This window comes from Bombina bombina, chromosome 2 (assembly GCF_027579735.1).
Source record: "Bombina bombina isolate aBomBom1 chromosome 2, aBomBom1.pri, whole genome shotgun sequence".
NCBI classification, from domain to species: domain Eukaryota; kingdom Metazoa; phylum Chordata; class Amphibia; order Anura; family Bombinatoridae; genus Bombina; species Bombina bombina.
This window is the reverse complement of record NC_069500.1, coordinates 502,637,415-502,709,503: the sequence shown is the minus strand read 5'-3', so window position 1 is coordinate 502,709,503 and position 72,089 is coordinate 502,637,415. Positions and strand designations below refer to the sequence as shown.

The 72,089-nt window shown below is 37.9% G+C and overlaps 1 protein-coding gene across 1 annotated transcript; it reads right to left on the bottom strand.

The window, feature by feature from the left end:
• Positions 1-36,056: 36,056 nt before the first annotated feature.
• LOC128647072 (olfactory receptor 5V1-like) lies at positions 36,057-36,998 on the bottom strand. The gene has a single exon (XM_053699888.1). It carries the CDS (start codon positions 36,996-36,998, stop codon positions 36,057-36,059), a length of 942 nt encoding a protein of 313 aa, XP_053555863.1.
• Between the last annotated feature and the right edge of the window lie 35,091 nt (positions 36,999-72,089).

Below are 72,089 nucleotides of genomic sequence, written 5' to 3'. Positions count from 1 at the left end.
CTGGACTGTACTCTGAATTCAGGATCAGACTGATATGCTTCAGGAAAGTTCTTCTCTGTGAAAGGCACATGTTGAGCAAAAAGAGGCTGCTTCTCGGGTGGTAACTAGCCATAGAACAAGCTATTATGCTATTGTTTGTTCCCACTTTGAGCGCTTCTCTCTTTTTATTTATGCAAATTATGGCCTAGATTTAGAGTTCGGCGGTAAAAGGGCTGTTAACGCTCCGCGGGCTTTTTTCTGGCCGCACCATAAATTTAACTCTGGTATCGAGAGTTAAAACAAATGCTGCGTTAGGCTCCAAAAAAGGAGCGTAGGGCATTTTTACCGCAAATGCAACTCTCGATACCAGAGTTGTTTACGGACGCGGCCGGCATCAAAAACGTGCTTGTGCACGATTCTCCCATAGGAAACAATGGGACTGTTTGAGCTGAAAAAAAACCTAACACCTGCAAAAAAGCAGCGTTCAGCTCCTAACGCAGCCCCATTGTTTCCTATGGGGAAACACTTCCTACGTCTGCACCTAACACCCTAACATGAACCCCAAGTCTAAACACCCCTAACCTTACACTTATTAACCCCTAATCTTCCGCCCCCGCTATCGCTGACCCCTGCATTACAGTTTTAACCCCTAATCTTCCGCTCCGTAAACCGCCGCAACCTACGTTATCCCTATGTACCCCTAATCTGCTGCCCTAACATCGCCGACCCCTATATTATATTTATTAACCCCTAATCTGCCCCCCTCAATGTCGCCGACACCTGCCTACAATTATTAACCCCTAATCTGCCGAGCGGACCTGAGCACTACTATAATAAAGTTATTAACCCCTAATCCGTCTCACTAACCCTATCATAAATAGTATTAACCCCTAATCTGCCCTCCCTAACATCGCCGACACCTAACTTCAATTATTAACCCCTAATCTTCCGATCGGAGCTCACCGCTATTCTAATAAATGTATTAACCCCTAAAGCTAAGTCTAACCCTAACACTAACACCCCCCTAAATTAAATATAATTTACATCTAACGAAATTAATTAACTCTTATTAAATAAATTATTCCTATTTAAAGCTAAATACTTACCTATAAAATAAACCCTAATATAGCTACAATATAAATTATAATTATATTTTAGCTATTTTAGGATTAATATTTATTTTACAGGCAACTTGGTATTTATTTTAACCAGATACAATAGCTATTAAATAGTTAAGAACTATTTAATAGCTACCTAGTTAAAATAATAACAAAATTACCTGTAAAATAAATCCTAACCTAAGATATAATTAAACCTAACACTACCCTATCAATAAAATAATTAAATAAACTACCTACAATTACCTACAATTAACCTAACACTACACTATCAATAAATACATTAAACACAATTGCTACAAATAAATACAATTAAATAAACTAGCTAAAGTACAAAAAATAAAAAAGAACTAAGTTACAGAAAATAAAAAAATATTTACAAACATAAGAAAAATATTACAACAATTTTAAACTAATTACACCTACTCTAAGCCCCCTAATAAAATAACAAAGCCCCCCAAAATAATAAATTCCCTACCCTATTCTAAATTTAAAAAGTTACAAGCTCTTTTACCTTACCAGCCCTGAACAGGGCCCTTTGCGGGGCATGCCCCAAGAAGTTCAGCTCTTTTGCCTGTAAAAGAAAACATACAATACCCCCCCCCCAACATTACAACCCACCACCCACATACCCCTAATCTAACCCAAACCCCCCTTAAATAAACCTAACACTAAGCCCCTGATGATCTTCCTACCTTGTCTTCACCATGCCAGGTTCACCGATCCGTCCTGGCTCCAAGATCTTCATCCAACCCAAGCGGGGGCTAGACATCCACTGAAGAAGTCCAGAAGAGGGTCCAAAGTCTTCCTCCTATCCGGCAAGAAGAGGACATCCGGACCGGCAAACATCTTCTCCAAGCGGCATCTTCGATCTTCTTCCATCCGGTGCGGAGCGGGTCCATCTTGAAGCAGGCGACGCGGATCCATCCTCTTCTTCCGATGTCTCCCGACGAATGACGGTTCCTTTAAGGGACGTCATCCAAGATGGCGTCCCTCGAATTCCGATTGGCTGATAGGATTCTATCAGCCAATCGGAATTAAGGTAGGAATTTTCTGATTGGCTGATGGAATCAGCCAATCAGAATCAAGTTCAATCCGATTGGCTGATCCAATCAGCCAATCAGATTGAGCTCGCATTCTATTGGCTGTTCCGATCAGCCAATAGAATGCGAGCTCAATCTGATTGGCTGATTGGATCGGCCAATCGGATTGAACTAGATTCTGATTGGCTGATTCCATCAGCCAATCAGAAAATTTCTACCTTAATTCCGATTGGCTGATAGAATCCTATCAGCCAATCGGAATTCGAGGGACGCCATCTTGGATGACGTCCCTTAAAGGAACCGTCATTCGTCGGGAGACATCGGAAGAAGAGGATGGATCCGCGTCGCCTGCTTCAAGATGGACCCGCTCCGCACCGGATGGAAGAAGATCGAAGATGCCGCTTGGAGAAGATGTTTGCCGGTCCGGATGTCCTCTTCTTGCCGGATAGGAGGAAGACTTTGGACCCTCTTCTGGACTTCTTCAGTGGATGTCTAGCCCCCGCTTGGGTTGGATGAAGATCTTGGAGCCAGGACGGATCGGTGAACCTGGCATGGTGAAGACAAGGTAGGAAGATCATCAGGGGCTTAGTGTTAGGTTTATTTAAGGGGGGTTTGGGTTAGATTAGGGGTATTTGGGTGGTGGGTTGTAATGTTGGGGGGGGGGTATTGTATGTTTTCTTTTACAGGCAAAAGAGCTGAACTTCTTGGGGCATGCCCCGCAAAGGGCCCTGTTCAGGGCTGGTAAGGTAAAAGAGCTTGTAACTTTTTAAATTTAGAATAGGGTAGGGAATTTATTATTTTGGGGGGCTTTGTTATTTTATTAGGGGGCTTAGAGTAGGTGTAATTAGTTTAAAATTGTTGTAATATTTTTCTTATGTTTGTAAATATTTTTTTATTTTCTGTAACTTAGTTCTTTTTTATTTTTTGTACTTTAGCTAGTTTATTTAATTGTATTTATTTGTAGCAATTGTGTTTATTTAATTTATTGATAGTGTAGTGTTAGGTTAATTGTAGGTAATTGTAGGTAGTTTATTTAATTATTTTATTGATAGGGTAGTGTTAGGTTTAATTATATCTTAGGTTAGGATTTATTTTACAGGTAATTTTGTTATTATTTTAACTAGGTAACTATTAAATAGTTCTTAACTATTTAATAGCTATTGTACCTAGTTAAAATAAATACCAAGTTGCCTGTAAAATAAATATTAATCCTAAAATAGCTATAATATAATTATAATTTATATTGTAGCTATATTAGGATTTATTTTACAGGTAAGTATTTAGCTTTAAATAGGATTAATTTATTTAATAAGAGTTAATTTATTTCGTTAGATTAAAATTATATTTAAGTTAGGGGGGTGTTAGTGTTAGGGTTAGACTTAGCTTTAGGGGTTAATACATTTATTAGAATAGCGGTGAGCTCCGATCGGAAGATTAGGGGTTAATAATTGAAGTTAGGTGTCGGCGATGTTAGGGAGGGCAGATTAGGGGTTAATACTATTTATGATAGGGTTAGTGAGGCGGGTTAGGGGTTAATAACTTTATTATAGTAGCGGTGCGGTCCGCTCGGCAGATTAGGGGTTAATAAGTGTAGGCAGGTGTCGGCGACGTTGAGGGGGGCAGATTAGGGGATAATAAATATAATATAGGGGTCGGCGGTGTTAGGGGTAGCAGATTAGGGGTACATAGGGATAACGTAGGTGGCGGCGCTTTGCGGTCGGAAGATTAGGGGTTAATTATTTTAAGTAGCTGGCGGCGATGTTGTGGGGGGCAGATTAGGGGTTAATAAATGTAATATAGGGGTCGGCGGGGTTAGGGGCAGCAGATTAGGGGTACATAAGTATAACGTAGGTGGCGGTCGGAAGATTAGGGGTTAAAATTTTTATTCGAGTTGCGGCGATGTGGGGGGACCTCGGTTTAGGGGTACATAGGTAGTTTATGGGTGTTAGTGTACTTTAGGGTACAGTAGTTAAGAGCTTTATAAACCGGCGTTAGCCAGAAAGCTCTTAACTCCTGCTATTTTCAGGCGGCTGGAATCTTGTCGTTAGAGCTCTAACGCTCACTGCAGAAACGACTCTAAATACCAGCGTTAGAAAGATCCCATTGAAAAGATAGGCTACGCAAATGGCGTAGGGGGATCTGCGGTATGGAAAAGTCGCGGCTGTAAAGTGAGCGTTAGACCCTTTAATCACTGACTCCAAATACCAGCGGGCGGCCAAAACCAGCGTTAGGAGCCTCTAACGCTGGTTTTGACGGCTACCGCCGAACTCTAAATCTAGGCCTATGAAACTTAGGGAAGTCTCCCTAAGTGTGATGCGGGAATTCAGACGTGGACCCGTTGCTCAGTGTGCCTAGGGGGATATGGCTGCACCTCACTGATGAGGCCCACAATAGGCTGAAACTTACGTCTGGGGTTTTGCTGTTACTCTCGTTCAGAGAGGGATTGCCTGATATTTTGGGGCTGGACTGTACTGTGAAGTCAGGATCAGACCGATATGCTTCAAGAAAGTTCTTCTCTGTGAAAGGCACATGTTGAGCAAAAAGAGGCTGCTTCTCGGGTGGTAACTAGCCATAGAACAAGCTATTATGCTATTGTTCGTTCCCAGGTTGAGCGTTTCTCTCTTTTTATTTATGCATCTTGAGGTTTATATCTAGGTCCATAAATGTAATTTTTTCTTTGCTCATTTTTCAAATGGACTAAACTCAGAGTTAGATCTTATGCCTTGTATGCTTGATTAAATTATAGTAATACCACACTGTGCATAAAAGATAGCTAAACTATGTTGATCTTTAAATTTTTAACCCTGTTTAAATTTTAACTCTGTTAATATGTACCCTTTTCTTTTTAAATGTTATTAATACTTACTGTAAAGTATATATATCATCATCTCCTGCCAAATTCACTGTTTTCTGTGGCAATTGTATTCTGTCTAAGTTTCTCTTTTGGTATGTGAATTGGGCCCTGCATCATCTCCTGCCAAATTCACTATTTTCTGTGGCAATTGTACTCTGTCTAAGTCTCTCTTTTGGCATGTGTCTGTAGTCTGTGAACTTTTACGTATTTAATTTGTTGATATTTTGTCTTTAGCTACGTGATGTTCAAACCTTGTCAATACTTGTGATAATTCCTAAATGTATAAGTTCAATAATGGTATAACCTCAGCCTCCTCCAAATTCTATTCTCTGTATTTTTTAACTTATCTCACCCTGAATCAAATTTTCCCATTTGGCCTTTTGACTTTCTTTGATCATGTCATTAAATAATTTATTGGAATTAGCTGAATGCTCTGTCCTATAAATTTAACACTTCTATGAGGACGCATTGCAGGGGTTAGCATTGCAGGTTTAGATAGCAGTATTGTAACATCTGTTCACATCTCTTAAGTAAACATTTATAAGTGAGGCACTATAAATTGGGCAAAAGAATTATACAAGATTCAGAATTCAACAAGGATTGGACAATGCAAGTTCTGTTATAATTCTGTGTTTTAGCCACTGTTTGCTTAGTTTGTAATAATGCTCAATATCTTCATATTCCTTTTTGCTACCTTTTGTCTCTATCACAAACTATTTTATTCAATTACTCCTTCCCCTCTCACCACCTGCACTGTTCATTAGCCCATCTCTCTTAACCTAACCTTAATTTTGTATTCATGAACTTCACACATTCCTAAAGACTCTCTTTTCCTCTTGCACCTCATCCCTCAACGTCCTAGCCTTGCACACCTATGTATGCCTTTTAATCGACTTAAAAAAAAATCTGGTAACCTTAATCTCATTCCTCTTTCATCTAAAGCCACCACCCCCTTCACTTGTGCACTCTGAAACTCTATCTCTGTTTGTAACAAGCTCACTTCTATCCATGACCTCTTTATCTCCAACCAAATAAAGGGATTGAAAACAGCAAAGTCTATGTATAAAACATAACATTTATTGTGTAAATGTTAAAATTCCATGGAGGAGCAGATCAGGTGCAAAAAAATGGCTGGTTGCTGTACTCACTACTGTTAAAAACTTTTATTCACAGGCTAATTTTAAAAGGGTGCACTCAACACCCATTGGGTAAAAGTTAAACACACCTTTCAGTGATGTATCTAAATGTACCTGCAAGGTATCCGTATGCTATTTTAACATGAATGGGTAAATAGCAATACACAATATAATTAACCCCACTCTTACTGATAAGGAACTGAAGCAATAGTAATAGCAGTGAGAAAATAATAAGACATAGCATGGAAAGCTTACAAATGTCAAGGATACAATGCGAATATAGACAATATTGAACATAAAACATAAGAATTGCAAAACATGATAAATGGATTCTGACTTAAAAATACAGTTGAAATATATTTATACATGATGATTATAAGCCAAGAAACATGTGAAGTCACATAATAATTACATTTGTTAGCCACAGGTATCCGCTCCAATGGGCTACACAGCTACTGGTTTTATGTGACATTATAGGTAAGTACAGAACACTATGTTTCACATGAACATTGCATGTGTCTAGCTCAGATATCTGCTCTCATGAGATACATAACTACAATTTTAGTGTGACATTAAAGGTAGGTATAAAACATTGTATGCCACATTATGGTTATATCCGTCTGCCACAGACCTACTCTCATTGAATACACAGCTAATAATGTTTATATGTGACATTGTAGGTAGGTACAAAACACCATATGTCACATTATGTATAGATCTGTCAAACTCAGATAATCACTCTCATGTGGTACACAGTTGATGGCTTTATGTGGCATTATAGGTAGGTACAGAACACTGTATGACACATTATAATTACATCTGTCTACCACAGATACCTACTCTGATGGGATACACAGCTGATGATATTATGTGATATATCCGTCTGACTCAGATATCTATTGTCATGGGATAGAGACAAAAATAATAATAGTAATAAAGATAATACTGATACAAAATAACTGGTTAATTAGCTATGCTAGTTGGGACAAATTATTCCCAGTAATTAATTAAATCATAGCTTTTGTCTATCACCACCTCTGTTGGAATAAATTATTCTGTCTATTGCTAACCATCTGAAGGATGAGACATCCTTCTGATGTTGATTGACAAAATGTTGTACTATTGGTGTAGTGGATTTGCCCACGTGAATAGTGGACAAATGTTCCCTGATACGGGACCTAATGTCCCGAGTCTTGATTCCAACATATTGAATATTACACGAAATGCAGGTTATCAAATAGATAACATAATTGGATGTGCAATTAAGACAATAGTTGATTCAAATGATTGATGTGTGACTGAGGATGTAAATACATCTGAGATAGTTATATAGTCACAAGCTTTGCATCTATTGCTCCCACATCTGAACATACCTTTAGATGTTAATGAAGAACTCATTGTAGCTTGAGGATTGCTCAAAACTGTGGGTGACAAATAGTTACCCAATGTTTTATTTCGATGATAGGAACATCTGATTCCTTCAGATACACAGTTAATGAGCTTATCATCTGCCACAAGTAATTTAAAGTGCTTTTTCACAATGTCACAAATGGACTGGTAGTCAGGCTAAAGTCAGTACAAACGTAACCTTATCCGAGTTGTGGTGAGTGTTTCTCTTGTCCTTGCTGATACTCAATACTCTGGACCTCCCGAACTGCCCTTTTGACTACTTTTTTAGGGTATCCCCTCTTAGCCAAGCCATCTAATAGATCATTCTGATGTTCTATGAATGTTTCATTGGTGGAGCAATTCCTTTTAGCCCTAATCAGCTGTCCCTTTGCTATTGAGTATGTGACTTTTTGGGATGGCAACTTCTTGCATGTGATACAGAGTTGCCCAACTCTCTCATTTTTTTGGCTCTCACAAAAACCTGTCTCTCTCCGTCAGACACAGATTCCTCTGCTGCACTGTCACATGGGGCTCTCCACTTCAGCCTCACTCCTAGGTCTGATAATAGACAAGGAAGTGGTGTTGGTATTTTACTTTCCTCTCATTGTACCTTTCAACAAATACAGCCCTTCTCTTCCCTCACATTGTTTTCATTCAAAATACAAATGATTCACTTATTCTCTCCCCTCTCTTTACGTGTTGCAGTCAAATACCACCCCCTGTCTCCTCAACTCTTTTCTAGATCACTTTGCCACCTTGCTACCTTATTTCCTTTGCTTAGATACTCCTGCCCTCATTCTTTGTGACTTCATCCTCCCTGTTGAGATTCCCACCGCCTCCTCTGCAAAACAACTTCTGCAACTCACTTCCTCTTTTGGCCTGTCACAATGGACTGACTCTCCCATTTACAAAGATGATCACTTCCTTGATCTTATTTTCAGCTATCGATGTACGATCTGAAACTTCACAAACTCCGCTTTTCCTCTTTCTGACCACCATCTCCTCACTTGTAATATCACATCCCTCCTTACAACTCTCCCTCCTTCTACCCACTTTTTTGAGGATAGGTCAAGCCTATCCTCAAAAAATTTCTCTCGATTCAACCTCCCTATCCAACTACCACCCTATTTCCCTACTCCCTCTTGCCTCAAAGCTTCTTGAAAAGCTATTATATGCACGTATATCCTATTTCCTTACATTAAACTCCCTCCTTGACCCACTGCAATCTGGATCTCACATCTATTACTCCACAGAGACAGCAATTGTTAAGGTTACCAACAACCCACTTACAGCGAAATCCAAAGGCCACTTCTCTCTGCTTATCCTCCTTGATCTGCCTGCAGCCTTTGATACTGTCAACCACCCTCTTTTGCTTCAAACCCTCCAATCCTTCAGCATTTGTGACACAGCTCTTTCATGGTTATTTCTATTTTTGTGAAGTGTAGCCTTCTCTGGGGCATTACCACTTTACTGTTGGGGTAACGCAAGGCTCTGTTCTCAGTCCCCTGCTCTTCTCAATATATACATCATCATTAGGTTCCTTTATAAAGTCCCATGGGTTTCAATATTATTTGTATGCCAACGACACCCAAATCTACCTCTCTGCACCAGACCAATTTCATTCTGTGCTAACCCATGTCACTATCTGTCTCTCTCATATCTCATCTTGGATGTCATCTCACTACCTCAAGCTACATCTCTCACAAATCTAGCTCCTTATTTTCCCCCTTTCTTCGAAAATCTCCACCCCCCCACTTCTCTATATCTGTTGATAACTCCATCATTACCCCTACCCTACCTGCACAATGTCTTGGAGTCACAGACCTTTCTTTCACTCCTCACATTCAGTCCTTGGCTAAAGCCTGCCGCTTCCAACTTAAAAACATCTCTAAAATTTGATATATCTTTGCACAAGACACAATTAATATTTTAATCCACTCTCTCATTTTTTCCCGCCTCGACTACTGCAACTCCATTGTCATGGGCTGCAGGGGTTAAACTCTTACTCCCCTACCACCTACCCCCTCTTGTATCTCAACAGTTTTGGGCTCCTCAGAGCAACTGCGATCTCCCAGAGCTCTTGGTTCCCTTGTTTTTGTTATGTAAACCTGATCTTGAAAGAGCTGGTCTCTGACTGACCCATCTCTCTCAGACTGGCCAGGTTTCTGGATCTACCGGCTGGCTGCCTCACCCAGCATCCTCCGGAAATCTTTACCTCTGGCCGCTTTATAGGCCCCTTGCCCCAGAGCTCCACTTTTTTGGGGATTGGTAACCCGTGGGGAGGGTGAGATGTGGACCAAGTGCCGGAGGTGAGCTCCATGAAGAACCAGGGTTTCTGAGCCCCATTTAGCAGCTAGCCGGCCCCATGGAATTGCCGGCCAGCCACAGCAGCTTGGATCCACGGTCCCATTAACTCAGGTCGTTTCAGCAGCTACTTGTCCTAGATCTCCGCTCTCTTGGGGATTTGGACCTCTCAGGGAGTACTAGAGAGGAGGTGATTTTCAGGGGTGAGCCCTCTAAGGAACCGGGGGTTTCAGACCCCCCTCATTACCCCCTTTCCCAATGGCCTTCCCTGTGTATGTTGGATAGCCCATAACTCCGAAGCCCAGCCATGGATTAAGGCACTTTTTGGACTGTAGTAGCTGGGGGCCAAGGGCTTTCCAAAGACACCCTGGAAGGGTCACCACACTCCCGGGATCACCCCGAATACACAGGAACAATGGACACAATGGAGGTGCTAGCCTGTTTGGAGGGGTTTGAATGGTGGGAGATGTGAAGGTCAAATAAGGCTTGTTATCAAGATCAGTTTGGGTATAAATGTTGTGTATTTTCCCTAATAAAAGGTTCTTCTTTGTTCACCTGAATACTAGTCTGTTTAGTTATTTGGGTGGGGCTTTGCTAAGATCGTTTTCTCCACTACATATCAGCTGATTCCAGGTGCTGGAAGGATCTGTTGGCGGAGCTACCCTGTCGGGGTAGTCGGAGATCCGTCACATTGATGGCAGCAGTGGGATGTTTCCCCTCCTGCACTTATCAATACCTACCTCCAATCCCATTGCTCTCCTTCTCCTCCTTTGAAGTCCACTGTATTCGCCTGTTCTCCCCTCTCTCCCTCAAATTGGCAGTCATCTATCGCCCTCCTGGACCAACCTCCCAATTCTATGACAACTTTGCCGCCTGGCTTCCTCACTTTCTCTCTTCAAATATACCTACCCTAATTCTTGGGGACTTCAACATTCCCATTGACAACCCATCTGCCCCTGCTGCCTCTAAACTTCTTTCACTCACATCCTCCTTCGGTCTCTCACAATCCACCGTACTCCCGACTCACCGTGATGGACACTCCATCAACCTGGTATTTTCCTACCTCTGCTCTATATCTGACACCACCTGTCGTCGCCCTTTTCCCATTTCAGACCATCACCTGGTCACCTATAATATTAATGCAAAAGCTAAACCCACTTCTCCATCCTGCCCCCACACCTGCAGAAATACACATGCTGTGGACCCACTCCAATTTTCAAAAATCATTCAAAATCTCCTCCCTTACACTTCCACTATAACCTGCCCTGATCTCGCTACAGCCCACTATAACAAAACTCTCTCCTCTGCACTAGACACGCCCCTCCCCAGCTGCACAAAACACCACGCAGTCAGTTACAGCCCTGGCATGCTCAGCAAACACACTATTTGCAAAAATGCTCTCGTACTGCTGAGCGTGTCTGGAGGAAAACTCACTCTGAACCTGATTTCATATACTATAAGTTTATTCTTCGTTCATACACTTCTACCCTTCACTTAGCCAAGCAAACCTACTTCTCTTCTCTCATATCTACTCTTTCCTCAAACCCTAAACAACTCTTTTCCACCTTTAACTCTCTCCTCGACCCACCTGCTCCACCCCCCCCCACCCCATCTGTCTTTTGTGCTCAAGCCCTGGCAGACTACTTTTTAAATAAAACACGTACTATCCAAAGCAACATCCAAACACCAACCTGCAATATTCCAACAACAGGCCCAATTACTCACTCTGCCACCCTCTCTATCTTCCATCCAGCCACTGAGAATGAAGTTTCTTCCTTACTATCTTCTTCACGCCTCACTACCTGCCCGCTCGACCCTATCCCTTGCCATCTAATACCCTCCCTATCTTCCACGCTCACTCCTGCTCTTACCCACATCTTCAACCTATCTCTCTCTACCGGCTCATTCCCATCTTCTTTCAAGCATGCAAAAGTCACTCCCATACTCAAAAAATCATCCCTTGACCCTAATTCTCCTGAAAGCTACCGCCCCATATCACTGCTTCCACTAACATCAAAACTCCTTGAAAAACTAGTTTACAATCGCCTAACCCACTTCCTGTCCGTCAACTCCTTGCTTGACCCACTGCAATCCAGATCCTGTGCAAAACACTCGACTGAGACTGCCCTTACCAAGGTTACAAACGATCTTCACTCTGCAAAAAATATTGGCCACTACTCTATATTCATCTTACTCAACCTCTCAGCTGCCTTCAACACAGTTGACCACCCCCTCCTCCTACAGACCCTTAGCTCTTTTGGCCTCTCTGACACTGCTCTTTCCTAGATTCACTAATATCTTTCTCACAGGTCTTTTTCTGTGTCATTTGCCGGCGACTCCTCCTCTCCTATGCCTCTGTCTGTTGGAGTACCTCAAGGATCTGTTCTGGGTCCTCTACTCTTCTCCATCTATACTTCTTTGCTGGGTAAACTTATCATCAGTTATGGCTTCAAATATCACCTCTATGCTGATGACACCCAGATCTACCTCTCCACCCCTGCTCTCTCTCCCTCTGTCCTTTCTCATGTCAGCAGCGACTGCTTATCTGGTATTTCTTCCTGGATGGCCTCTAACTACCTAAAGATTAACATGTCCAAGACACAGCTCCTTCTTATCCCCCCTCAAGCTCTACGCCGACTTCTGACTTTTCTATCCCTGTTGACGGCATCACCATTTCCCCATCGCCCCAAGTCCCCTGCCTCGGAGTCACACTACTCAAATCTATCTTTCGTCCCCCATATCCAATCGCTTTCTACAACCTGCCGCAACCATCTATGCAATATTTCCTAAATTCGCCCTTTTCTGAGTGCTGACACCACAAAGCAAATAATCAATTTCCTTGTTATCTCTTGACTTGACTACTGCAATTACCTACTCGCTGTCCTTCCTCTTTCCCACCTCTCCCCCTTCAATCCATCCTAAATGCCTCTGCCAAGCTGATCCACCTTTCCCGTCGATCTGTATCTGCTGCGCCTCTCTTCGAGTCCCTTCATTGGCTCCGCATTCACAGCAGAATTAAATTCAAAATTCAACGCCACTCCCCTCTACCTATCCTCTCCAGCCCATCCACTAAGATCCAACAATGACCTGCTCCTTGCATCCGCAACTATCACCTCCTCTCATGCTAGACTGCAGGACTTCTGTTGTGCAGCACCAACCCTCTGGAACACTCTCCCCCATGCTGTCAGGCTTTGCCCTAATCTGTCTTCCTTTTAAATGTTCCCTGAAGACTTTTCTGTTCAGGGAAACCTACCACCCAACTCAATAATAAATTAATTTCACTTACTTAACATTTCCCTCATCTAACATCTAACATTTCCATCATCTTTCCCAATCTTGCAGTCCTCACCTCCTGTTTCTCAACCTCCTACCCTTCTAGATTGTAAATTCCCATGGGAATAGGGCCCTCAATCCCTCCTGTATGTGTTTGTAAATTTTGTTCTGTCTCTTACAAGTCTTGCGCTGCGGAATATGTTGGCGCTTCATAAATAAAGTATAATAATAATAATAATAATAATAATAATAATCTACCTGGAACCTCCAAACCACCACCTGAAGACACCTTCAGATGGAGCAGTACTCTGCATCTGGAAGGTTGAGCTGAAGGCCTTCTTTGTGGCTAGAGGGAAAATTGTCAGTAACAAAACAAAAGAAGCCATCATAACCAAGCTGAAGGAGGCTGATCGATCTGATGAGTCAGCTGGAGGGTCCCCTAGTGACCAAGGCAGTGGGCGGCACAGCGCAGCATCCACCCTGGGGCCTTCCATGTCTGATGTTCAATGGGAAATCGAGTGGCGGATAGCGCTGTACGATACCAGACCATCCAAGGAGGTCATCAGCAAAATAGTATCAGAGGTCACCCAGCTCAAGCTGGGTGAAATCCACCAATCCCTGGGGGGAGCCCCGCCGGTCTCTCCCCAGCAGGTTCCCCTTCCCCCAAAGTTGCCATATGGGGATTTCTGAGTCTTCAAGGAAGAAGAGGAGGACATTGACAAGGTTTTTACAAGTCTTCGAAACCCAGTGTGAGCTGCAAGAGGTTGCCAGGACCGACTGGGTTTCTATTGAGCTTGGCAAGTTTTCCAGCCGAGCCTTGAATGCTATCCACACCGTCCCTCCTGGGGACCAAAGGGACTATGATAAGGTCAAGGAGCGCATCCTGGCCCAATATGGCCTCACACCGGAGGCACACTGACAGAAAGTCTGGGAGCTTAAGAGACAGCGGGGCAGCCTTTCATCGAGTAGACACACTGTTTCACCTGTGCCATGGACTCTTGGTTCACCGGCTGCAAGGTCACCACCCTGGCTGAAGCCTCACAGATAATCCTACTGGAACACTTTAATAACTCTGTCCCAGTGGAAGTTAAAGATTGGGTCCGAGATCAGCGACCTGAAACAGCTGATCAAACAGCTAGTCTGGTGGATCAATATACGGATGCCTGGAGGCAGGCTGTCCCAGAGCCCAGGGCATACTCCCGATCTGCCCCATCGGCCGCCCATTTCTCGGTGGGTCCCTGGCTGCCCCATACCCAGTCACCCTCGGCTCCTCCAGCTGGGTCTGGCATATCCCGAAAATGCTTTGTGTGTGGACAGTTTGGCCACATCCAGTACCACTGCCCGACACAATCAGATAGGCTGCAGATAGGTCAAGATATCCCCCTAGCGGGACATCTAGGAAAGACCAGGACCCACATTTATATGTTTAACTAGGGAGATAAGGAAAACATTTTACATTACAATATTATGCACATTCAACAATATCTCAGAGGGATTTTAAAAAAAGATATTCGCATATATATCTACAGATATATAGACATAGATATATATTCAGATAATGTCTTGCTATAAATGAATATATATTTAAAAAAATAATTACATATAGAAACATAGAATTTTTCCCTAAACTATACATATTTAGATCATAAAGTCTTTCTTTGTACGTTTTATATTTTAGACAATGCACCATTTTAGTAACCCTCTTTTGGAAAGCTTCTAGTTTATTTATATCTTTCTGAAGATATGGTCTCCAGACCTGTACACATTATTCCAGATTTGGCCTAACTAATCTGTAAAGTGGCATAAGAACCTTGCTCTTTCTGCTACTAATACCTCTCCCAATGCAACCAAGTATTCGACTGGCGTTACTGGCTGCACTACTGCATTGTGTACAAAATTTTAAATCATGTGAAATAATAATTCCCAAGTCCCTTTCTTCCTTAGTTACAGTCAGTAATGTACCATTGAAATTAGAATTGGCCTTGGGGTTTTTGTATCCTATATGCATAATTTTGCTCTTGATAATATTAAATTTCAGATCTCATTTTTTTGACCAGTCCTCTAGTTTTTTAATATCACTGTTTATTTGATCAACCCCTCCTGGAACATCAACTCTGTTACAAATGTTTGTATCATCAGAAAACAAGCAAACCTTCCCCATAAGCCCACTTCCAATATCACTTATGAACATGTTAAACAAAACAGGCCCAAGAACTGACCCTTAGGGAACACCACTAGTAACTGATGCCTCATTTGAATGTACTCCATTGATTGAAACCCTCTGTCATCTATCTTTAAGGCAGCATTCTACCCACTTAACAATTTTAGTATCTACTCCAAGGCAATACATTTTGTGAATGGGTTTGTTGTGTGGGATTATGTCAAATGCTTTGCTAAAGTCTAGATATGCCACATCAACTGCTTCTCTCTGGTTTATTGTACACATGTGTGAAACGCGTCAGAAATTGGGGATCACCTAACTGTCCATCACAGGCTCTGTTCCAATAAACCTTTGGATCCACAAAATACTGGGACTCAAATGTTTAATTTTCCCTTATTATTATCAGTTAGATTAGTCTGACATGATCTTCCAGCAGTGAAACCAATGCTGTTGTTGTCTTTCCTTTAAAATAGATTCCATTAATTTCCCTGCAATTGAGGTCAAACTGACTGGCCTATAGTTAACAAAATCTTCCCTACTACCCTTTTTATAAAGAGGGTCTACATTGGCAATTTTCCAGTCTTTTTGGAACAGCTCCTTTTGTTCTAAAATGTTTATATACAAACATATAAAACAAATTTAGTTAACAAAACATTCTTGCAATATGAAATATTCACACTTTTAGGTACACTTTTCAAGAAGGGCAATATGTACTTTGCGCAAAAGATTTGGGTTTTACTTTTTTTATTTCTATTTGTCTTCTCCATTGACTTCTATGGGGAAATAAGTGCACGCAATCTGGCTTTTTGGCCTTTGCGGTATAACGCACTTGAAAAATAATACGATATACGATTTACAGAAGATTATTGTTTCTTGCATAGTTTTCGCAATAGTCAAATTGATCAAGAAATTACCTTTTCTTAATGTAATTTTATTATTAATCATTTTTAAATAAGATTATCATCTCAAATGATTACAATAAAAACATTAGATTAAGACTATCTCCTGATGTTTGGGAACATGACAAATAAATATTAAAGGCATAGCATAATTTTATAGACAACTTTAATTTACATTTAACATTTTTTGAAATAAATAATGGCATACTTATTTGAGAATATAGGTGTTTCAAAAAATACACAAAAAAGAAAAGTTAATGATTTATATATTACACAGATTCCAACCTTTGACATTCTTACTTACAAACAACAACACTTGTCATTGTATTAAATTATACCATAGGTATATCATATATTATTTATGATCATCTAGATGTTCACTTTCCTCAATGAAAAAAATCTTAAAATCCGGATTTACCTACAATATACAATTTTAATTCTTCCTATTTTTTGTGCGGTTTACAATTATAAATCATTCTTTTTTCATTATTTGTTGAAGGATCAGCAATGATATACTGCTTTTCAAATGAACAGATGGGGGAGCCAATCACAATACATATACATATATGTAGACAACACACACCACCAAGAAAAAATAAAAAACTGTTAATTCTCCAGAGCAGTCAGAGAAAAACATTTATGCAGGGGCTGATTGGGTAGGGGGGCAATTGCCCCCCAGGCCTCTCTGATCAGTCAAAATGGGCCACTGCCACACTGCCTTATTAGGACAGTGCACCATGAGTAACTGAGCAGGGGACAGTACTTGGACACAGGGCATCAACTTAAGTCTTATGGTTGCTGTATGTAGTAATAAGAGAGACTGACATTCTGACAAGTGCTGACTCGGCCGGATGGATGCTGCTTTTAACTGTCTGATTGATCCAGCCAGCCGGGGTCAGGGGGTGGCATGACTCATGAACAGGGTCTTGACGTGATGCTGCGATCTCCCGCTCGGCGCTCCCTGACACTCATCACTTCCTCCCACCCAGAGTCCCAGCAGCATCCTATGCAGCTGTGCGTGTGAGAATTGAGTGTGAGAGCTGAGAGGGAAGCAGCAAGGTGAGGCATGGAGGCAAGAAGCAGCAACGAGTGAGCGAGGTTAGGCTAGTGCCAGTGTTCACGCGGTGTCTGGTGAGCAAAAACATCACATTCACCAGTGTGATGTAATTTAGATTTGTTTGCTCAGTCTAAAAAGGTTTTGTTTTGGGATGGATGAATAATAAGTTTAATGAATGCAGCCATCATGAACCATGCATGCACACAAGGATGTGTCTCTCACAAGTATATATATATATGTGTGTGTGTGTGTGTGTGTGTGTATGTGTGTATATGTATGTATGTATGTATGTATGTATGTATGTATGTATATATATATATATATATATATATATATATATATATATATATATATATATTATAACAACATTTTAAATTAGGGGGAGATAAAAGGCGAGTTTAAAATCCTCCACTACGCACAAAATATAGAAAAATAACTCATTGTGTAGTTCATTAACAAATCTAGACAGGCCCAGAGGCTTGTTTTCCCACAGAAAACCTCTGAATTACATTGTTTCCAATGCAGCAAAGGATTCTGGGTAAGATATGCAAATTAAGTACACAATGACACACCTTTTTACTTCAGTCTGCTTTTCAGCAGGTTCCGTTTACGCCAAAGTATTGCTGTTCGCAGGGAACCTGCTGAAAAGCAGACTGAAGTAAAAAGGTGTGTCATTGTGTACTTAATTTGCATATCTTACCCAAAATCCTTTGCTGCATTGGAAACAATGTAATTCAAAGGTTTTCTGTGGGAAAACAAGCCTCTGGGCCTGTCTAGATTTGTTAATGAACTACACAATGAGTTATTTATATATATATATATATATATATATATATATATATATATATATATATATATATATATATACAAACAAGTAGAATGTCCCAAAATACTGAACACTAGGTGGACTGAATCTAAGGACAAGCAGCTCTGCAAAAATGCGCTAGAAGATGCAGAAAGTTTGGCAGCTGTTAGAAAAACATATAGATTTACAATAGTATACACTCCTATTGTCACCTATAGGAGAAGTCAATACAATAAAGAGGGAAACAGCGCTGAAAATTCTATACTACAACAAAATGATATAAAAACATTCCAATGATAAAATGTAATAAAAAGTGTCATATGATAGTTCATAAAAGTTCAAAAAATTTCATAAAATAATCCAAAGAGATAGAGGAACATGTAGGTATTCTCCTTACCAGAAATTACCTCAATCTAATGAAGTAATTAAAATCACGTAAGCAAAAAAATTACGTAAGCACCAGGTCCAAAAAGAAAAAAAGTACCCTGACGTGTTTCAAAGGATTTGTTTTATATTCCTTCTTTCTCAGAGGGATTTCTATCTAGTAGTTTGTTTAAAGTCCATTTAAATAGGGGGAGCGGCGGCACACCTCCTTTCCCATTGGCTGGATCGTTGGCCACATGTCCCGTGTACGTGGAACTCGTCATTCAAATCTGCACTGATACTAGAAGCTATTATTGATATTCTCAGTAGCATAGATAAACCTATCCAATTCAGACAGCGATGCACCCCCTTTCCTATTGGATGGATCTTTGATCATATGTGCCATATACGGGAAGTGTGTCGCTCAAATCGGCACTGACCCTAGAGGCTGTTGCTGCTCTTCTCATTATCACAGACAGCTCACTCTAGTTATGTTACAGGTATATATTATACGGTAAGTACAATATGAATTAAAAACACATCATTCCAGTTTTTGTTATATATAAAATAAAAATAGAATAAAAAGCCCATAAACATGAGGTATATACTCACATACAATTCATAAAATAAGATAACAGTTCAACAATAATAAAAAAGAGGGGAATCTAAAAGTTCATAAGCATACAACGAATTCAATTAATAAAATCCCAAATCAAAAAATGCAGTACTCACTAAGAGAAAAAAAGAATAAATATTTGTTTTAAAATAATCTAAAAATTGAATGAAAAACATTCATAATACATGTGCTGTAATATACTACATATTGAATATAAAATAGAAATAGAAAATGAGTTTATAAGACAAAAGATGTCTGCTAAAAATCTATATTCCCAAAGGGACAGGGATGGATTAATAACATAATCATATTTTAACTAGTCAACAAAAAGTTTCTTGAATCTATAAAAAGATAATGTAATTTATTAGAGGACTAGGGCAATGGTGTAGTAGATTTCTTGGGTATCAAGGAGGCTCTACAATTTTTATTTCAGAAAAGCCGCTAGATCTATATATTTGTTAAGGCCTCTAGGAGTCATGGTGCCCATTTTGTGTATCCATGATTTTTCCATTCTTCTCAGATGGAGTTCTCTGTCTATACCTGCAGGTGGTATTTTTATATGTTCTAGAATGGTACCCCTGAGGCCACTTGAATCTTTGTTATGGTGTGTTCTGAAGTGATTTGATAGGCTATATTGATAGGCTATGTTTCTTTACGCCCATCTCAATATTTCTAATAAGCTCCAATAATCTAACCTTGTAGGGTCTGATCGTACGACCTGTATATTGTAGCTTACATTCAGATTCTAACAGGTATACAACATAATCAGTTCTACAATTAACAAGAGTCTCGATTTCAAAGGTTTTGTTATAAGAGCTTGAAGTAATCAATCTTGTCGGTTTGTTCTTTTTTATAATGATGTTTGCAGGATTCACAGTTCAAACAATTACATTTGAAGAAACCTTTTGTATTCATATGTAGCCAATTCTGTTTGTTTGCTTGGTGCAAGAATAGATTTTAAATTTCTATTCCTTCTAAAGATAAGTTTTGGTCTAGAATCTGTAATTTCCTTCAGTAAGTTATCCTTTTTCAAGATATGCCAATGTTTGTTGAGAATTCTTTTGATGTCATTGGCACCCTCATTTTAGGTGGTGATCATAGATGGAATCAGATTTCTAACTTTTTTTGTTGTTTTTTTCGGTTTCAAAAAAATGTCTTGTCTGTTCATTTTGTTAACTTCTTTATGATTCTCTGGAATTGTCCATATGGAATGCTACATATCCAGACTGGATGATGACCTTTATGGGCATCCAGATAGCTATTGCTGTCTGGTGGTTTTTATCTCATTATTATCTTTATAAAAAATTAGATCCAAGAATTCTATTCGCATACAGTCTATTTTCTCAGTGAAGGTCAAATTGAACTCATTTTTATTTAGATAGGCTACAAAGTTTTGGAAAATTTGCATATCCTCCCCCTCCCAAATTAGTTTAATGTCATCGATGAAACAAAAATAATTTTTGATGTGTTCATGAAAAGGGTTATTGTTCCATATGTTCACCTCCTCCCAGAGGGCGATGTAGAGGTTGGCATAGCTGGGGGCAAATTGTGTCCCCATAGCTGTGCCTCCCACTTGCAAGTAAAAATCATCATTAAAAGTAAAATAATTGTTTTCAAGAATGAATTTAATCGATTCTCCAATTATTATTTTTTTCAGGTCTCTAAGTCTAGGGAGCCAGTATTTAACTACCTCCATGACTTTCGCATGTGGAATGTTGGTATACAATGAGCTTATATCTAGGGTAACCCATCTATAGTTGTCCTGCCACTTAGTACTTGATATTTTTTGGATTATATCTGGAGTATCTCTAATATATGATTTAAAGGGATACTGAACCCAAATTTTTTCTTTCGTGATTCAGATAGAGCATGTAATTTTAAGCAACTTTCTAATTTACTCCTATTATCAATTATTATTCGTTCTCTTGCTATCCAGAACCCATGATAAAAAACTTTTCTGAAAGAACATTTAATATAAAAAAAGAGCAGCACACTTTTTTTGACACATTATTTTTATTTAATACTTTTTTTATGTTATGTTTTATATAACATTTATTATTATGTTTATACTGAACTATACTATTATACTAAAGGCAACAAAGTTTAAAATCATCTTCGCAACAGTAGATAGAGCTTGCTAAACTCTTTTAGCAATCCATTTATCAATACCATTCATTCACTCATTCATCCATTTACCCATTCAGGCGTTTTACTAATTTATTGGTGTCTGTGCATGGAAATAAAAGGAACTTCTACCTACAAAAAAATATATATTTTTTTTCATTAAGTGCCAATAAACAAGTTGTCTGCCAAAGCCTAACCTAACCATTTATTATTACTACGATATGTTAATAAAATGTGTACATATGTGCAGGTCAAATTACATAATCAGATGTACTGTAGGACACACTATATGACATATAGTGTGTCCTATAGTACATTTGATGATATAATCTGACCTGCACATACTTATTTAATAATAGTGTGTCCTACAGAACATCTCATGATATAATCTGACCTGCATGCATATTTATATGATGATAGCGTGTACTACAGTACATCTGATGATGATGATGATGATATAATCTGACCTGCACATATTTATATAATGATAATGTGTCCTAGAGTGCATCTTATGATATAGTCTGACCCGCATAAAGTATATGTGCAGGGGCATTACATAAATATGTTCAGGTCACACTTTATCATCATATGTACTGTAGGTCACACTATATGTGTAGGGTCATTATATAAATATATGCAGGTCACACTTTACCATCAGATGTACTGTAGGACACACTATATGTGCAGTGTCATTATATAAATATGTTCAGGTCACACTTTATCATCAGATGTACTGTAGGACACACTATATGTGCAGGGTCATTACATAAATATGTTCAGGTCACACTTTATCATCAGATGTACTGTAGGACACACTATATGTGCAGGGTCATTATATAAATATGTTCAGGTTACACTTTATCATCAGATGTACTGTAGGACACACTATATGTGCAGGGTCATTACATAAATATGTTCAGGTCACACTTTACCATCAGATGTACTGTAGGACACACTATATGTGCAGGGTCATTACATAAATATGTTCAGGTCACACTTTATCATCAGATGTACTGTAGGACACACTATATGTGCAGGGTCATTATATAAATATGTTCAGGTCACACTTTATCATCAGATGTACTGTAGGACACACTATATGTGCAGGGTCATTACATAAATATGTTCAGGTCACACTTTATCATCAGATGTACTGTAGGACACACTATATGTGCAGGGTCATTATATAAATATGCTCAGGTTACACTTTATCATCAGATGTACTGTAGGACACACTATATGTGCAGGGTCATTACATAAATATGTTCATGTCACACTTTATCATCAGATGTACTGTAGGACACACTATATGTGCAGGGTCATTACATAAATATGTTCAGGTCACACTTTATCATCAGATGTACTGTAGGACACACTATATGTGCAGGGTCATTATATAAATATGTTCAGGTCACACTTTATCATCAGATGTACTGTAGGACACACTATATGTGCAGGGTCATTATATAAATATGTTCAGGTCACACTTTATAATCAGATGTACTGTAGGACACACTATATGTGCAGGTTCATTATATAAATATGTTCAGGTCACACTTTATCATCAGATGTACTGTAGGACACACTATATGTGCAGGGTCATTACATAAATATGTTCAGGTCACACTTTATCATCAGATGTACTGTAGGACACACTATATGTGCAGGGTCATTACATAAATATGTTCAGGTCACACTTTATCATCAGATTACTGTAGGACACACTATATGTGCAGGGTCATTATATAAATATGTTCAGGTCACACTTTATCATCAGATGTACTGTAGGACACACTATATGTGCAGGGTCATTATATAAATATGTTCAGGTCACACTTTATCATCAGATGTACTGTAGGACACACTATATGTGCAGGGTCATTACATAAATATGTTCAGGTCACACTTTATCATCAGATGTACTGTAGGACACACTATATGTGCAGGGTCATTATATAAATATGCTCAGGTCACACTTTATCATCAGATGTACTGTAGGACACACTATATGTGCAGGGTCATTATATAAATATGTTCAGGTTACACTTTATCATCAGATGTACTGTAGGACACACTATATGTGCAGGGTCATTACATAAATATGCTCAGGTTACACTTTATCATCAGATGTACTGTAGGACACACTATATGTGCAGGGTCATTATATAAATATGTTCAGGTCACACTTTATCATCAGATGTACTGTAGGACACACTATATGTGCAGGGTCATTACATAAATATGTTCAGGTCACACTTTATCATCAGATGTACTGTAGGACACACTATATGTGCAGGGTCATTATATAAATATGTTCAGGTCACACTTTATCATCAGATGTACTGTAGGACACACTATATGTGCAGGGTCATTATATAAATATGTCCAGGTTACACTTTATCATCAGATGTACTGTAGGACACACTATATGTGCAGGGTCATTATATAAATATGTTCAGGTCACACTTTATCATCAGATGTACTGTAGGACACACTATATGTGCAGGGTCATTACATAAATATGTTCAGGTCACACTTTATCATCAGATGTACTGTAGGACACACTATATGTGCAGGGTCATTATATAAATATGTGCAGGTCACACTTTATCATCAGATGTACTGTAGGACACACTATATGTGCAGGGTCATTACATAAATATGTTCAGGTCGCACTTTATCATCAGATATACTGTAGGACACACTATATGTGCAGGGTCATTATATAAATATGTTCAGGTCACACTTTATCATCAGATGTACTGTAGGACACACTATATGTGCAGGGTCATTACATAAATATGTTCAGGTCACACTTTATCATCAGATGTACTGTAGGACACACTATATGTGCAGGGTCATTATATAAATATGTTCAGGTCACACTTTATCATCAGATGTACTGTAGGACACACTATATGTGCAGGGTCATTATATAAATATGTTCAGTTCACATTTTATCATCAGATGTACTGTAGGACACACTATATGTGCAGGGTCATTACATAAATATGTTCAGGTCACACTTTATCATCAGATGTACTGTAGGACACACTATATGTGCAGGGTCATTATATAAATATGTTCAGGTCACACTTTATCATCAGATGTACTGTAGGACACACTATATGTGCAGGGTCATTATATAAATATGCTCAGGTCACACTTTATCATCAGATGTACTGTAGGACACACTATATGTTCAGGGTCATTACATAAATATGTTCAGGTCACACTTTATCATCAGATGTACTGTAGGACACACTATATGTGCAGGGTCATTATATAAATATGCTCAGGTTACACTTTATCATCAGATGTACTGTAGGACACACTATATGTGCAGGGTCATTATATAAATATGTTCAGGTTACACTTTATCATCAGATGTACTGTAGGACACACTATATGTGCAGGGTCATTACATAAATATGTTCAGGTCACACTTTATCATCAGATGTACTGTAGGACACACTATATGTGCAGGGTCATTACATAAATATGTTCAGGTCACACTTTATCATCAGATGTACTGTAGGACACACTATATGTGCAGGGTCATTATATAAATATGTTCAGGTCACACTTTATCATCAGATGTACTGTAGGACACACTATATGTGCAGGGTCATTATATAAATATGTTTAGGTCACACTTTATCATCAGATGTACTGTAGGACACACTATATGTGCAGGGTCATTACATAAATATGTTCAGGTCACACTTTATCATCAGATGTACTGTAGGACACACTATATGTGCAGGGTCATTACATAAATATGTTCAGGTCACACTTTATCATCAGATGTACTGTAGGACACACTATATGTGCAGGGTCATTATATAAATATGCTCAGGTCACACTTTATCATCAGATGTACTGTAGGACACACTATATGTGCAGGGTCATTATATAAATATGTTCAGGTTACACTTTATCATCAGATGTACTGTAGGACACACTATATGTGCAGGGTCATTATATAAATATGTTCAGGTCACACTTTATCATCAGATGTACTGTAGGACACACTATATGTGCAGGGTCATTACATAAATATGTTCAGGTCACACTTTATCATCAAATGTACTGTAGGACACACTTTATGTGCAGGGTCATTATATAAATATGTTCAGGTTACACTTTATCATCAGATGTACTGTAGGACACACTATATGTGCAGGGTCATTACATAAATATGTGCAGGTCACACTTTACCATCAGATGTACTGTAGGACACACTATATGTGCAGGGTCATTATATAAATATGTTCAGGTTACACTTTATCATCAGATGTACTGTAGGACACACTATATGTGCAGGGTCATTACATAAATATGTTCAGGTCACACTTTACCATCAGATGTACTGTAGGACACACTATATGTGCAGGGTCATTATATAAATATGTTCAGGTTACACTTTATCATCAGATGTACTGTAGGACACACTATATGTGCAGGGTCATTACATAAATATGTTCAGGTCACACTTTATCATCAGATGTACTGTAGGACACACTATATGTGCAGGGTCATTATATAAATATGTTCAGGTCACACTTTATCATCAGATGTACTGTAGGACACACTATATGTGTAGAGTCATTATATAAATATGTGCAGGTCACACTTTACCATCAGATGTACTGTAGGACACACTATATGTGCAGAGTCATTATATAAATATGTTCAGGTTACACTTTATCATCAGATGTACTGTAGGACACACTATATGTGCAGGGTCATTATATAAATATGTTCAGGTCACACTTTATCATCAGATGTACTGTAGGACACACTATATGTGCAGGGTCATTACATAAATATGTTCAGGTCACACTTTATCATCAGATGTACTGTAGGACACACTATATGTGCAGGGTCATTATATAAATATGTGCAGGTCACACTTTATCATCAGATGTACTGTAGGACACACTATATGTGCAGGGTCATTACATAAATATGTTCAGGTTACACTTTATCATCAGATGTACTGTAGGACACACTATATGTGCAGGGTCATTATATAAATATGTTGAGGTCACACTTTATCATCAGATGTACTGTAGGACACACTATATGTGCAGGGTCATTACATAAATATGTTCAGGTCACACTTTATCATCAGATGTACTGTAGGACACACTATATGTGTAGGGTCATTATATAAATATGTGCAGGTCACACTTTATCATCAGATGTACTGTAGGACACCCTATATGTGCAGGGTCATTACATAAATATGTTCAGGTCACACTTTATCATCAGATTTACTGTAGGACACACTATCTGTGCAGTGTCATTACATAAATATGTTCAGGTCACACTTTATCATCAGATGTACTGTAGGACACACTATATGTGCAGGGTCATTACATAAATATGTTCAGGTCACACTTTATCATCAGATGTACTGTAGGACACACTATATGTGCAGGGTCATTATATAAATATGTTCAGGTCACACTTTATCATCAGATGTACTGTAGGACACCAATATATCAGATTAAAGAGTATTATAATTATTTATTTTAAGCATGTGGTTTGTTTTATTTTCTTTACCATGTTTGTTTTAAATTACATGGGGACGGGAAGTAGGTGGGCAGGTGCGGGAAGCAGGGGGGCAGGGAGTCGAGTTGCTGAACCATGGGCCTCTGTGTTGTACTTGCCCCCTGGGTCAAAAGTTGCCAGTCAGCACCTGCATTTATGTAATGGATAACAAGAGAATGAAGATTTTTAAAGTATTCACACTTTTTAGTACAGTTGATTACATATTTATACTCTCAAGAAATCGGGATTGTAGCATTATGACTTTACTGCCCCATTAAACATTTTCACAGTCAATCTTACATATACCTAGATGAGAAGTTTAGAATATTTTAAGTCTTATTGTTCTTTTAGTCAAACAAGGGCAAAGACTGTAATATGGCAAATCGCTCATATGTCAAGTGGGACATTTGCATTTCAGAGCAGTCTTGCAAAATCAGAATCTATGGAATTTCTATGCACACATTATAGACAAATCTGCACTTATTGTTAGATACAGCTGCTCACTGACTATGTGATAAAAATAGTGGACTGATGTATGTGATGTTATTGCATTTGCTATTTAAGGCAAAAATCCCAAGCGGCGGATTTTAATCCTAAAATGACTGAACAGTGGACTTATCTAATGATAATTACCTAATTGCATAAGTGGATGCATATTACACTACAGTTGAACTTTGAATATAAATTAATAGCAGACATCATTATATGCTTTTTTAGTTGCTGACAGTTGTAACCCTTAAAGTGCCTCCTATATTTGTATTTGCCAATTACTATAGATATGTTAACTGGATAAATGCATTAAGTTGCTAAACAGCTGGCAGTTAAACATATTCTGTGCACTATTTGCCTCCTGTTGTTTTTAGGTTTGAACTGTTTGGATGCTTCTTGTAGGAGTTTAATGAAGTATTTTTTATTTTTTTCCACATAAGATTTGTTTCTTTTTTGGTTGAGTGCAGGGAACTCATATTTATTTATCACATGAAATATATTGAAGCTCATAGGAGGATGGCAGTGCAGAAGATAGAACGGGTAGGCACCAAGGTGGAAATGGGATTAGTTGTCACTAACTGAGCAACAAATATGATGAAGGCTCTCAGTGATAGGGACTTTATCCATGTGCATCACTGAGCTCACATTCTATGCCTGGTGGTAAAGGCCGCTATTCCTGAAGGAAATTCTAGGTCTGCAACTTACTTGAATGGTGCAGATGGACTGCAGGCAACTTTAATCACATTTTTCAATCCAATCAACTCCTTTGGAAGAGGGCAGGGCTTCCACAGCACCATCTTAAGCAAGACACAACTACTAGGTGGAACTCAACCTTTGATATTCTGTAATGTATTTTGGAGCAGCAGAGGGCTATCCATGCTATGGCTTCTGATCAATACAATGACATCAGGAGTCCATTACACAGAGATGATTGGTCCATGTTTGGTTAGCTAGTGGAAGTCCAAAAGCTTTTTAGGGATGTTACTGAGAACTTGAGCCAAGATACAGACGGTCTAATCACAAAGTAGTTCCTGATGGGGTACTAAGAAGTGAGGTAGCAGCACTTGTCAGGAGGTTGAAGGAGCAGCTGAAAGGTTGCATGTGGGATAGTCTGGAGAAAGTCCTAAACTAATGCTGTCAACCTTTTGTGATCCCAGAATTAAGGAGCAAATGACACTCAGAACTGATAACTTGACAACTTTGAGGGACAAACTGATTTGGAGGGTACATGTGGTCCAAGAAAAAGAGGGCATGCTTTATGAAGGAGAAGTGCAGCAGCAGGAGGCAGATATTATTTTTTCATCTTCTAACAGCAGTTGCAGTAGCACAACACATATTAGTGAAGCAGCTTTTGGTTAGAGATGGCAAACTGTTTGGTAGTGCCCACTGAATCCCCCTTGAGAAAAGCGAGTAGCATAGTGCTTCAGAGATGGTAAAGCTCAGGAGCTCCTCTCTTGACCCCAACAAAGTCAAAGTCAGAGAGTTTTCTCATTAACTGACAATATTCTAAACCCGTAGCACTCCAGAAATATCTCCTCAGTTCATGGAGCAAATGACATTTCTCAAATTTAATGTTCCAAAGCTAGATTACCCCATCCTTAGCTTTGATAGTGATTAATTTTGAAATATTTTCAATTCCAGCACCTGCACTCCCTGCTCTGTGGTGGTCATCAACCATCAATACCGAAAATTTCAGGGAACTGCTGGCCTCAGTTTCAAATGGGCCCTGCTCCTCCCCTGTCTGGAGGTGCATTTGTGAGGCTCATGTACTCTCAAGCCTATCTATCTAGTTCACTAAGTCGGTTCCCTGCTCTTTTATGGTCATTATGCATCAATGCCAAATACTCAGGCAACTATTGGCTGCTTTGTCCAAGGGGCAATAGGCACCTGTTTTCCTCTTCCTCCCCTGCAGGTATATTTTTTAGGCTTACTGTCAGGCATATCTATCTAGTTCAATAAGTCTGCTGCCTGTTGCTGCCGCTCCAGCCCTCCCTGCATTTGTCAGGTAACTGCTGAGTGCTGTGTTCAAGGGGCTCTAGGCACCTTTTGCCCTCCTCCTCCCCTGTCTGGAGCTGTATTTTGAGGTATATGTACTTCCAGCCTACCTACCTACCTAGATCAGTAAGTCTGCTGCCTGCTGCTGCCCCTCCTGCCCTCCCTGCTCTGTGGTGGTCATGATTTGTCAGTGTCAAATCCTCTGGTAACTGTTGGCCACTGTATCCAAGGGGCTTTAGGCACTTGTTGCTCTCTTCCTCCTCCGGAGGTGTATTTTTAAGGTTTATGTACATGTCAGGCCTACCTATCTTGTTCAGTAAGTCTACTACATTCTGCTGCCACTCCTGCCCTCCTTGCTCTGTGGTGACCATCATCCATTAATGCCAAATCCTCCAGGAACTGCTGTCCACTATGTCCAAAGGGGCTCTAGGCACCTGGAGGTGTATTTTTTAAGTTTATGTACTATCAACCCTACTTATTTAATTCAGTAAGTTTGCTGCCTGCTGCTGCTGCTGCTACTTCTGCTCCTGCCATCCCTGCTTTGTGTTGGTCATCATCTGTCAATGCCAAATCCTCTGTGGACGGTTGGCCTCTGTGTCCAAGGGGTTCTACCAACCTGTTGCCCTCCTCTCTCCCCTGGAGATGTATTTTTGAGATTTATATACTGTCAGGTCTACCTATCTAGTCCAGTAAGTCTGCTGCCTGCTGCTGTCACTCCTTTCTCTGTGGTGGTCAACATTTGTGAATGCCAAATCCTTAGGGAGTTGCTGGTCGCTGTGTCCAATGGGCTCTAGGCACCTGTAGCCATCCTCCTCCCCTGCCTAGAAGTGTATTTTTGAGTTTTATGTATCGTCAGACCTACCTACTTATTTCAGTAAGTCTGCTACCTGGTCCTGCTGCCACTCCTGCTTCTGTCCCCCCTGCTCTGTGGTTGTCATCATCCGTCAATGCAAAATCCTGAGGGAACTGCTGGCCACTGTGTCCAAGGGGCTCTATGCACTTGTTTCCCTCTTCCTCCCCTGCAGGTGTATTTTTGAGATTAAAGTGCTGTCAGACCTACTTATCTAGTTTAGTGAGTCTGCTGCCTGCTGCTGCCTCTCCTGCCCTCAATGATCTGTTATGGTAATCTTCTGTCATAGACAAATTCTCAGGGAACTGCTGGCCTCTGTGTCCAAGGGGCTCTAGGCACCTGTTGCACTCTTTCTCCCCTGCCAGGAGGTTTAATTTTGAGGTTTATGTACTATCAGGCTTACCTAGCTAGTTCAATTAGTCTGCTGCTGACACTCCTGCTCTTGCCCTCCCTATTCTATGATAGTCATCATTGATCAATCCCAAATCCTCAGGGAACTGCTGGTTGCTGTGTTCAAGTGGCATAAGGCACATATTGCCCTCCTCCTCCCCTGTCTGGAGGTGTAATTTTGAGGTATATATAATGTCAGGAATACCTACCTAGTACCTACCTAGTTCAGTAACTCTGCTGACTGCTCTTGCCACACCTGCCCTCCCTGCACTGTAGTGGTCAACGTCCGTTAATGCAAAATCCTCATGGAACTGCTGGCTGCTGTGCACATGTTTTTACCCCATCATTGGAGGTGTATATTTGGGGATTAAGTACTATTATTATCAGAAGCCTAGTTTGGTTGATCTGTTTCCTGCTGATACCTCTCCTGTTTCTCCTCTGAGAAAAGTCATCAAGGAGAGCTATAACCTACTAACTTGTTATGGAGCAGTTGTGTGAGAAAGTGAGTAATGTGGGTACTTTAGCATGTGGGAATTGGAAAAAATGAGAGTTAAATGAAAAAATATTGTATCATATGAATAGGTTTAAGTAGTGGTTTTAATTTCAATTTATTGTTTGAATTCTCTTTGCAAAAATTGTTCCAGTTCCTGAATTTTCTTGTGTCCCAAATATTAATGAAGGTTTGGATTTGTTGGCATTTCCTAGCAGTGTAATTGTGTAGTAAAAAACATTTTTTGTTGGCTTCCCATAGGCTTTATTGGTTTGTAACAAATTTTGACTAGAAAGAAATTCTCTACCAAATATTTGGTCAGACTGACAACCAAAATTCTGATTTCCAGATCCGAATGAAAAACCCAAACCGAAAATTTCAGAAGAACCGGATTTTCAACCTGTGCACGTCTAGTAATGTGGCACATTAATTTAAAGGATATGCAGGGCTAGCGTGGGATTTTGGAGTTCTGCACAGTGCACTTTTACATTCCATAAACTCACTCTTCATGGGTCCCTTGGGCTGTTGTGAAACAGTGGAACATTAAATGATGTAGTGAGTATATGCCCTTTTATGCCTACAGGATTGTGTGTTTCTTACATTGCTATATTCCTTCTCTCTAGATGTGGGAGTTTCCTGTAGATGGGAAAAATGTTAAGGGGAGTAGATGGAGTGTTCTGCTCCATTATGAAACATATGCTCTTTTAATAAGAGCTTCTAAATGGTCTAACATAAGGAAGGACTCTTGGTGATTGACTTTTCTTATGGATGTGCATGCATATTAAGGTGGCTAGTTTCCCATGGCACATCTGACAGTCAGTGATTGATTCTTCACCTGGGCATGTTTTTTATTATATTTTGGAGTTTTATATGTTGGAGTGTGCAAACCTTTTTTGATATCCTTTCAGGAAATACTGGGTATAGATGTACTTGGCAGATCATGCAGAGCATAGATCATGTTCATATAGGAGATAGCACCAAGATGTGCTAGTCCTGACATGAAACAGTCTGGACCCCATTAGCACAGAGATGTATTTGTAGGTATGAGTAGCTGCTGGATAGTAGAGTCCTCCTTTAGGGTGTTCAGTTTTTTTTTTTTTTCTAGATATACAACTTTATAATGTTTTTAAGGCTATAAATGTGAAGCTCTGTAAGGCCACATCTTTGCATTATGCATGCAAAATTACAGCTCCACCAACATGCTGGTTAATTAATTCAGTATTAATGTCAATATCATATATATTTACCCCTTGATGATTAATATCAAGTCATTACATGTGTGCAATAAATAATTTCATAGACTTTATAGTAATTTTTATGCATAACATGTTTAAATCACCATTGCAATCATGTAATGTAGCATTAGAAATATTTTTTATTTTAATATTTTAGGAATAGTGTACATGTAGAAATCATGTGTCTCTTGTTTAGTACATAATACTAAATACATCAACTTAAATTATGGTTAATTATTAATACAATAAATAAGAATAAAAAAAATGTACAAATGGAGAGTCATTCTCTTTTTATAGACAAGACAAAGTATTATTATAAAAAACTATTTTAATTATTTAAGTTATTGCTGCATTTTGTGATACTTTAATATAAATGTTAAAACAGTAACTGCTGTTACAGTCAGATACATAAAATAGTTTGTTACTGAAGATTTGCAGAATTTACTTTAAAATATTAAGGTATTAAATTAGCAGATCATTACTATTAAAAAAATAAAAACTACAATAAACTATTAAATGACACTACATTAAATTAGAATAAATATTTTTTTATTAGAAATCTTTTATTGCAGTAACCATAAACATTCTGGTGACATTTAGCACATTTTTCTCTGACAAAGTATGGGCAAAATATCAGACTTTAAAAAAGGTTAAAAAATATGTAATAATCCAAAATAAAGTGAGGGTCTTACTGATAAATGCAAACTTATATAGGGAATAATACAATTATGTTTAGACAACTAAATTGTTCTATGTTTGCAATACTAATTTCTTTATGTTTTGCAAGTTTTGGTGAGACAATCTGCCATCTACATCCAGAAAATATAACAATGGGCCCCATGTCATGTATGTTAAGGGATTCTACAACCAATGTGCAGATACAAGTTTTAATTTTGTGATAGAAAAGGGATAAATGGACTGTACAGAAAAAACTTGATAAATAGCTGAAGCTTCCAATCCAGGTTTCCCCTACACTCTAAGCTTCACTCACCTGCAGCTAATCATGGGCAGATAACTTTTGTTGGATAGTGTGTGCTGACTGCTGAGCTGGACTGAACTGCTGTTTATGGGTTCTAGGCCTATAAGTGTATTATTTTGTTTTTGAAGGATTTGTAGTTAGTGTGAACCATCCACCCAACTTTATGAAAGGATTACATTATACTGTATAGTAAGTGCTGTGGAATAAGGTTTTGTTAAAGGGACATTAAATACTAAATAAATGCTAGATAGAATGATGCATTCAAAGAAAAGATCAGTGCATGACTAACATGTAGATGTATTTTTTAAAGTTTCATTAGTTGTTTAAAAAGTGACAAAATAAGTGTAAAGTTTTAGTGCCTATAAAACACTGGGAGCTGCCATGTTGTAACTTGTGTTACCTTCTCTGCTGTGGCCAATAAGGGTCAGTTATAAATAGGTCACTAGAGTGTGCAGCCAATGGTTGTGCTGGATTTAACAGTGTTCTGCACTTCCATTTCTAACAGGAACTGAAAAGCTCACAATTTCAGAATGGAATTACAGGCAAAGAGGACAAAATAAATAATGAAAATATATTGCAGAGTTGTTTTATTGTATACAATTTATCATTTTAAATTACCATCTCAAAGTGTTTAATGTCCCTTTAATGTTGATAAATGACTATTGTAAACTGTCTGAAAAGAAACAGGCCAAGGTTTTTATACATAAACCAGTGTGGAGTAATTTTCTGCTGTTAAAATACTGTTTCAAAGCTGATCCCAGGATAAATTAATTAAGAAGAGGGATATTTTGATTACAATATATAACTCTGCAGTAGAGTTGACAGTAACTAATTTTACACATTAAAAATACTATATCCATAATATTTGTCCTAAATACATTTTTATTAACTTAATAATATAGCTGATATAAACAGAACAGCTAAACAGAAATACTCAGGAATTAATCATATTATCATATTAATCATTTTATCTGAGTTTTGTGTTATTTTTGTAATATTCTATAAATATAATTATTAAACAGTAATTGTAGAAAACCTTTACATTTATACACAGACTAAAATATATATTTGGCTTTATATAAATATTAGGTAGGTACTTTATTTTTATTTTGTTTTATATGGGAGAAGTTATTATTTTACTGCACATGCTATACAACAAATACAATTTTAAATGTTAACACTTTCTATGTCCCCAGTGTTGGTCTGTGTTTTATTAAAAGCAGATACCTCAGTAAGTGCTGTGCAGGTTATATCTCTGTGCAACATCATTTGTAATAGGAAAAGCATGTGTACAATCCTCCTTTTATATGAGCTTTTAATTGCCTTTACTGTAGCAAATGTGTGACACTATAATATATATATATATATATATATATATATATATATATATATATATATATATATATATATATATATATATATATATATACAGTATATATATAACTGTAGAAAAGCCATAAAATCAGTTTAAAAAATCCACAGTCTGGTGGAAAAGAGTGTCAAACATGTTTTGGGCCTTCCCCTAGCCCTTGTCCACTGGCATATACACCAACTCCTACCAGACTGCTACTTAAGGCCAAGGGGCCTATTTATTAATGTGTGAGCGGACATGATCCGAAATTGCGGAACATGTCTGCTGCACATCGATAAATGCCGACAGCATATGCTCTCGGCATTTATCATTGCACCAGCAGTACTGGTGAACTGCTGGTGTAATATCACCTCCTGCAGATTCACGACCAATAAGCCGCTAGCAGGGGGTGTCAATCAACCCGATCGTATTCGATCGGGTAGATTTCTGGTGATTTCTGTCCGCCACCTCAGAGCAGATGGACAGGTTATGGAGCAGCGGTCTGTGTTACACTTGAGCACATTAGTTAATTACTTCTTAATGGAACATATCATCATTATTTATGGCTGCAATACAAGTCTGAAATATTGACATTCCCAATAGTTTTTTGTAAACTTATTCTTAATATAAATTTCACGACATAGGTTCATAAAAAAAAATTGTTATCCAAAAATATAAATAATATCATATTAATGATAACATTATATATACAGTATATATCTACACTTGTTAGTTATAGGTTTTCATTTTAATTTTAATCTTTGTTTTATTGAGTCCATTACAAATGTTTAGGTTTTATAACCAAATTCACGTCCATAATTGAATTCAAACCATCAAGGTGTTTGGATTGTAATTTGAAGATCCATAGAACTTCCCAATGATCCAACAAACGTTCCCTATCTCCACCCCTTCCATGTCTAGGTATGTGATCAATACCTTGTATTTGTAAAATCATATAATCGGATTGATGTTCATTTCTAAAGTGTTTAGCTATAGGGGTATTGCTTTCAGTGTTGCTAATGTCTCTTAAATATTGTAAAGCTCTGTCCCGTAGTGCGTACTTAGTACGCCCCTTGTATTGTTTGTCGCATCCTCTACAAGTCAACAAGTATATGACATGAGTTGTGTTGCATGTTATGTTGTGTCGAATGTCATATACCTCTCTAGTGACAGTTTACTTAAACGTGCTTCCTATTTTTAAGTAGTTACAAGTTTTATAGATGTTACTATTACACTAAAAACAACCCTTGCTGGCTTTTATATACTGTATGTATATATATATATATATATATATATATATATATATATATATATATATAATAAACACACATATTTTTATTCTATAATTCTATATTTCTCTATCTCGATAGAGATATAGAGATCTATATCTATATCATGTCATATGTTGACTCCTCAACCAAAAATAGTATGTATTATGTTTATATCCATTTAAATTTCTTAGTAAAACTATTATGCAAATAATTAGTTCTGGAATTAATTATGAATTAAACAGTGTGTGTATATAGATATGTATATAGATATAGAGATACATAGAGATAGAGATATATAACGAAAACACAAACACTTAAGCTATTTATTAACTTCTAATGCTCCTTCTAAAAACGACTTTCTTTATAGCTTCCTGAACCTCCCTATTTCTTAAACTATAAATGATTGGGTTCAGTAATGGAGTCATGATTCCATAAAGCACGGGTACAATTCTATCTTGATCAAGAGAATAAGTTGAGGTGGGACGTATATATGTAAAAACAATTGTCCCAAAGAAAAGCGTGACAACTGTAAGGTGAGAACCACAAGTGGAGAATGTTTTATATCTTCCTGAAGCAGTCTTCATGTTTATGATTGCTCTAACAATGAAGATATAGGATAAAAGAGTCACCAAGAAAGAACCTACAATTACTGACCCCCCTGCAGTATACACTACTACTTCATTAGGAGTGGTATCAGCACAAGCTATAGCAAGTAGAGGTGGGATGTCACAAAAAAAATGATTTATAAATCTAGAGTTGCAGAATGGTAAACGAAAAGTAAAAACAGTGTGTGCAAGAGAATTTAAAAATCCAATGAAAGAGCACACCGCTACAAGCTTTATGCACAGTTTACGGCTCATTATTTCTGTGTAGTGCAATGGCATGCAAATAGCTACATAGCGATCGCCCGCCATGACAGCGAGAAGAACACATTCAATTCCGCCAAAAGAAATAAACAGATACAGCTGCGCCACACAGCCAGGAAAAGAGATTGTTTTTAACTCTGAGAGAAAATCTAAAAGGAGTTTAGGCACCGTGGAGGAAGTGAAGCAGATGTCTACTATGGAGAGGTAACGCAGAAATAAATACATGGGAGAGCTAAGTGTTGATGACAGAGTTATTGTTATCACCATGAGAGAATTCCCAACTAAAGTCAGTGAATAAACCAATAGGAAAAAAACAAAAAGTATACGTTCATTTTTGGTGTCATCAGTCAGCCCCAGTAGTATAAATCCTGAAGCCCATGCTGTTTGGTTGTTACTTTCCATGTATCTGTTCTCAGTACTCCTGCAAGACAAAGGTACATTGTAATTCGTCAAGCATGTTTTAAAAAAAAAAAAAAAAATGCTTTGTTACACGAAAAGTGGTCAATGTTAAGACTCTTTTTATAACTATTATGAAATAAATGTTTGTGCTTAAAGGAAAACTAAATACAGTATAATTGCATAATTAACAAGGACAGTATTATAACACTCAAAAAAGCAGTACATTTTTTCTTTTCCCCATTTCCCGCCCCCTATATCATATGACACCCATCAGCCAATCACAGACTAGTATTTGTATACCATGTGAGCTTGTGCACATGCTCAGTAGGAGCTAGTGCCCGAAAAAAGTGTTTTTTATAGAGAATTTGATAATAGAAGTAAATTGGGAAGTCTCTTAAAACTGCATGCTCTATCTGAATCATAAAAGTTTAATTTTTACTTTAGTGCCCCTTTAACTGCACAGGTATCTTCTCTAAATACTTCTGCAAGAGAAAAAAATCCAAACTAGAAAATTGTTGCATTAGCAGAAAACTCAAAAGATTTCTATCATACATAGGAACATGTGCTGGTTCAAAATAATGTATCTAAAGATGTTTAAATCTATGAAGAAGTGTTCACATGCAAAGAAAGTCCCTATATGATGATTGGAGGACAATTGCAGGCCTTACAAGCATAAAAACAATATTAAAGAGATAGAATGTTAAAAAATGAAATGTACATGTTTGAATTTCAATTTGAAATAGAAGCATTTTTGCAATATACTTCCAGTAAAACGTATTACTGGTTTTCTGCAGCATACACACATATCCTGTGAGGGCCTCCGAAGGTCAGCAGTAGCTTGTATGGCACAAATTATATCTTTAGAAGCAAAACACCCCAGCCGTCTCCCTGAGCAGGCATGATGTTTGAATACTAATGCACATATGTATGTATGCTGCAGAAAAACTGTAATAGCTTTTACTAGAAGTATTTTTGCTAATGGAAGTATATTGTAAAAATGCTTATATTTAAAACTGAAATGCGTCCATGTACATTTTCATTTTGACCCAAATTGAACCCAAAAAAAAGCTTAGATGCCATCTTTTTCAAATAAAGATAGCAAGAGAATGAAGAAAAATTTATAATAGGAGTAAATTAGAAAGTTGCTTAAAATTGTATGCTTTATCTGAATCACGAAAGAAAAAAATTGTGTTCAGTGTCCCTTTAAGTGCACTTTTTTTTTTTTTTAATACAGAATATTGCACACATTTGTACAGCAGAGGGCTGGTAAAACCTTTTCATGAAGGGCAACAACGTTTGTTTTCACTTTGAATTCATGAGTATACATTTTGGAAAATCTTTTATTTACTTTTATAAAGATACAATCCAAAGAAGTAAAGTTTTATTGAATACACAGAATCACAAAAGCCACAAAGAGGAAGAAAGTATCAATCTATATTTTGCAAATTGGGAGAAATACTGTAGATTAAAGGGACATGAAACCCAAACTTTTTCTTTCACGATTCAGATAAAACCTACAATTTTAAACAACTTTCCAATTTACTTCTATTATCTAATTTGCGTCATTCTCTTGATATCCTTTGCTGAAGGAGAAGTAATGCACTAGCTGAAAGCCACTATATATATATATATATATATATATATATATATATTTATTTATATATACAATCACCAATCAGCAGCTTCTGAGCCTACCTAGGTTTACTTTTCAACAAAGGATACAAATAGAATGAAACCAAATCAGATAGAAATAAATTGGAAAGTTATTTAAAATTGCATACTCTTTCTGAATATATGAAAACGATGGGTTTCATGGCCCTTTAAATTAAATTTTCCTTTCTGTGGCTTTTTAATACTTCAAAGGCTGAATTTAAAAATATGTTTTTCTGCCAGAAAATATGGTTTGATATTCAGATGTAAAATGTGAAGAAATGGTTTCTACTGTAAGACTCACAGGAAAATATGTAAATATTGGTAGTGTTCACTAATTGTGAGTGTATCTCTTCAGTTTTTATCTATAAAGAATGTAAAAGTTTTGATAAACTTTTTTAAAATTATTTTAATTGTGGTGGAAATTATTTATGCTGCAACATTAAAGGGACAGTATACACTCATTTTCATATAACTGCATGTAATAGACACTACTATAAAAAAATAAGATGCAAAGACACTGATATAAAAATCCAGTATAAAACTGTTTAAAAACTTACTTAGAAGTTCTAAGTTTAGCAAGTGGGAAATAAGACACTCCCCCCCCCCCCCTTCTTTTGCATGTGAAAAGACCCTTTACACAAACAGGAGCAAGCTGGAGTAAGTAGCTGACGGTATTCTCATAAAACTTTGGGGCTTGGTTAGGAGTCTGAAAATCAGAGCAATGTTACTTAAAAATAAGCAAAACTATACATTTAAAAAAAACAAAACTTTATGGGCTTTATAAATAGATCATCTACAAAACATTTATGCAAAGACAAAATGAGTGTATAATGTCCCTTTAAGAATACAAATTGTGCTTCATTCTGCTGCTGCTTATAATATTATTATTATTATTATTATTATTATTGTTGTATAAATGCTACTACTACTGCTAATAATAATAATAATAATAATAATAATAATAATAATAATAATAATAATAAGTATTGTACAATTAATATCATGGAATTAATAAGCACAGTTTGATAAACAGTATACACATTAGTACAACATTAACACAGGTACTACAATGACTTATATTTACTTAAGATATATAATTATACTGATTCAAATGTTTCCAAGTCCTGTGTCATAGCTTTTAAATTTCCCCAATAACACTAAAGTTTCCTTATGCTATTGATAATTTGCTTTATAGAAATATTTATATATTGTTGAGATCTCTGCATATAGACCTCTGTAGTGAAAGTTTAGATAAAGATTAATATCAGACATACCTTTAGAAGCAAATAGAATAAGCACTCTGTAAGTGTTATGTGATGAGTGTCAGTTTTCTTTGTGGCCAATTAGGCTGTGCCTACGTTACATATTTTATAAGTGTGTGAATCCCCCATAGGAGAATTGAACATTAGCAACCAGCCATAGTATCTAAACTGGAGTCCCTGTAGTGCAATGGCTAATCATGGCTATTGTGCAGTGATAACATAGTTTTGCTCCATAGAATAGTTCTAATTGAAATGTAAAACTTGCAAACTTTTTTCTTAAAGTTAGTCCCTTCTATTCTCTGATATGTTCTGCTTTGTGTCCCTTCCATCAGTAATGTTATCAGCTCTCAAATACTTCATGTAATGATCTTCTTCCCCATGTATTAGCTTTCAGACCTGTTTCACAGCTCAAAATATGGGATCAAATGCAGTAATGCTGGTAACACAACTGTACCTCAGTTATTAGTTGATTATAATCTATTGTGTGATAATTACCATGTTAAATGGATAGGAAAGTCAAATTAAACTTGCATGGTTCAGATAGACCATGTCTGTTTAAGACACATTTTGAATTCTCTTCTATTAAAATGACTTTGTTCTCTTGGTATCCTTTATTGAAAATAATTTGTATGTATCCTCTGTAGAAGCAGTGCACAATTAGAAGCTATCTGGTGATTGTTAGCTACAAACATATGTTCCTTTGCTCACAAGATGTTTTCAGCTAGCTCCCAGTAGCATATTGCTGCTCTGGAGCTGGCTTTACTTATGTGTTTATAGAGAAATTAAACCACAATACTTTATTTCATGATTCAGAGCACATCATTTTCAATTTACTTATTTTAGCACATCTAATTTGTTCTCTTGGCAGTATTTGTTAAAGGAGCAGCAATACACTTCTGGGTGCTTGCTGAAAACACAAGATGAGCCAATGACAAGAGCCATATACTTTATATGCAGCAACCAATCAAGCAGCTAGCTCCCAATAATGCATTACCGCTCCTGATCCTACTTAAGTATGCTTTCCAACAAAAGATACATACAAGACAAAGGTAATTAGTAAATTATATGCAATGGGGCCAATTTAACAATGGCAGAATGGCCCCTAATCACCCTGTTTCCACTGCTTGTGCAATGTAAAAACATAATTTATGTAAGAACTTACCTGATAAATTCATTTCTATCATATTAGCAAGAGTCCATGAGCTAGTGACGTATGGGATATACATTCCTACCAGGAGGGACAAAGTTTCCCAAACCTCAAAATGCCTATAAATACACCCCTCACCACACCCACAATTCAGTTTAACAAATAGCCAAGAAGTGGGGTGATAAGAAAGGAGCAAAAGCATCAAAATAAGGAATTGGAATAATTGTGCTTTATACAAAAAAAGATCATAACCACCACAAAAAAGGGTGGGCCTCATGGACTCTTGCTAATATGAAAGAAATGAATTTATCAGGTAAGTTCTTACATAAATTATGTTTTCTTTCATGTAATTAGCAAGAGTCCATGAGCTAGTGACGTATGGGATAATAAATACCCAAGATGTGGAACTTCCACGCAAGAGTCACTAGAGAGGGAGGGATAAAATAAAGACAGCCAATTCCGCTGAAAAATAATAATCCACAACCCAAAACAAAAGTTTTAATCTCAATAATGAAAAAAATTGAAATTATAAGCAGAAGAATCAAATTGAAACAGCTGCCTGAAGTACTTTTCTAATTTTACACTTTTATTGAGGTTTAATACATTAAATGATACATAAACAAGGCAAAACAAACAAAAAAGATAAAAGAAAAACAATGAATCATAGACATGGCAATAACATTCTTGATACAATTCACTTCTGTCTGTTACATCATAGAAGAAATAACTTAACGTACCACATTATGTAAATAATAACTCATATTGCCATGTTGCATTAATTATGTTTGCTAGATGAGTCACATTCATGGCAGCAACAATCTTAATACAAATCAAGAAAATTAACTTTACGTACCATATTATGTAAGTAATAACTCGTTGCCATGTTGCATTAATTATGTTTGTTAGCACATATATTTTATGTTAAGCCTCCTTTTTTGTTTTCTTCCCTCCCCTCTCCCCCTCCCTCCCTGATTGTCTTCCCCCTCTTCTCCCCTTACCCCAAAAAAAAAAAAAAAGGAAAAAAAAGGGGGGTAAAGAGGGGAGAGAATAACTTGATCATATATTTAGTCCATGCCACCCCCCGACTCCGACCCCCACCCCCATCTCCTACCACAGGTTAAGCAAGACCATTTCTGAGTTCCTGAATGGAAAAATTATCATTTCTATTTCATTAGTTGGATAGCCTTTGATAAAGGCTGACCATTTCAAGAAGAATTTTTTTATGTCCTCTTCATTATCAATATTGGTATCCCTTTGCTCGATCATGCATTGTTTCTTCAAACAATTTTTTACCTCGAGGATTGAGGGAGTCTTTGAGCCCTTCCAATGCTTAAGGATCAAATATCTAGCTGCTAGAATTGTGAGAATGGTTAATTTTTCCTGAGATTGTTGCCGTGCTTCCAATTGGACACAAAAAATAATCTGTGTCAGGGTGAATACCAGAGGAGCAGCCACCATATTTTTGCTAAGCCAAAATTCGACTTTATGCCAAAATTGGCGTATCTTTGGGCAGTTCCATAGCATATGGACTAGGTCTGCCGCGACAAGGGAACATTTTGGGCAAGCCCTAAATTCTGAATTATGTATTTTGTAACCTAGGGCTGGAGTAAAATATGTTCTATGTAAGATTTTAAGGTGTGCTTCCCTCCACGTTGCAGAAAGGGTGACCCGGGAAACTCGGTCTATTGACCTCTGTACACTATTTGATTCTACCAATTCTGAGGGGATTAACCTGGACCATGTCGTTGCTATATGTTCCAATAAAGAAGTTCCTTTATTGGCGTTAAGAAGTGTATAACAGGGAGTAATCGACATGCGTCCGGCTTTTATCAAAGTCAGCCAATTCTCCAGTTTTCCTAGGGTCCATGACCAATCCGTGTTCCTAGTAATCTTTAATCCATAATGTCTAAGTTGCAGATATGCAAAAAATTCTTTATGTGATAGATTAAATTCATTTTTCAGGTTTTCAAATGTTTTTATAACATTTGAATCGTTTTCAAAAATTTGCTTAACTTTTACCAGTCCTAGTTGGGACCATCTATCGAATATGGCCATTTCCATGCCAGGTTGGAATCTTGGGTTTCCTTTTATTGATAGGTATTGAGACACACTGCAATCCAATCTTAGGGTGTTCCCTATTTTCCACCAGGCTTTAATCGGGTTCAAAATACTTTTAAGCTTTTTGATTTCAGGGGGTAACAATTTAGGTGAGCAATGTACCAGACCAGTAAGAAGGTATGGGTGACAGATATTTGCTTCTAGTAAAATATTTGTAACATAATCTTTAAGAAGAATCCAGTCTGTCACTGTTCTTGCAAGAAAAGCCATGTTATATTGCCTGATGTCTGGCAAGGCTAGACCCCCATATTCCTTTGCCAAGGTTAATTTTGTTAGAGAAATTCTCGCCTTTTTCCCCTGCCAAAGGAATTTCCCAACTGCCCTGTTAAGCAACCTAATGTCTTTTCCATATAATATTAGTGGGGTGTTTTGTAATATGTATAAGAGTTTCGGGAGAAGAATCATTTTGTATAGGGCTATTCTCCCAGATAATGAGATAGGTAAACTTTGCCAAGATTTCAGCCTCTCACAGATCATTGTTAATATGGGTGTTATATTAATTTTATACAACTCATAGAAATTTACTGGTATAATGATACCCAGATATTTAAATGATTCAGAGACCTCTTTAAATGGGCTATCTTTAATTGAATCCCTATTTTTATTCAGCCAAAATAATTCAGATTTGGAAGTATTAACCATATACCCAGAGAAGGAGCCAAATTGTTGAATGATACTAAGCAGTTTGGGTATATTCGACTTTGTATTTGAAATATAAAGAAGGATATCATCCGCGTATAACGCAGCCTTCATTATATGTTCACCCAAATTAATGCCCTCAATACTCTGTCGGATCTTTATAGAAAGAGACTCTATTGCAATATCAAAGAGAAGGGGGGACAGGGGACACCCCTGCCGTGTTCCCCTTTCAATTACGATATCTGAGGATAATGAATTGTTAACTATTAGTCTGGTAGATGGACATGTATACAGGTTATGTATAAAGTTAACAAAGTTATCCCTGAACCCAAATTTGGCTAATGAGGTAAACAGATGACTGAAATAAACAGAGTCAAATGCCTTAGCCGCATCAATGGCGACTATTGCGAGGTCCTTTTTGCCCTCTGTCCCTCTCTCTCTGGTTTGGAAGAATTCTGTCAACAGAAGAACCTCCCTAATTTTGGAGGCTGAGTTATGGCCATGGATAAACCCTGCTTGGTCCTTATGAATAATATGTGGAAGGCCACCTTGAAGCCTACATGCCAAAATTGAGGCAAGGATCTTATAGTCCGAGTTCAAGAGGGCTATCGGTCGGTAAGATTCCTTATGACTAGGATCCTTGCCTCCCTTCGCGAGCAGAGTTGTGAAAGAGGCTGAAAAACCAGATGTCTTCTGTGTTTACCAATAGATTCCCTTGATGAAGGATTTTTTCAATCATAGGAGGCTTATTGTCACCTTTGGTTAGCTTAGCTAACAATTTGCCCGATTTATTGCCAAACAGGTAAAGCTTGGCTTGAAACCTCAGTTCTTTCTGTGTTTCCACTAATAATGCCATAGCGTCTTTTTCGCTCTTGGCTTTTATGTATTTAGCCCAGTGGAAGGGTGTGTTTTGCAGCAGGTACCGGTTATAAGCATTAGTCACAAAACTTATGACCTCTTTCTCTCTCTTTTTCAACTTTTTGGATATCATAGCGGCGTAAGCCGTTATTTCCCCTCTGAGGACTGCTTTAGCAGCTCCCCAGAATATTTCCGGGCGGTCGGCAAATTCGGAGTTAAAATGAAGGTATTCCTTAAATTTCTTGATCAAATGATTCTTAAATTTAGAATCATTCACCAAGTAATATGGGAATCTAAATCTTGTAGAAGAGTTTATAAACCGATTTAGCTGTAGTTCTAAAAAAATAGGAGAGTGATCTGATAAGGTTACAGGAGTTATTCCTGCAGTAGTTTTCATTGTACATAATCTGTCATCAATTAGAAACAAATCTATTCGAGATAGAGTTTTATGAGCCTTAGAAAGGCAGGTGTATTCTCTGACATCGGGATTTTGAATCCTCCAGATAAAGTTTTGAATATTTTTGCTTCAAGATTGTCTCTTTTTTGTTTTGCTTGTTTGTTAGTCTGCCGAAGCCTGTCTAGAGGGGATTGCGGCGCCATATTGAAATCGCCACCCAATACCACATAGCCTTCTGAATAGGTTATTATTTTAGATTGCAGCGTGTCCCAAAACTCATAATCCAGCATGTTAGGTGCATATATATTACAGAGAGTAAACAATTGATCTTGAATTTTAATTTTCATCATCACAAACCTCCCCTCAGAGTCCCTTTCAGAGTGAATTAACTCATATTCTAGTCTTTTTCCAATTAATATGGCTACCCCTCTTTTTCTTCCTAAACTGGGAGAAGCAACAACCTCTTTAACCCAAGAGCCTTTCATTTTTTTAATTTCATCTATATCTAGATGTGTTTCTTGCAAGAATGCAAGGTCTGCCTGCATTTTTCTCAGGTGGGAGACAATTGCTTTCCTTTTAATGGGGGTCGATATACCACCAATGTTCCATGATATAAGTTTAACTTTATCTGGTCTTTTAATCATCTATTAACCTATAAAGGGCAATTGTGGCAGAAGACAGGGATGAGGGCGAGAACAGGAGGGGAACAAAAAAAAAAAAAAAAGGGAGGGAGAAAAGAGAAAAGAGAAGAGAGAAGCCCCCCCCCCAAGAAGGAGAGGGGGAGGGAGGGGGCGAAGGAAAAAATGTTCCAAATATTTATTTAGAACTCCACAATATCTCAATTCAGTGCTCAGCAGGGAAATTTCCCCTGCTGAGTTCTTGGTCCGATAATGGTCCTCTTCAGAGGACTGTTTTAGTTTGAAAAAACCCATGTCAATTCTATTGCAGACCTATAAACCTAGTTGTTGTCTATTTATTGCTGCCTATCTACACACTATTTGAGTTGTAGATTCTATATCAGAAAAAAAAATTTCAGCTTTGCGAGCATTTTCGAAAAGATGTACCTTATCCCTAACCATTATTCTGAGTTTGTGTGGGTATAATAGTGTCGCTTTATATCCTCTTTGTATCATTTTTGTGCATATTGGTGCCAATTCTTTCCTCCTTGAGGCTGTCTCAGCTGAGAAATCTTGAAACAATAGAATTTTGGCACCATCTAAGCTAATTGGTTGTTTCTTTTTAAATTGCTGAAGTATATTAGTTTTGTCAAGGTAATTTAGGAAACGCACAATTACTGGTCTGGGTCTATTTGTTTTATTGTCAGTTGGGGGTGGACCTATTCTATGAGCCCTTTCTATTATTATATGTGAAGGAGGCATTTCTAAAAGTTGTACTAGGGTCTGGGTGACAAACAAGGAGAGATCTTCATATTTTTTGCCCTCAGGTATTCCTATAATCCTTATATTGTTCCTACGAGATCTATTTTCAAGGTCCTCGATTTTTGAGATTAGTTTTTGGATTTTGGAATTAGTTTCTTCTAGGTTGGAGCTATGCGAGATGGTAAGATCCTCTAGATCCGAAACCCTCTGTTCTGTCTCCTGTAGTCTGCTTGAAAATTGCCTAATTTCCTGGGAAAGTTGTGCTATATCTTGTTTTATCTCAGATCTCAGAGTTTCAAATTTGGGAGTTAGTGCTTCTGATATGTTAGAGACTAAATTTTGAATATTTAGGGTCTCTATAGCAGGGTTAGTAATAGGTATGGTGATATCTGCTACATTTTCTGAGACTCCTTTGTTTTTTTTATCCTTATGTCTGCCTGCCATGCTTGGAGAAGTGATTCTAGGGGTGGTATTAAGAAATCTTTCCATAGGACAAGAGAGAGCTGTGTAAGGGGAGTGAATGGCTGTGTGAGTGAAAACTTGTGAGTTATGGACCCAAGGTCGAGTGTGAAACATGATTGAGTTGGTGTGAGTAGGTGTGATGTGATGATATACGGGGTGGTGGGTTATTATGAAGTGTTAAAGTGAAGAAGAAGGAGGGAAAAGGGAGGGAGGCGTGGGGGTCTGTGTGTGTGAGGTGAAGAAGAAGGGAAAAGAGGGGGGAGAGAGAAAAAAAAAAAAAGGGAAAGGGGGGGGAGGGGAAGGGGTGATTTAAGGAGGGTGACCTCTATGTTATTAACCTGTAAAACAGGGTGCAAAAGGTGAATTGTGTAGGTGCCAACAGTGATTGTGTGCGTACAAAAAAAACAAAACAAAAACTAAATCAGTGATCCACAAGGGGATGTAAATTGTTTAAGTGTTTTACTACGGGCTGTTCTACCAAGCAATGACAAGGTTGGATTAAGACAATCTGATTCTACTTCCCCTGTTCTGACTAGTAGAGGTGAGAGTCACTTAACGGTTTTCACTTATCTATTCCAGACAGGCAAAAATATTCCTAATTTGGTTTTGTAAATTAGTGGGCAGCTTTATAGCCTAATTTCCTAATACCCTAGAAGAGGATTTTATATACAAAAAGGGCTAGGTATTTTATTTTAACAAGATTAATGTCCCACATTTACATGTAGAAATTTACATGGTGGAGCAAGAGAGTTGAATGGAAGAGTATGGGAGTTATCGTTTGAGCTGCCTGATTGCAAATTCCCTAGGCCTTAAATTGCTCTACCCTTCCTTACCTTCTTACAAATAAGGACAGTCACTTATATGTGTGGTTATATGATTAGCATGCTGTTTTTTAGAATATACAATATAATAGGTGTCTCATATAGTTACCCTGCCTATGGCAGGGGTGACTAATTCGAGACTATTCGGCCCAGCAACAGCAGGGTTATGTCAGTAAACCTGAGTTTACCTCAATGAGCTCAAAGTTCCCGATTCAAGCCAATTTTTACTGTGGCTGGCCAATTAAAAAAAAATTATTTCTATCCCCTTAAATACAATTCTTATTTTGAAATGGAGTATAAATTAATATGTGCAGTATATTAATGCCTCAGGCACCTGTCACCAATATTAGTCACAGCAATATTTAATGTGAAAAACAGAAAATAGGGGATATGTCTCTTATGAATTATAAATAATATTCCACCTTAGGGTTTGCTTTAGGCTTATAACCTGAACCTAAATAATAGTCAACAGAAAAAAAAAACCCCAAAAGGTACTCAATTACCTACTACTACAAAGCGAAGTATTTTTGCAATTAATGGGTAATTTTGTAAGATACACTCTGTAGAATACCTCCTCTACAAAGAATTGAACACTTCAATGTTTAAATTGCAAAGCAAAAACAAGCTAGCTTACAGTTTGAAAAAGCCAGGTTAGTGTTATAATGCGCAGGGTTATTTAGAAGGGCAGAAGAAGTAGTTAATAGCACACAAGACCAGCAAGCAACAGCAAGATATGGGTTTCTTATTCCCTGCTATCTCTACTTTACTCCTTTTCCCCCCACTCTTACCCTTCCCTTTTAAAGCGTTTGGGCACAGTTTATGTTCTGTAAGTTAAATTGCTTAATGCACAGATTTATAACAGACATCAGCCAAATATAAGTCTACTAATTTACAATCATATGAGAACTTATAGCTTTATACAAATTTATCAACCTACAGAAACTGAAATCTTTACTTATATTGATTTAATTAATGTTAAATCTCTGCTGTTACTCCCACAGTAAAAATGTCATTTCTCCTAGATTTAGAAAAGATTTCTTAGCTTTGGGCTTAATCTTAGACCTATCCTATAGAGACTGGGTATCCAATAAAAGAAAACTGAGACTAGTATTCTAGAAAAAAGATGAAACAGCCCATAGTGATATCAGTTGTCCACCACATACAAAGCTGTGTATACCTTAGATTTGAATTTAACAAAATGCACTCTATAGGTTAATTTTCTAGTGCCCCTGCAGGAAATTGAACACAGCTATATTTTATATAGAAGCAAAGGCCAGTTAGCTTAGCAATTTGTTGAAACAAAAGTAATATCTTAGGTTAATATACAACCCACAATGATATCAGTTGTCCACCACATACAAAGCTGTGTATACCTTAAATTTGAATTTAACAAAATGCACTCTATAGGTTAATTTTCTAGTGCCCCTGCAGGAAATTGAACACAGCTATATTTTATATAGAAGCAAAGGCCAGTTAGCTTAGCAATTTGTTGAAACAAAAGTAATATCTTAGGTTAATATACAACCCACAATGATATCAGTTGTCCACCACATACAAAGCTGTGTATACCTTAAATTTGAATTTAACAAAATGCACTCTATAGGTTAATTTTCTAGTGCCCCTGCAGGAAATTGAACACAGCTATATTTTATATAGAAGCAAAGGCCAGTTAGCTTAGCAATTTGTTGAAACAAAAGTAATATCTTAGGTTAATATACACAAGATTACGTAGAGGGAAAGAGAAGATGATTAGATACACATAGCAAACAACAGGCAATAAACAAATTACAGGTTCCTTGAGTCCTGTTTTTCCAAGAATTTGAGCAAAATTAAACTGTATGTGTTTAAGTTCATTTAAACCAATAATTTGCAGCAAACAGTTTCTTGGAAATAGAAGTAGTTAAATGTTAGTTTGCTAGACAAGGTGGTAAAGATATCCTTCTAATATTTCAGCCTTTTGTTAAAGCGGTGGAGGAGAGACAACAAGGCAAGATAAAAAAGCATATAAAGGGATTAGTGGCTCATGCAGTTAGCAGAAAAAAAACTGTTCATTCTTAGTCCAACTAGCTTCCCTTTAGGTGAAATAGGAATGTTAGAACACAAGTCTCCACATAGAAATAACATAGTTTTTTAAGGTAATTTATGCTCCTTTTACTCTTGGGTTTGAGAAGCACTGTCCTGTTGAACCCTTTCTATATTAGCTTCCCTTTTTTCCTTCCAAATAAAAGGTGTATTTTGCATGTGCAGGAGCTATGCCCCAACTCCTTCAAAATAGCTAGGCGGTATACACCATTATGGAAAGAAAGTACCTTGAACTATACAGCTCAGTGCCATAGTTATGTCAGATTATTTCAGGTTCGGCGTTCCAATTGTAGTCCAATTGGATGTTATACACGTTGGTTTCTGCGATGGAGCCGAGTCCTTGAAGTACCTCTCTGACCCAGAATGGCTAGCCAACACGTGCCTGAACCAAACGCCAAGCCTCCACGAGCAGCATCGGTGTGTGGAAGCTCCCACGCTATGTCAGCAAACAGCGCGGTGCCGATCGGCCAACGTCATCAGTCAGCACCTCATCCGTCCGCACTCACCGCTCCAGCCGCAGGATGAAGAGAGGCAGGCAAGCTCCGTTTTTCCTACACCTAAGAAGGTTGGTGAGGATGAAGGGAGTTGAAGCAGTGCGGGGTATACAATTTGGGCCAGTATTGTATCAGAGGTTTGGCTAGGTATAGGCCTTGGTCAGAAGGTTTCTGGAGTCGTAGGCAGACAGCCTCGTTATGCAGTATCCCATCCACCTCCTCACGCAGCACCGGTGGGAGGGGTGGTGGGAATCAGCCCGTGCTTGTTGTTTGTACCCACTAGGAGCTATAGAAAGACTGATAGGGCCAAGAATAAGTGCGGTGTGCTGTAGTTACACCGCTATGGAACCAGGATCCAGTTGCCTTTGGATAATTAGCCGCCCAGGACAAGGGCTGAGCGCGAGTTTTCCGCCAGTGGCTAGTATGGGAGTTTAGAGAGAGCGTGCTCACAGCGTGTCCTGCACCCAGTCTCCTCCCCCGGAACCAGGCCTGAAGTACTTTTCTACCAAAAACTGCTTCAGAAGAAGAGAAAACATCAAAATGGTAGAATTTAGTAAAAGTATGCAAAGAAGACCAAGTTGCTTCTTTGCAAATCTGATCAACAAAAGCTTCATTCCTAAACACCCAGGAAGTAGAAACTGACCTAGTAGAATGAGCCGTAATTCTTTGAGGCGGGGATTTACCTGACTCTACATAAGCATGATGAATCAAAGACTTTAACCAAGACGCCAAAGAAATGGCGGAGGCCTTCTGACCTTTTCTGGAACCAGAGAAGATAACAAATCGACTAGAAGTCTTTCTAAAATCTTTAGTAGCTTCAACATAATATTTTAAAGCTCTTACTACATCCAAAGAATGTAAAGATTTCTCCAGAGAATTCTTAGGATTAGGACACAATGAAGGAACAACAATTTCTCTACTAATGTTGTTAGAATTCACAACCTTAGGTAAAAATTTAAATGAAGTCCGCAACACCGCCTTATCCTGATGAAAAATCAGAAAAGGAGATTCACAAGAAAGAGCAGATAACTCAGAAACTCTTCTAGCAGAAGAGATGGCCAAAAGGAACAGAACTTTCCAAGAAAGTAATTTAATATCCAGAGAATGCATAGGTTCAAACGGAGGAGCTTGTAAAGCCCTCAGAACCAAATTAAGACTCCAAGGAGGAGAGATTGACTTAATGACAGGTTTGATATGAACCAAAGCCTGTATAAAACAATGAATATCAGGAAGATTAGCAATCTTTCTGTGAAAAAGATCAGAAAGAGCAGAGATTTGTCCTTTCAAGGAACTTGCAGACAAACCTTTATCCAAACCATCCTGAAGAAACTGTAAAATTCTAGGAATTCTAAAAAATGCCAAGAGAATTTATGAGAAGAACACCAAGAAATGTAAGTCTTCCAGACTCGATAATAAATCTTCCTAGACACAGATTTACGAGCCGGTAACATAGTATTAATTACTGAGTCAGAGAAACCTCTATGACTAAGAATCAAGTGTTCAATTTCCATACCTTCAAATTTAATGATTTGAGATCCTGATGGAAATAAGGGCCTTGAGACAGAAGGTCTGGTCTTAACGGAAGAGACCAAGGTTGGCAACTGGCCATCCGAATGAGATCCGCATACCAAAACCTGTGAGGCCATGCTGGAGCCACCAGCAGTACAAACGAACGTTCCATTAGAATTTTGGAAATCACTTTTGGAAGAAGAACTAGAGGCGGAAAAATATAGGCAGGATGATAATTAATCATTCATATGCATTATCCCAAATAATGAAACTGACTGTCTGAAATAAGGAATACTGATTACCCTGAATCAAGGCAAATATAAGTTTAAACACATATATTTAGAACTTTATAAATAAAGTGCCCAACCATAGCTTAAAAGTGTCATAATAAAATAAGACTTACTTACCCTAAGACACTCATCTACATATAGTAGATAGCCAAATCAGTACTGAAACGAGAATCAATAGAGGTAATGGTATATTAGAGTATATCGTCGACCTGAAAAGGGAGGTAGGAGAAGAAATCTCTACGACCGATAAAAGAGAACCTATGAAATAGATCCCGTAGAAGGAGACCATGGTATTCAAATAGGCAATACTCTCTTCACATCCCTCTGACATTAACTGCACTCTGAGAGGAAAACCGGGCTCCAGCCTGCTGCGAAGCGCATATCAACGTAGAATCAAGCACAAACTTACTTCACCACCTCCATGGGAGGCAAAGTTTGTAAAAACTGATTTGTGGGTGTGGTGAGGGGTGTATTTATAGGCATTTTGAGGTTTGGGAAACTTTGCCCCTCCTGGTAGGAATGTATATCCCATACGTCACTAGCTCATGGACTCTTGCTAATTACATGAAAGAAAATCCAACAGTGTATGTCTGGCGGACATGATGAATCGACCCTCTGTCTGAATAATGAAAGTTTAATTTTTACAAATGATTTATCTGTAAATATTTCCTTAGACTTTAAAGGGACATTAACTCCAAAATGTTTCTTTCATGATTCAGATAGAGGATACCATTTTTAAAAAGTTTCCTATTTACTTCCATTATCAATTTTTTTTCATTCTCATGTTATTCTGTGTTGAAGAGATACCTAGGTAGGTAGCGTGCACATGCCTGAAGCACTACACAACAGGAAATAGTGCTGCCATTTAGTGCCCCTGCTAATATATAACATTGTTGCAAAACTGCTGCTATATAGTGCTGCAGACACGTGCACACTCTTGGGCTTACATTTCTTCTTTTCCACAAAGGATAATAAGAAAAATTGATAATAGAAGTAAATTAGAAAGTTGTTTAAAATGTTATGTTCTATCTAAATCATGAAAGCAAAAAAATGGGTTTTATGTCCCTTTGATAGTGATTTTCTGTAATCCATGAGACACATTTTCTAAGGGAATATGATCAACCCTTTATTTAAATACATGCAAAAGTGCAATAAAGAAACATCTAAACATTTTTTGTTTTGCATTTTGATACCACTTTAATGGCTGCCCATGAACTGGTTTTGATGTTGATGCTATCACATTTAGCCATTGTTTGTCAGCAGCACTTTTTTATTTTCATTTTAGTGAAATATGGCCCTATACTTAAAGGAGCACTGTACCGTAATACTGGTTTTCCCTTAATATGTTCTCAATGACTTTTTATACCTGCAAGGTATAAATGTATGATAAATTGATCCTTTATGTTTCTTTTTGTAAAGGAAATAATTAAAATAGGCTAAGCTTGACGACAGATCCGATCTTGGCTTTTTTTTTTTTTTTTATAATCTTTTATTGAGATAATATACATGAACATTTAGAGTTGTCCCGTCCCAGTGGTTACAAAATTAACAATTAAAACTTCATGCATTATCAAATAACAGTTGTATATTGCATAGTTATCAATATTTGAGAATCTCGTTTTATAACATATATATATAATAGCTTTGAACAGCGGTTAGTTCAATGGTTACATGTGAACCGGTTGATATAGGAAATAATATCACACTGAGAATATCCACAGAAATTATACATTTACAATGGACTAAAATTAGTTTAGCCCTTCAGGAATATTTTTTAGCGGGTAAACACCGCTTGAGGTAATGCAAAGTAAACGTGTAGTAAAGTATTGTATAGGCATATAGTATGTACAACTATATTTAAAAAAAATGACAATAAAATGTAAAATAATGATGTAGCTTACTATTGAATTTTAATTTAGGTGTAGTCCTTCAGGAGCCCATGTTAGCATATGGGGGGGGGGGCGGAGATATTAATGTAGCTTAGTGTGAAGAATGTGGAACAGTTTCCAATTAGCAATACTATATGCATATATTAAAAGAAAAAGAAAAATATGCTAGCTTTTGCATTCTGACAAGGGTAAATATAAATGGCAGAGGAAGTGTGTCCTGATTTAATTGTCTATAAATACTGAAATCAGAAAGTCAGTACCAGGATAGAAGTTTTTAACTAAAATTAGAAAGAATTTATAAAAGAAAATAGGGTAACTCTCATAAAACTAAGCTCATGAAGTAAAAGGTGCAAGTTTATGGGCTAATAGTCTAACATAAAATGGAGAGATCCGTGACTGTTAGACTAAGTCTGCCTTTAATGAGATGTTGTAGTGTTAGATAATATGCGGGGAGATGAGTTTGTGAAGTAGGGCAGTTATATGAGGCTTAAGCTAAAACAAATGTCCAAGCAGTTGCTATGAGGGGGTGAAGCCATGTTTGACACTATTATGAATAGGTAGGCTTTGCCATGTGTACATGGGCCCTATGCCCAATGACTAATAGATATGTTAGGAATATAAAAGTGATTAACTATTAACATATAAGTTATATACAATTACTTGACCCTCTGATGAGGACATAGATTAAATTCAATTGGGTTCCTCTCTCCTCCCTATCAACTTTACATATTAAGATACATAGCAGGGAGTAGTGTAAATACTTATTTAGCTATATTACTTGTAAAAGTCTAAGCGTGGTATCCAAAGGAATTTCTACAGCAGTGGGATTTATGTGATATAACCTACTTAGACTGAGAGAGAATCTACAACACAATGCCCCTTTGTTTGAGAAAGGAAACAAGATAATAACAAACATGCCTTTAACTAATTTACGCCTAGATTTAGAGTTCTGCGTTAGCCGTCAAAACCAGCGTTAGGGGGTCCTAACGCTGGTTTTGGCCGCCCGCTGGTATTTAGAGTCAGTCAGGAAAGGGTCTAATGCTCACTTTCCAGCCATGACTTTTCCATACTGCAGATCCCCCTACGCCAATTGCTTAGCCTATCTTTTCAATGGGATCTTTCTAATGCCGGTATTTAGAGTCTTGGCTGAAGTGAGCGTTAGAAATCTAACGACAAGACTCCAGCCGCAGAGAAAAGCCTGGAGTTAAGAGCTTTCTGGGCTAACGCCGGTTCATAAAGCTCTTTGCTACTGTGCTCTAAAGTACACTAACACCCATAAACTACCTATGTACCCCTAAACCGAGGCCCCCCCCACATCACCGCCACTCTAATAATTTTTTAACCCCTAATCTGCCGACCGCACTCCGCCGCAACCTACATTATCCCTATGTACCCCTAATCTGCTGCCCCTAACACCGCTGACCCCTACATAATATTTATTAACCCCTAATCTGCCCCCCTCCAACGTCACCGTTACCTTACCTACAATTATTAACCCCTAATCTGCCGACCGGACCGCATCGCTACTCTAATAAGTGTATTAACCCCTAAAGCTAAGTCTAACCCTAACACTAACACCCCCCTAAGTTAAATATAATTTTAATCAAACAAAATAAAATAAATCTTATTAAATAAATTATTCCTATTTAAAGCTAAATACTTACCTGTAAAATAAACCCTAATATAGCTACAATATAAATTATAATTATATTGTAGCTATTTTAGGATTTATATTTATTTTACAGGCAACTTTGTATTTATTTTAACCAGGTAAAATAGCTATTAAATAGTTAATAACTATTTAATAGCTACCTAGTTAAAATAATTACAAAATGACCTGTAAAATAAATCCTAACCTAAGTTACAATTAAACCTAACACTACACTATCAATAAATTAATTACATACAAATACCTACAGATAAATACAATTAAATAAACTAACTAAAGTACAACAAATAAAAAAATTATTTTCAAACATTATAAAAATATTACAATTTTAAGCTAATTAAACCTACTCTAAGCCCCCTAATAAAATAACAAAGCCCCCCAAAATAAAAAAATGCCCTACCCTACTCTAAAATAAAAATTGTAAAGCTCTTTTACCTTACCAGCCCTTAAAAGGGCTTTTTGCGGGGAATGCCCCAAAGAATTCTGCTCTTTTGCCTGTAAAAAAACCCATACAATACCCCCCCAACATTACAACCCACCACCCACATACCCCTAATCTAACCCAAATCCCCCTTTAATAAACCTAACACTAAGCCCTTGAAGAGCTCCCTACCTTATCTTCACCACGCCGGGTATCACCGATCCGTCCAGAAGAGGGTCCGAAGTTTTCCTCCTATCCGGCGATGTCTTCATCCAAGCGGGAGCTCAAGAGGTCCATCATCCGGCTGAAGTCTTCATCCAAGCGTGGGCTGAAGAGGTCCATCATCCGGCTGAAGTCTTCTATCAAGCGGCATCTTCAATCTTCTTTCTTCCGGCTCCATCTTCATCCCGCCGACGCGGAACATCCATCCTGGTCGACGACTTCCCGACTAATGACGGTTCCTTTAAGGGACATCATCCAAGATGGCGTCCCTCGAATTCCGATTTGCTGATAGGATTCTATCAGCCAATCGGAATTAAGGTAGGAAAATTCTGATTGGCTGATTGAATCAGCCAATCAGATTCAAGGTCAACCCGATTGGCTGATTGGATCAGCCAATCAGATTGAGCTTGCATTCTATTGGCTGATTGGAACAGCCAATAGAATGCGAGCTCAATCTGATTGGCTGATTGGATCAGCCAATCAGATTGAACTTGAATCTGATTGGCTGATTCCATCAGCCAATCAGAATTTTCCTACCTTAATTTCGATTGGCTGATAGATTCCTATCAGCCAATCGGAATTCGAGGGACGCCATCTTGGATGATGTCTCTTAAAGGAACCGTCATTCGTCGGGAAGTCGTCAGCCAGAATGGATGTTCCGCGTCGGCGGGATGAAGATGGAACCGGAAGAAAGAAGATTGAAGATGCCGCTTGATAGAAGACTTCAGCCGGATGATGCACCTCTTCAGCCCCCGCTTGGATGAAGACTTCAGCCGGATGATGGACCTCTTCAGCCCCGCTTGGATGAAGACTTCAGACGGAAGATGGACCTCTTCAGCCCCCGCTTGGATGAAGACATCAGCCGGATGATGGACCTCTTCAGCCCCCGCTTGGATGAAAACATCGCCCGGATAGAAGGAAGACTTCGGACCCTCTTCTGGAAGGATCAGTGATACCCGGCGTGGTGAAGATAAGGTAGGAAGATCTTCAGGGGCTTAGTGTTAGGCTTATTTAAGGGGGGTTTGGGTTAGATTAGGAGTATGTGGGTGGTGGGTTGTAATGTTGGGGTTATTGTATGTTTTTTTTTACAGGCAAAAGAGCAGAATTCTTTGGGGCATGCCCCGCAAAAAGCCCTTTTAAGGGCTGGTAAGGTAAAAGAGCTTTTCAATTTTTATTTTAGAATAGGGTAGGGCATTTTTTTATTTTGGGGGCTTTGTTATTTTATTAGGGGGCTTAGAGTAGGTGTAATTAGCTTAAAATTGTTGTAATATTTTTATAATGTTTGTAAATTATTTTTTATTTTTTGTAACTTAGTTCTTTTTTATTTTTTGTACTTTAGTTAGTTTATTTAATTGTATTTATTTGTAGTTATTTGTATGTTATTAATTTATTGATAGTGTAGTGTTAGGTTTAATTGTAACTTATGTTAGGATTTATTTTACAGGTAATTTTGTAATTATTTTAACTAGGTAGCTATTAAATAGTTATTAACTATTTAATAGCTATTGTGCCTGGTTAAAATAAATACAAAGTTGCCTGTAAAATAAATACTAATCCTAAAATAGCTACAATATAATTATTATTTATATTGTAGCTATATTAGGGTTTATTTTACAGGTATGTATTGAGCTTTAAATAGGATTAATTTATTTAATAATAGTTAATTTATTTTGTTAGATAAAAATTATATTTAACTTAGGGGGGTGTTAGTATTAGGGTTAGACTTAGCTTTAGGGGTTAATACATTTATTAGAGTAGCGGTGAGGTCCGGTCGGCAGATTAAGGGTTAATACTTGAAGTTAGGTGTAGGCGATGTTAGGGAGGGCAGATTAGGGGTTAATACTATTTATTATAGGGTTTTTGAGGAGGGAGTGGGGCGGATTAGGGGTTAATAACTTTATTATAGTAGCGGTGAGGTCCGGTCGGCAGATTAGGGGTTAATAAGTGTTGGTAGGTAGCGGCGACGTTGGGGCAGCAGATTAGGGGTTAATAAATGTAATATAGGGGTTGGCAGTGTTAGGGGCAGCAGATTAGGGGTTCATAGGGATAACGTAGGTTGCGGCGGTGTACAGAGCGGCAGATTAGGGGTTAATAATAATATACAGGGGTCAGAGATAGCGGGGGCGGCAGATTAGAGGTTAATAAGTGTAAGGTTAGGGGTGTTTAGACTCGGAGTTCATGTTAGGGTGTTAGGTGCAGACTTAGGGAGTGTTTCCCCATAGGAAACAATGGGGCTGCGTTAGGAGCTGAACGCTGCTTTTATGCAGGTGTTAGGGTTTTTTTTTTCAGCTCAAACGGCCCCATTGTTTCCTATGGGGGAATCGTGCACAAGCACGTTTTTTAAGCTGGCCGCGTCCGTAAGCACCACTGGTATTGAGAGTTGCAATGGCGGTAAATTATGCTCTACACTCCCTTTTTGGAGCCTAACGCAGCCCTTCTGTGAACTCTAAATACCAGTAGTATTTAAAAGGTGCGGGGGGAAAAAACACGCGTAGCTAACGCACCCCTTTGGCCGCAGAACTCTAAATCTAGCCGATTTAAACTTTAAGCATAAAACAGTGTATATTAGAACACATAACAGCAACAAGAGAGAGAAAAATATGATCTTAGAATAAATTCTAAGTGGAGGTTAAGAAGCAAATATAAGTAATGCACTGACTCTGGTGCAACACTCAAAAATATAATTAGAGGTAGTTTAACTGTCTTGATGCAGGAACTCAAATTTGCCTATACACTATATCAACAGTTCAGAATATAAAAAAGATAGACATTTTGGATCTCTCCTGTGTATATATATAGTAAGAAAAGAAAAAAAAAGAAATACAGTACCTTGGTTGTACATATCAACTGCAAATATAACATTAACAAAGCTATCAGGTGAAATTATGTGGGGTAGCAGTCCAAGACAGAAAGCTGGTCTCCCTATCATATTCAGAAGGTAATCTATATTAACCTATGCCACAAGTCAGGAACATTGAAAAATATTTAGCCCTTGTGGTCCATACAACCTCACCAAAGGGGAACTGGATGTTTATGGAGTAGTGGTCAATTATTAAGGTAAAGGTTCCAGAAGACTCTGAATGATGTTTTGCAGTCCCCAAATCTAATTGAAGGGTGGTATCTCCCATGTCATTCTTGCAAGAATGCATGCCCAGGCAGGAGACAGCGATGATGCCATGGATGACTGGCTGTTTTTCACTTAGATCCCTCTGTTCACGCTCAATCCAAGCTCCCCCCACAATCGTCTGCATCGCAAGGGGATTGAGGATCAACTTTTCAGCATTGGGCGTAAAATTGGAGCAAGATCCTAAGATCAACTTGTAGACCAAACGTGTTTCCCTTGGAGGTTGTGTCTTGGCATCATCTTGCTGCATATCTACCGAAACAGATTCATCTGGGACGGCATAAAGATTTTCATCGCACTCTGCTGTGTCTAGCCAGGTAGAAGTTAGTACTGACTCACAGGTTATTTCCGCTCCACTCATTATGTAATATTCCAGTAAGGGAGGTAAAATGACTCTCCATCTTGCGAGCTACCATTTGCAGCAAGGCAATGGCAGTAGTCTCCATCTTTGAAAATCTTTCTATAGAGTTGCTATAGAGTCCTTGCCGGTCAGTGTTTTGCACACTCCTAGATTTCAGGAATCAGCCCAATATAACTTGGAACAGAATTTGTTGTAAGCAACGTCTGCTTTACCCGGTCATTCAGCTAACCAGGGGGGGGGGCTGTTTTTATGTAGCTTGCAAATAGCCTATACTTAAAAATAGAAACTTTCAGTATAGGAAGGGATACCAGAGGCAAAAACAGCTATTTTCAAATGCTGATATAAAGGCAAATTAACTATTTATAAGCAATTTAATACATTCCAGCAGGTAAAATGGATCATTAGGAACAAATTAAAAGGGCCTCTAAAGGGTCATTATAGTAAATAAAAACTGTCCCTTTAAAGGGCCATTATAGTAAACAAAAATTACGTGAAACTAACCCACCATATTCTGTGATAACAATACAAAACAAACTGTCCATGCAGCATCGATTTAAGCTATGACAATAATAATAAGTACTATAAAAAAAAAAATACTATAAAAATTAGCAAAACATATAACCTTACCCAAATATATATATATATTTATAGCAACAAGTAGAAGATCTCGACCAGCACAGTCTTATGGCAGATTACCATCCAGGGGCAGCCTCTTTTTTGCCCAAATATGAACACACCAGCCCTAGACAATCATATCTTCCTTCTTGGGCCTCATCAGTGGGGTACAGCCATATTCCTCTAGGCAAATTGAGTCCACATCTGGTTTCCCCCATCACACTTGGAGAGACCCCAAGTGTCATAAATTATATTTATAACAACAAGTAGAAGAGCTTGACCAGGCACAGACAAAAGCTTAATAGCTTTTCTTATGACAGATTACCACACAGGAAAAGTCTCTTTTTGCCCAAATATGCTTTTCACAGAAAATATCTATCCTGAAATATATCAGTCTGATCCCGCCTATACAGGTCAGTCCAGCCCTGAAATACCAGGCAATTCTATTCTGAACAAGGAACATGGCAGCCCAAGACGATCATTTGTTTTTCTTGGGCCATATTTCTCCAGGCACACACACACATATATATATATATATATATATATATATATATATATATATATATATATATATATAAATTGTCTTTATTGTTTAACCTTTTGATCTTTTGTTCACAAAATACACAAAAATACTCTGCTGTCGTGGATATCAACCAATTGCAAACACAACACAGGTTTATCCAAAAAAAAAAATATTTGTTAAATATATAAGTGGCACAGTTATTGCACCCTTTTAGTTATTCATTTGCCAAGTAATAGCTTTGAGTCTTCTCCTTTAATGCCTGATGAGGTTGGAGATTACATAGTAAGGGATCTGAGACCTTTTCTCCATACATAATTTCTCCAGATCCTTTACATTTCAAGGTTGACACTTCAGACCCATCTGTCATGATTAAGGACCTGTGATAGGTCTGAATGTTGTTTGTTGCTCCCTTTGCCAAAATAATAGCTTTGAGTCTTCTCCTATAATGTCTGATGAGGTTGGAGAATACATAGCAAGGAATCTAAGACCTTTTTTTTCATACAGAATCTCTCCAGATGCTTCAAATTTCCAGGTTCAGACCTATCTGTCATGATTAAGGACCTGTGATTGGTCTGAAGCGTTGTTCGTTTTTGTATTTTGGACCATAAAGCAATTAAGGTCTGTTTTTACTATATTTGCTGGGCTGGAATGGACTTTTCTACATTTACTTTCATTGAGGGGTTGGCTGACCCTTAACTCCGTGCCTACCTTTGGTTGCTATTCCCTGCTATGTTTGATTCATAAGATTTCCATAAGATGGTGGAAATTCGATTTTTCAATGCTTTTGATATTTTCTTATAGCCACTTCCTATTTTGTTAAGCTCAACAACCTTTTGCCACACATCCCAGCTATATTCCATGGTCTTACCCATTGTGATGAATGACTAAGGGAATTTGGCCTATGTGTTACCTCATATTTATACCCATTTAAAAAAGGATGTCATGATTAAACAATTTCCTGTTCCTAGTCACCCAGGTGAACTAAAAAATGTAAAATATCATTGGGAATATACTTCAAATATATTTTTCTCATTTAAATTCATAGGGGTGCCAATAATTGTGCCACACATATATTTAACAAAAGATTTTTTGGATACACCTGTGTATTTTTGTGTATTTTTTAACAGAAGATCAAAAGGTTAAACAATGAAGACACTTTTTCACAGCCTTCTTTGCTCATATTTACCAAGCATGCCAATTTTAATGGAGGGCACTGTGTGTATATATATATATATATATATATATATATATATATATGTATATACAGGGAGTGCAGAATTATTAGGCAAATGAGTATTTTGACCACATCATCCTCTTTATGCATGTTGTCTTACTCCAATCTGTATAGGCTCGAAAGCCTACTACCAATTAAGCATATTAGGTGATGTGCATCTCTGTAATGAGAAGGGGTGTGGTCTAATGACATCAACACCCTATATCAGGTGTGCATAATTATTAGGCAACTTCCTTTCCTTTGGCAAAATGGGTCAAAAGAAGGACTTGACAGGCTCAGAAAAGTCAAAAATAGTGAGATATCTTGCAGAGGGATGCAGCACTCTTAAAATTGCAAAGCTTCTGAAGCGTGATCATCGAACAATCAAGCGTTTCATTCAAAATAGTCAACAGGGTCGCAAGAAGCGTGTGGAAAAACCAAGGCGCAAAATAACTGCCCATGAACTGAGAAAAGTCAAGCGTGCAGCTGCCAAGATGCCACTTGCCACCAGTTTGGCCAAATTTCAGAGCTGCAACATCACTGGAGTGCCCAAAAGCACAAGGTGTGCAATACTCAGAGACATGGCCAAGGTAAGAAAGGCTGAAAGACGACCACCACTGAACAAGACACACAACCTGAAACGTCAAGACTGGGCCAAGAAATATCTCAAGACTGATTTTTCTAAGGTTTTATGGACTGATGAAATGAGAGTGAGTCTTGATGGGCCAGATGGATGGGCCCGTGGCTGGATTGGTAAAGGGCAGAGAGCTCCAGTCCGACTCAGACGCCAGCAAGGTGGAGGAGGATTACTGGTTTGGGCTGGTATCATCAAAGATGAGCTTGTGGAGCCTTTTCGGGTTGAGGATGGAGTCAAGCTCAACTCCCAGTCCTACTGCCAGTTTCTGGAAGACACCTTCTTCAAGCAGTGGTACAGGAAGAAGTCTGCATCCTTCAAGAAAAACATGATTTTCATGCAGGACAATGCTCCATCACACGCGTCCAAGTACTCCACTGCGTGGCTGGCAAGAAAGGGTATAAAAGAAGAAAATCTAATGACATGGCCTCCTTGTTCACTTGATCTGAACCCCATTGAGAACCTGTGTTCCATCATCAAATGTGAGATTTACAAGGAGGGAAAACAGTACACCTCTCTGAACAGTGTCTGGGAGGCTGTGGTTGCTGCTGCACACAATGTTGATGGTGAACAGATCAAAACACTGACAGAATCCATATTGGTCACTGATTTGTTTTTGAATGTCAGAAATGTATATTTGTGAATGTTGAGATGTTATATTGGTTTCACTGGTAAAAATAAATAATTGAAATGGGTATATATTTGTTTTTTTGTTAAGTTGCCTAATAATTATGCACAGTAATAGTCACCTGCACACACAGATATCCCCCTAAAATAGCTAAAACTAAAAACAAACTAAAAACTACTTCCAAAAATATTCAGCTTTGATATTAATGAGTTTTTTGGGTTCATTGAGAACATGGTTGTTGTTCAATAATAAAATTAATCCTGAAAAATACAACTTGCCTAATAATTCTGCACTCCCTGTATATATATATATATATATATATATATATATATATATATATATATATATATATATTAGACATGTGCACGGCTAAAAAATTCGGTTCGTTTTCGGTTCGGATCAATTCGGACTTTTCAAATTTCGGTTTGGATCGAATCGAATTCGGCAAAATTTGAATGAATTTGTTTCGGATTTATTCGGACTCGAATAAATTCGTTTCGGATTTATTCGGATTCGAATAAATTCGGCTGAACTCAGTTCTATTATGTCCCAAAATTCGGTATGTTTTAGTACACTAACACCCATTTAGTACACTAAGTCACTAACACCCATAAACTACCTATGAACCACTAAACCGAGGCCCCCCCACATCGCAAACCCTATAATAACATTATTTAACCCCTAATCTGCCGACCGTATATCGCCGAAACCTACATTATCCCTATGAACCCCTAATCTGCTGTCCCTAACATCGCCGACCCCTACATTATAGTTATTAACCCCTAATCTGCCCCCAACGTCACCACAATCTAACTACAAGTATTAACCCCTAATCTGCCGACCTGATATCGCCGCCGCCTACATTATAGCTATTAACCCCAAATCTGCTGTCCCTAAAATCGCCGCCCCTACATTATAGTTATTAACCCCTAATCTGCCCCCCCAACGTCGCCGCAATCTAACTACAAGTATTAACCCCTAATCTGCCGACCTGATATCGCTGCCGCGTACATTATAGCTATTAACCCATAATCTGCTGTCCCTAACACCGCCGACCCCTACATTATAGTTATTAACCCCTAATCTGCCCCCCCCCAACGTCGCCACAATCTAACTACAAGTATTAACCCCTAATCTGCCGACCTGATATCGCCGCAACCTAAAATTATAGCTATTAACCCCTAATCTGCTGTCCCTAACATCACCGACCCCTACATTATAGTTATTAACCCCTAATCTGCCCACCAAACGTTGCCGCAATCTAACTACAAGTATTAACCCCTAATCTGCCGACCGTTAATCGCCGCCTACATTATAGCAATTAACCCCTAATCAGCTGCCCCTAACACCGCCGACCCCTACATTATAGTTATTAACCCCTAATCTGCCCCCCCTCAATGTCGTCGCAATCTAACTACAAGTATTAACCCCTAATCTGCCGACCGTTAATCGCCGCCACTATAATAAATGTATTAACCCCTAAACCGCCGCACTCCCACCTCGCAAACACTATAATACATTTTATTAACCCCTAATCTGCCCTCCCTAACATCGCCGCCACCTACCTACAATTATTAACCCCTAATCTCACGCCCACACCGTCACCTCTACTATAATAAGGTTATTAACCCCTAAAACTAAGTCTAACCCTAACACCCCCTAACTTAAATATAATTTAAATAAAACAAAATAAATTTACTATAGTTAAATAAATGAATTCTATTTAAAACTAAATACTTACCTGTAAAATAAATAAACCCTAAGATAGCTAGAATATAACTAATAGTTACATTGTAGCTGTTTTAGGATTTATATTTATTTTACAGGCAACTTTGTATTTATTTTAACAAGGTACAATAGTTATTAAATAGTTAATTACTATTTAATAGTTACCTAGCTAAAATAAATACAAATTTACCTGTAAAATAAATCCTAACCTAAGTTACAATTACACCTAACACTACACTATCGTTAAATAAATTAACTACAAGTACCTACAATTAAATACAATTAAATAAACTAAACTAAAGTACAAAAAAACCCCCACTAAATTACAACAAATAAAAAAATATTACAAGAATTTTAAACTAATTACACCTAATCTAAGCCCCCTAATAAAATAACAAAGCCCCCCCAAAATAAAAAAATGCCCTACCCTATACTAAATTACAAAAGTTAACAGCTCTATTACCTTAACAGCTCTTAAAAGGGCCTTTTGTGGGGCATGCCCCAAAGAAAACAGCTCTTTTGCCTGTAAAAAAAAAACACAATACCCCCCCACATTACAACCCACCACCCACATACCCCTACTCTAACCCAAACCCCCCTTAAATAAATCTAACACTACCCCCCTGAAGATCTCCCTACCTTTAGTCGTGTTAACCCAGCCAGGCCGAAGTCTTCATCCGATGGGGCAGAAGAGGACATCCAGACCGGCAGAAGTCTTCATCCAAGAAGGGCAAGAAGAGGTCTTCCATCCATCAGAAAAGTACCAAAATACAAACAAACATTAAATTACCAAAAATAATAAAATATTACAATAATTTTAAACTAATTACACCTAATCTAAGCCACCTACTAGCTATCAATATAGCTACAATATAACTAATAGTTACATTGTAGCTATTTTAGGATTTATATTTATTTTACAGGCAACTTTGTATTTATTTTAACTAGGTACAATAGTACTATAACTATTTAATAACTACCTAGCTAAAATAAATACAAATTTACCTGTAAAATAAATCCTAACCTAAGTTACAATTACAGCTAACACTACACTATCATTAAATTAATTAAATAAATGAATCCTACTTAAAACTAAATACTTACCTGTAAAATAAACCCTTATATAGCTACAATATAACTAATAGTTACATTGTAGCTATTTTAGGATTTATATTTATTTTACAGGCAACTTTGTATTTATTTTGACTAGGTAAAATAGCTATTAAATAGATATTTACTGTTTAATAGCTACCTAGTTAAAATAATTACAAAATTACCTGTAAATTAAACCTAACCTAAGTTACAATTAAACCTAACACTACACTATCATGAAATAAATTAAATAAATTAACTACAAGTACCTACAATTAAATACAATGAAATAAACTAAACTAAAGTACAAAAAAACAAACACTAAATTAAAAAAAAATAAAAAAATATTACAAGAATTTTAAACTAATTACACCTAATCTAAGCCCCCTAATAAAATAACAAAGCCCACCAAAATAAAAAAAATGCCCTACCCTATACTAAATTACAAAAGTTAACAGCTCTATTACCTTACCAGCCCTTAAAAGGGCCTTTTGCAGGGGCATGCCCCAAAGAAAACAGCTCTTTTGCCTGTAAAAAAAACCACAACACCCCCCCCACATTACAACCCACCACCCACATACCCCTACTCTAACCCAAACCCCCCTTAAATAAACCTAACACTACCCCCCTGAAGATCTCCCTACCTTGAGTCGTGTTCACCCAGCCGGGCCGAAGTCTTCATCCAATGGGGCAGAAGAGGACATCCAGACCGGCAGAAGTCTTCATCCAAGCGGGGCAAGAAGAGGTCTTCCATCCATCAGAAGTCTTGATCCAGGCGGCATCTTCTATGTTCATCCATCTGGAGCGGAGCGGCAGCATCCTGAATACATCCGACGCGGAGCATCCTGTTCTTTCTTGATCCGATGACTAAATGACTCTACCTTTAAGTGACGTCATCCAAGATGGTGTCCCTTGAATTCCGATTGGCTGATAGGATTCTATCAGCCAATCAGAATTAAGGTAGGAAAAATCTGATTGGCTGATTCAATCAGCCAATCAGATACAAGTTCAATCCGATTGGCTGATTTAATCAGCCAATCAGATTGACCTCGCATTCTATTGGCTGATCGGAACAGCCAATAGAATGCGAGGTCAATCTGATTGGCTGATTGGATCAGCCAATCGGATTGAACTTGAATCTGATTGGCTGATTGAATCAGCCAATCAGATTTTTCCTACCTTAATTCCAATTGGCTGATAGAATCCTATCAGCCAATCGGAATTCAAGGGACGCCATCTTGGATGACATCACTTAAAGGTACAGTCATTTAGTCATCGGATCAAGAAAGAAGAGGATGCTCCATGTCGGATGTCTTCAGGATGCTGCCACTCTGCTCCGGATGGATGAACAGAGAAGATGCCGTCTGGATCAAGACTTCTGATGGATGGAAGACCTCTTCTTGCCCCGCTTGGATGAAGACTTCTGCCAGTCTGGATGTCCTCTTCTGGCCAGTCAGATGAAGACTTCCGCCGGCTGGGTGAACACGACTCAAGGTAGGGAGATCTTCAGGGGAGTAGTGTTAGGTTTATTTAAGGGGGGTTTGGGTTAGAGTAGGGGTATGTGGGTGGTGGGTTGCAAATGTGGGGGGGGTATTGTGGGGTTTTTTTACAGGCAAAAGAGCTGTTTTCTTTGGGGCATGCCCCGCAAAAGGCCCTTTTAAGGGCTGGTAAGGTAATAGAGCTGTTAACTTTTGTAATTTAGTATAGGGTAGGGCATTTTTTTTATTTTGGGGGCTTTGTTATTTTATTAGGGTGCTTCGATTAGCTGTAATTAGTTTAAAATTGCCGGTCTGGATGTCCTCTTCTGCCCCATCGGATGAAGACTTCGGCCCGGCTGGGTGAACATGACCCATGTATTTAATTGTAGGTACTTGTAGTTAATTTATTAAATTTTTTTCATGATAGTGTAGTGTTAGGTTTAATTGTAACTTAGGTTAGGATTTATTTTACAGGTAATTTTGTAATTATTTTAACTAGGTAGCTATTAAACAGTAAATATCTATTTAATAGCTATTTTACCTAGTTAAAATAAATACAAAGTTGCCTGTAAAATAAATATAAATCCTAAAATAGCTACAATGTAACTATTAGTTATATTGTAGCTATATTAGGGTTTATTTTACAGGTAAGTATTTAGTTTTAAATAGGATTAATTTATTTAACTAATTTAATGATAGTGTAGTGTTAGGTGTAATTGTAACTTAGGTTAGGATTTATTTTACAGGTAAATTTGTATTTATTTTAGCTAGGTAGTTATTAAATAGTTATTAACTATTTAATAACTATTGTACCTGGTTAAAATAAATACAAAGTTGCCTGTAAAATAAATATAAATCCTAAAATAGCTACAATGTAACTATTAGTTATATTGTAGCTATATTGATAGCTAGTAGGGGGTTTAGATTAGGTGTAATTAGTTTAAAATTCTTGTAATATTTTATTATTTTTGGTAATTTAATGTTTGCTTGTATTTTGGTACTTTTCTGATGGATGGAAGACCTCTTCTTGCCCCGCTTGGATGAAGACTTCTGCCGGTCTGGATGTCCTCTTCTGCCCCATCGGATGAAGACTTCGGCCTGGCTGGGTTAACACGACTAAAGGTAGGGAGATCTTCAGGGGGGTAGTGTTAGGTTTATTTAAGGGGGGTTTGGGTTAGAGTAGGGTATGTGGGTGGTGGGTTGTAATGTGGGGGGGGTATTGTGTTTTTTTTTTACAGGCAAAAGAGCTGTTTTCTTTGGGGCATGCCCCGCAAAAGGCCCTTTTAAGGGCTGGTAAGGTAATAGAGCTGTTAACTTTTGTAATTTAGTATAGGGTAGGGCATTTTTTTATTTTGGGGGCTTTGTTATTTTATTAGGGTGCTTCGATTAGCTGTAATTAGTTTAAAATTGCCGGTCTGGATGTCCTCTTCTGCCCCATCGGATGAAGACTTCGGCCCGGCTGGGTGAACATGACTCAAGGTAGGGAGATCTTCAGGGGGTAGTGTTAGGTTTATTTAAGGGGGGTTTAGGTTAGAGTAGGGGTATGTGGGTGGTGGGTTGTAATGTGTGTGGGGGGGTATTGTGTTTTTTTTACAGGCAAAAGAGCTGTTTTCTTTGGGGCATGCCCTGCAAAAGGCCCTTTTAAGGGCTGGTAAGGTAATAGAGCTGTTAACTTTTGTAATTTAGTATAGGGTAGGGCATTTTTTTATTTTGGGGGCTTTGTTATTTTATTAGGGGGCTTAGATTAGCTGTAATTAGTTTAAAATTGCCGGTCTGGATGTCCTCTTCTGCCCCATCGGATGAAGACTTCGGCCCGGCTGGGTGAACATGACTCAAGGTAGGGAGATCTTCAGGGGGTAGTGTTAGGTTTATTTAAGGGGTGTTTTGGTTAGAGTAGGGGTATGTGGGTGGTGGGTTGTAATGTGGGGGGGGTATTGTGTTTTTTTTTACAGGCAAAAGAGCTGTTTTCTTTGGGGCATGCCCTGCAAAAGGCCCTTTTAAGGGCTGGTAAGGTAATAGAGCTGTTAACTTTTGTAATTTAGTATAGGGTAGGGCATTTTTTTATTTTTGGGGCTTTGTTATTTTATTAGGGTGCTTCGATTAGCTGTAATTAGTTTAAAATTGCCGGTCTGGATGTCCTCTTCTGCCCCATCGGATGAAGACTTCGGCCCGGCTGGGTGAACATGACTCAAGGTAGGGAGATCTTCAGGGAGTAGTGTTAGGTTTATTTAAGGGGGGTTTGGGTTAGAGTAGGGGTATGTGGGTGGTGGGTTGTAAATGTGGGGGGGGGTATTGTGTTTTTTTTTTACAGGCAAAAGAGCTGTTTTCTTTGGGGCATGCCCCGCAAAAGGCCCTTTTAAGGGCTGGTAAGGTAATAGAGCTGTTAACTTTTGTAATTTAGTATAGGGTAGGGCATTTTTTTATTTTGGGGGCTTTGTTATTTTATTAGGGTGCTTCGATTAGCTGTAATTAGTTTAAAATTGCCGGTCTGGATGTCCTCTTCTGCCCCATCGGATGAAGACTTCGGCCTGGCTGGGTTAACACGACTAAAGGTAGGGAGATCTTCAGGGGGGTAGTGTTAGGTTTATTTAAGGGGGGTTTGGGTTAGAGTAGGGTATGTGGGTGGTGGGTTGTAATGTGGGGGGGGTATTGTGTTTTTTTTTTTACAGGCAAAAGAGCTGTTTTCTTTGGGGCATGCCCCGCAAAAGGCCCTTTTAAGGGCTGGTAAGGTAATAGAGCTGTTAACTTTTGTAATTTAGTATAGGGTAGGGCATTTTTTTATTTTGGGGGCTTTGTTATTTTATTAGGGTGCTTCGATTAGCTGTAATTAGTTTAAAATTGCCGGTCTGGATGTCCTCTTCTGCCCCATCGGATGAAGACTTCGGCCCGGCTGGGTGAACATGACTCAAGGTAGGGAGATCTTCAGGGGGTAGTGTTAGGTTTATTTAAGGGGGGTTTAGGTTAGAGTAGGGGTATGTGGGTGGTGGGTTGTAATGTGTGGGGGGGGGGTATTGTGTTTTTTTTACAGGCAAAAGAGCTGTTTTCTTTGGGGCATGCCCTGCAAAAGGCCCTTTTAAGGGCTGGTAAGGTAATAGAGCTGTTAACTTTTGTAATTTAGTATAGGGTAGGGCATTTTTTTATTTTGGGGGCTTTGTTATTTTATTAGGGGGCTTAGATTAGCTGTAATTAGTTTAAAATTGCCGGTCTGGATGTCCTCTTCTGCCCCATCGGATGAAGACTTCGGCCCGGCTGGGTGAACATGACTCAAGGTAGGGAGATCTTCAGGGGGTAGTGTTAGGTTTATTTAAGGGGGGTTTGGGTTAGAGTAGGGGTATGTGGGTGGTGGGTTGTAAATGTGGGGGGGGGGGTATTGTGTTTTTTTTTTACAGGCAAAAGAGCTGTTTTCTTTGGGGCATGCCCCGCAAAAGGCCCTTTTAAGGGCTGGTAAGGTAATAGAGCTGTTAACTTTTGTAATTTAGTATAGGGTAGGGCATTTTTTTATTTTGGGGGCTTTGTTATTTTATTAGGGTGCTTCGATTAGCTGTAATTAGTTTAAAATTGCCGGTCTGGATGTCCTCTTCTGCCCCATCGGATGAAGACTTCGGCCCGGCTGGGTGAACATGACTCAAGGTAGGGAGATCTTCAGGGGGTAGTGTTAGGTTTATTTAAGGGGGGTTTGGGTTAGAGTAGGGGTATGTGGGTGGTGGGTTGTAATGTGGGGGGGGGGGGTATTGTGTTTTTTTTACAGGCAAAAGAGCTGTTTTCTTTGGGGCATTCCCTGCAATAGGCCCTTTTAAGGGCTGGTAAGGTAATAGAGCTGTTAACTTTTGTAATTTAGTATAGGGTAGGGCATATTTTTATTTTGGGGGGCTTTGTTATTTTATTAGGGGGCTTAGATTAGGTGTAATTAGTTTAAAATTCTTGTAATATTTTTTTATATTTGTAATTTAGTGTTTGTTTTTTTTGTAATTTAGTGGGGGTTTTTTTTGTACTTTAGTTTAGTTTATTTAATTGTAGATAATTGTAGGTACTTGTAGTTAATTTATTTAATGATAGTGTAGTGTTAGGTTTAATTGTAACTTAGGTTAGGATTTATTTTACAGGTAATTTTGTAATTATTTTAACTAGGTAGCTATTAAATAGTCAATAACTATTTAATAGCTATTGTACCTAGTTAAAATAAATACAAAGTTGCCTGTAAAATAAATATACAGGGAGTGCAGAATTATTAGGCAAGTTGTATTTTTGAGGATTCATTTTATTATTGAACAACAACCATGTTCTCAATGAACCCAAAAAACTCATTAATATCAAAGCTGAATAGTTTTGGAAGTAGTTTTTAGTTTGTTTTTAGTTATAGCTATTTTAGGGGGATATCTGTGTGTG

Coding starts and splice junctions, on each gene's coding strand:
- LOC128647072 (XM_053699888.1), bottom strand. CDS start 36,998: ATGGAAAGTAACAACCAAACAGCATGGGCTTCAGGATTTATACTACTG.